This window comes from Lithobates pipiens, unplaced genomic scaffold (assembly GCF_037356315.1).
Source record: "Lithobates pipiens isolate NorthernLeopardFrog02 unplaced genomic scaffold, aLitPip1_a1.2 Scaffold_28, whole genome shotgun sequence".
NCBI lineage: Eukaryota > Metazoa > Chordata > Amphibia > Anura > Ranidae > Lithobates > Lithobates pipiens.
The window spans coordinates 171,202,651-171,274,739 of NW_027507789.1; the positions used below are offsets into that span (position 1 = coordinate 171,202,651).

The 72,089-nt window shown below is 44.1% G+C and overlaps 1 protein-coding gene across 1 annotated transcript; it reads right to left on the bottom strand.

The window, feature by feature from the left end:
- Nucleotides 1-4,385: 4,385 nt before the first annotated feature.
- Nucleotides 4,386-33,923, bottom strand: LOC143935805 (keratin, type I cytoskeletal 19-like). The gene is made up of 7 exons (XM_077459915.1): nt 33,391-33,923; nt 22,421-22,503; nt 19,752-19,908; nt 16,092-16,253; nt 13,257-13,382; nt 9,948-10,168; nt 4,386-8,580 (listed from the first exon to the last, which is right to left on the bottom strand). Exons 1-7 carry the CDS (start codon nt 33,877-33,879, stop codon nt 8,538-8,540), a joined length of 1,281 nt encoding a protein of 426 aa, XP_077316041.1. The 5' UTR covers nt 33,880-33,923; the 3' UTR covers nt 4,386-8,537.
- Between the last annotated feature and the right edge of the window lie 38,166 nt (nt 33,924-72,089).

Here is a 72,089-nt window from a genome sequence, read left to right on the forward strand (position 1 = left end):
AATCTTGTATATAGTCCCTTATCATCCCCTCCAAGAGTTTACATACTATTGATGTTAGGCTAACTGGTCTGCAATTCCCGGGGATGTAATTTGGGCCCTTTTTAAATATTGGTGCTACATTGGCTTTTCTCCAATCAGCTTGTTTCTTCTCTCTCCTACGTTTTTTTTTACAAGAAATCCGTACCTGAGATGTTGGTTATAGTGTCCCTTGTGCTGCTGACTGAGGTTTTAGTTGAAATCTTCAGTTTTATGAAGGGAGGGATTTCTCCCTTCCCACCCTCGAAGTCGTAATCTTCCGGTGCCATGGGGGTTATTAAGGGATGAGGGACCTGTCATATGCACTTGCCAAGAATTGCGACTATATTCGCACTTTCTGCCCTCTTGAATTCTTACAAACTGTACTAGAGCTTCAATGGATGAAACGTAATCTATAAATAGGTGGAAGCAGACCATTCATTCACCTGCCTGTCCTCACATAGTGCAAAATAGTATAAATATAACCATTACCAGAAACACTGACAGCTCCATTCTGTCCTGATCTGACTTGTATATTAACCTCTTACCTGCATATGGTCTCTATCTACTGCACCATTACCAAGCTCTGCATTTAAAGTGGAGTTCCACTCAAAAGTGGAAGCTCCACTTATCTTTCTCCTCTCACCCCCCTCCGGTGCCACATTTGGAACCCTTTGGGGGGGGAGGAGAGAGCTGGTACCTGTTTTTGACAGGTACCCATCTCCACTTCCATCGACTCTCACTGCGACAAGGTACTTCAGACGTTAGTAGCCCCCCTTCCCCGCCGCTGGGCCTTTCAGAAAATGCAGCGCGCGTCGCACATGATCAGTAGCTTTAAGGTTATGGAAGTAGCTTTAAGGCTTTAGGGTTATGGTGGCGGGGGTTTAGGCTTATTGAGCGGTCATGCTATACTGTAACCATGTGAAATTTTTTTCATAATTTTCTTCACACAAATAGAGCTTTCTTTTAGTGGTAATTAATCACTGCTGTTTTTTATTATTTACAAAATAAAAAAAAGACCGAAAATTTTGAAAAAGAAAAAAGCTTTTCTGTCAGCAAATTTTGTAAATAGATAATTTTTCTGCTTCACTGATGTGCGCTGATGAGGCTACACTGATGGGCACTGGTTAGGTGGAACTTATGGGCACTGATGAGGTGGCACTTATGGGCACTGATATGTGGCACTGATGAGCACTGATAGGTGGCACTGATGGGTGGCACTGGTGGGCAATGATAGGTGGCACTGGACTTTGGACCTCTGAGCAATAGACCAGGTCTGTTTTTCTTTAGCCCAGGTAAGACTCTTCTGATGTTGTTTGTTGTTCAGGAGTGGTTTGACAAGAGCAATACGACGTTTGAAGCCCATGTCCAGGATCCGTCTGTGTGTGGTGGCTCTTGATGCACTGACTCAAGCCTCAGTCCACTCATTGTGAAAGTCCCCAACACATTTGAATGGCATTTTCCTGATAATCCTCTCCAGGCTGCGGTCATACCTGCTGCTTGTGCACTTTTTTCTTCCACACTTTTCCCTTCCACATAACGTTCTATTAACGTGCTTTGATACAGCACTTTGGGAACATCCAACTTCTTTTGCAATTACCTTTTGAGGCTTTCCCTCATTATGCAGGGTGTCAATGATGGTTTTCTGCACAACTGTCAGGTCAGCAGTCTTTCCCATGATTGTGATTCCTACTGAACCAGACTGAGAGACCATTTAAAGTGGAAGTAAACTCCCCTATCGTTTTCAGCCAAGGAAGCTGCCATCTTTGCCTCTGTTTAATCTTCAACTGCTATGGTGCTGCACATGTGATTCGTTATGACACCAGCCATTGGATGGTTTGATAGTTTGGCTGAGAGCACAGCCAATGTGCAGATAGCAATCCCGGCATGCCTTTTTTTTTAACTGTTTAAATCCATGGGTTTACTTCCACTTTAAAGGCTCAGGAACCCTTTGCAGGTGTTCTGGCTTAATTAGCTGATTAGAGTAGGACACTTTGAGCCTAGAATATTGCACCTTTTCACAATATTTTAATTTTCTGAGATTGTGGATTTGGGGTTTTCAGGAGCTGAAAGCCATAATCATCACAATTATGGCAAATCGCGGCTTGAATTATCTTGCTTTGCATGTAATGAGTCTATCTCGTATATTAGTTTCACCTTTTAGGTTACATTAGTGAAATAAATGAACGTTTCCGAGTATCAACCCTATATGTTTTACTATTTGGATATGAGCATCTGTTTAACCCAGCCTTTCTCAACATTTTTAGCACAGAGGAACCCTTAAAATAACTTTGTGGTCTCGGGCAACCCCTGCTAAAAATGACTATAGCTACAATTCATGGTACATTAGTGTGACGGTGAGTGGGAAGAATGCTCCTTACATTTGTGGACATTGAGAAGAATTAGCTCCTTACAGATAGCTAAAATGATCAATCGTGTGCACAGGAACTTTTCTGAAAAGCAGATATTGCTCATTGCTCAAGGAACCCCTAGCAACCTCTGGAGGAACCCTGGGGCTCCATGGAACCCTGGTTGAGAAACCCTGCTTTAACCACTTGCCTACAGGGCACTTTCATCCCCTTCCTGCCCAGGACAATTTTCAGCTTTCAGCACTGTCTCACTTAGAATGACAATTGTGCAGTCATGATATTCTGTAACCATGTGACATTTTTCATAATTTTCTTCACACAAATATAGCTTTCTTTTGGTGGTAATTAATCACTGCTGTTTTTTTTATTATTTACAAAATAAAAAAAGACCAAAAACTTTGAAAAAGAAAAAAGCTTTTCTGTCAGTAAATTTTGTAAATAGGTAATTTTTCTCCTTCACTGATGTGTGCTGATGGGGTAGCACTGATGGGCACTGATAGGCTGCACTGATGGGCACAGATGAGGTGGCACTTATGGGCACTGATGAGGTGGAATTTATGGGCACTGATTACGTATCACAGATGAGGAGGCACTAATATGCCAAACTTTTTGCCACTGAAGTGTGTAAGTACTAATAGGTGGCGTGGATAGGTGGCACTGATAGGCAGCACAGATAGGCAGCATTGTTGGGTTGCACTGGTGGGCAATGATAGGTGGCACTGGTGGGCACTGATAGGCGGCACGGGTAGGCGGCACTGATGGGCACTGATAGCCGGCCCAGATAGGTGGCACTGATGGGCGGCACTGATGGGTATTAATGGGTGGCACTGATGAGCACTGATAGGCGGCACTGATAGCCAGCACTGACTAATGGGTACTGATTGGTGGCATTTGTGGACACTGATTGCTGGCATTGGTGGCACTGTATTGTGATAAGTGCCCTGATTACATGTCTGGATGTCCCCTGCAAGGAGATGCCGCTGATTGGCTCTCCTTGCCACACTCTCTGTCAGTGTGAGGTGATGAGAGCCAAAAACTGTCATGTTCGTGTTTACATGTGACCGGCTGTGTTTAGACACAGCCGATCACATGGTTAAAGAGCCGCGGCTGCTTCTCTTAACAGAGACCGAGGTTGCGCCTTGTCCTAGTAACACAGTGCGGCCACGGTCGCCATGCTGCATGCCCCCCGTGGAGGCAAGGGAGTGGCTGTTCGGGTGCGCCATCATATGAAGTCCACCCAGAGCAAGAGCCTCACCGCCACCTCCGTCATTTGACATTTGGCAGCAAACGGTTAATACTGCTAAAAGAAAGCTCTGTCTGTCTAAAATACATATGAAATTAATGTGGGTACAGTTGTGCATTACTGAATAATTCAGTCAAAGTATAACAATGCTGAAAACTGAAAAATGACCAGGATAGGAAGGGGGTTTAACATGCTGGACTTCAAGCCTGGGCTGGATGGTTAAGGAACACGTTCTCCCTTTCTCTTGGTTTGGATTTTTAGTTAGACAGATAAGCATTAGGTAGTGATTCCTTATTAGAAGCCTACCCTTCTCTTCAGAGAAGCCTACCCTACCCACACCTAACAACTGTATTTTCATTTTCTCCATCAGCTCATCCCCCACAGTTATTACCTTTTGTCTCCACTCCCTTCTAGATTGTAAACTCTAATGAGCAGGGCCCTCTAAGCCCTCCTGTATTGATTTGTATTGTAAGTGTACTGTTTGCCCTCATGTTGTAAAGCGCTGCGCAAACTGTTGGGGCTATATAAATCCTGTATAATAATAATAATAATTAAGAGCCTAACAAGCCCTTAAAGTGTCAAATATGTGACTTGTATTCATTTATACAATACAAAAATAAAAAAAATGTGAAAAATAAGTTTATATACAGTACTTGCGAATGTTAAAAAAAAAAAAGTTAAATACAACTGGCCAAAAAATGGTTTCATTTGCCCCAAAAGATCAATAAATATACAAAACACGAGTTTGCTATGTAAGAGTTTATTACATAATTAAGTCACACAGAACAGAAATGGAAAAAAGTATCAGCATACAAAACTTTCTTGTCAGTTGGTAGGATTAGTAACTCAGTGTCTCAATGGTCCTTTACATAGTGCAATGTCTGTGCTTGGCGTTAAAATAATAAGAATAAGAGAGATGAATAGCTACACAAAGTGCAGTGTGCAAACTTCTAAGTATGACCTTGTTCATTTCAATTCACTGTTTTCTTTAGACAAAAAAAGAAGATAAGATACAACGAAGATTATTTTCTTAGAGAATGTTTGCTCATGTTGGAAGCCTGGCTGTCCTGTTTGCACTGTAGCCTTGGCAACATCTATCATCAAAGAAAGACCCAAGAAAATGTTGAGTTCTTATCAATTTTTGGACCTGTGTTTCTTGAAACACAGGAACTTCGACCTATATTTCTATGTTTCTGCCTGGTCTAAAGGGGCCTAATCAGTGGAGTTGTGTTTTCTATAATGTAATTGTGCTGCAGAGTTTGGTTCCCTAGTTCCTGTTCCTGCATAGTATAGAGTTGGGGAGCTCTGCAGGTACCAAAATTAGCATTTGGACATTTTTTGTACACTGCTGATCTTTGTGTTTCTGTTGTATTGTTAAATAGCCATGATTGTTAGCGGTCAGTTAATGTGTATGTATAACCTAAACTTTTTGTTAAATTTTGAATAAAGTAGGGAAGAACCCCTGTCAAATTGTATTGCTCTCTATATCTCTTTGGGGTAGCTAAACATTTTGAATTTGTCTTCTTGATCATTGTCAGAAAGTGATGGGAAACAAATATTTAGAGGTCCCACCAGAATAAGTGGCAGTGACAAATCTTTCAACAGAGAAAGCAATTTTGGTGACAGCTGTCTGAGAGGGGATTTCCTCTTTCAACAGAGAAAGCTATTTTGGTGACAGCTGTCTGAGAGGGGATTTCCTCTTTCCTTGTACAAATTTCATTTCACTTCACAGGAAATTAAGTAAAATCTTCCTAATGAGACAGAGCAAAAAATAAATTGATACAGATATTAACTCTTCCAAGAAAAAAAAATGGTTATACATATACTTTAGAGATGAATTCCAGCTTGGACCAATTTTACTATGCATTAACTATACTTGTGGGATTCCCCTGGAAGTTGGAAATCACTATAGTAGGAACAGGTACTTTAGCGATCTCCACTTGCCTCTAGGTTCCTTGCTAAGATGCTGCCCTGCTGCATTATGAACCCAGGAGGTTGTCTGCTGGTCACAGGTACCATTCAGGGAACACTTTGCATTTTATCAAAATCTACACCTAGACTTGCTAGAATTTGCATTCCTTGAAATACATTGAGAGAGTTCTCTGGATGGTGCTTATTGTTCAGTAAACAGTTGGACAGCCAACTAACAGGGGACCCGGAAGCTGATGGAGATCACTGTACCGTCTTATACAGTGATGTCCAGCTTCTACAAGTATCCCACAGGTATGGTATATGTATAGTAACATTGGTCCAAGCAGGACTAATATAACTATGTAAAAATAGCCATTCATATTTAAATACCAAACATGTAAACACAAGACTTAAAGGGATACATAGAAAATGGTGATATGACTAATTCTTCCACTGCCATCTTCCCTCTCAGTCATTAAATCCACTACATTTACAAAACCTATTCAAATGGGTTCTGCATCTCACTTACCAATATCCATCTCTCTGTGTCATTGATGATTAAATCTCCATGGCAGCAGTTCCCTTTTAGGTATATTCTTGTTATATGTTCAGTTGTGTTGCTAGTGCATGTTACTTCTGTGTGAAGGTTGTAATAACTATAACGTGGATATGAGCTGTCCTATATGAGATTATGTCCACTGAGACCTCCTAGTTTTATTTGTATTAGAGTCATGGTTTACTTGGGATCTTATGATTTAAAAACACATGTAGTATGGTGATTGCCTGTGATCTGGTCTACTCTTTTGGCCATAAATAAGTTAAAGTATTTGGTTCAATTATGGTTGGGCCAGTGGTCTCCAAACTGTGGCTAGATGTGACCTTTTGCTTGGTATTATTTGCCCTTGGGGCACCACTCCTCCCACTGTTACCAACAATGGGGCATAATTCTTGTCACTGACACCAACAATGGGGAACTATTTCTCACATTGACACCAGCAATGGGGAACTATTCTTCCCATTGTCATCAGCGATAGGCAGGGTGGTGCTACCGCTAGGCATACTAGGCAGCCACCTAGGGTGCAGCCATGGCAGCTTGTTGGCCTGCTCTGTAAATGTGAAGATACAGTAAAGGGGAAAAAGAGAAGCGTAGTGTAGTGTTGTAATATATTTTAATAAGCTCATATTTGTAACAACTCACATAATGTAAAACACAGGAATGCTCATCAATGATAAAATACATCTCCTCCCCAGTGATGTCATCATGCTGATGGTGTGGTCCATGGAACATTCCAGTCCCTGATGACAGGCAGTATTGGCTGTCTCCACATCCCTGACAGCGATGTATATCCGCTCTCCTTTAGCATCCCCCATTGTTCAGTGACGACCAAGCCATTGGGTTTATCATTGATGAGCCTTCCTGTGTTTTACATTGTGAGTTGCTACAATTATGAGCCTATTAAACTATATTACAGTTTACACATAGAGGCACTTCTCTTTTTCCCCTTTTGTCTTCACATTAATAGAGTAGCTTCTGCTCTTGACTCAAATTTGAAGTTTCAAATTTTGAAGTTTTATTTTTCTAGGGGAAATTCAAGTAGCTGGTCTAGCACTGTCCATGGCGAGGAGACACTATTCTTCCCCCAATGCCAATGATGGAACACTGTATAATATCACTGATGCCAGGATAATTTCTACTCCCATTGGCCACAGTCCAGCCCACTTAAAGTCTAACACAGTAAACTGGCCCTTTGTTTAGAAAGTTTGAGACCCCTGGTCTCGGTATAATATAATTTCTACACTCCTTGTGAATAGATTCAACCATTCTGATCAAGGTTAAATAATAATGGAAGGCAAAAAGAAGGGGTGATAGGAACTGGCCAGCTTATGTAAGTCATCAGTAAGGAACAGGTCCAAGCTTGCTTAAAAATCCCCCCTCAATGTGGTAAACTAGAGTTTTTCCATTCTGGCTAATGAAAACATTGCCCACTGTCAGTAGACTTGAGAGCATTTCCGGTTTGGGTTCTTCTGGGCTACTGAACCTGAATCTAAGTAGTATAAATTATCACAGCCTACAAAAATCATATCTGGAATTGGAATTGAAGCCAGTATATGCAAATTAGTGTCATATGGTCTAACAAAAGTTTGAACATATAATATAAATAAACATAGAATGATTTGCTATAATTGACAGGGGTGATTTTTAGTCCCTTTCAGTATTGGAATAGGTCATTTGTTTTGGCAAATTCATAAAGTAAAAAAGAAAAAAATACTATAATAAGAATATAATTTTACCAACACTACTGGAATCACTTTCTGCAAACTAATATATACATTATAATCTGGAATTATATACAGTATACACAATCCGATAGTCATAAACTAATGTACACATGAAAATCTTATGTACACATTTAGATCCTGTAGCACACCACAGCTAGTGTACAAGGGGTGCTTTATCAACAAGAGAACTTGACCTGCCTTGGTCAGAGTTCCCAGGGGATATAGAGGTTTACAGTTAAATTGTTTCACACAGCAATTGTTAACTTCCTTCTGAGTGGCAGAAAATTCTTTATAGGTGTGGTAGCCAGTCAGACTTTTTTTCATCAAACTCTAACCAAAAGTCTTTCACATGTTCAGATTGACATCCATTCCCATCCCTTTCATTCCATTTCACTAGAAAGAATTTTCAGGGCCATCCACTGCCTAAGGTTGACATCAGTCAACAGAATTCCAGAGGTTATACTGTATAACAGAGGAAGTGTATATTCTCCAAGAGAAAATTTTGTAAAGTAGTCATGTACGTTCACCATAATCTAAGTGACCAGAGGCTGAGTTGTGGAACAACGCTTTCACTCACATACCCATGAATGAAACCTGTTTCTTCAACTATATATATCACCTTCTGAACCCTTGTATATATTTAGGAAAGACAAGTGAGGATTGGAAGAACAAGCCTTAGATGTGAGATGTGGAAGTCCAACAGGTGCACCTTCTCGACATCAGATCTGGTGAACAACTTCTCCAGTAGACCAGAAAGAATGCCTAGAATAAAGCAGATATTTGTGTCAACACCAGTGGTCAAATGCATGGTAGTTTTAGAAGAACAACACGAGAAATAATCCATTTACAAGCTTTAAAGCTAGACTCCAGGAATTGATTGTATTGCATACTTACATTGATCTAACTTGCCACAATGTAAGCATGCATTATTCATACCAGATAGCAGTGGTGGCTGGTGCTCCATTTTGGGGGGGGGGGGGCGGCAAACAAAAAAACATCCCCCTAAGTCGCCCGTCCGTCCGTCCGCCCACCATCCCGCACTTACCCAAGCTAGGTCATGGGCAGCTTTGGTGGCTTTCCCCTGCATCTCCTCCTCGGTGGCTTCCCCCCTGCCTTTCCTCCTCGGCAATCAATATGGTCACTTCTGCCTCTCAGCTTAAGACTTGCTACCCGATTGTTTGGGAGGATAAGCAGGAAGACAATAGCAAATGCTAATTTGGTGGGCTCAGGGCACAATGTTTTGTGCCTCGAGCCCACCCTTTTTTGAAGCCAATTAGAGCATCAGGCTCTAATCATGTGCTTAAAAAACAAAAACCCATTGAAATCCATGCGTCCAGTACCCTACATGTAGATTAGGGGCTGGGCACATGGATTAGGGGGGTGGCGCCCCTGCACCCTTATGGAGTTTCCCCCATTGCTGGATAGACCACTAGAGAAACTGGAAATCACTGTAGTCGTGGGTGCTGCTAGAGTGATAGCCATGATTTTACAGGTCCTGCTCAGGTCCTATGTGAACCACTGCCCAATTGACTACAGTGGCTAACTCACTCAAAACAAACGCCATTCACCGAAGGCCTTGTATTTTTTGCAATCAATACAAGGTGTTCTCTAACTGGATGAGGTGGAGATTGTGACATTACCACCTCTGTTCTCCACCTTGTCCAATCAGTGAACATACTAAAAAAAAATACATGGTGTTCGATGAATTGTGGTGGTGCCCAGCAAGGGACCTCTATTTGGGTACACTATTGCACAATCTAGTAATTGTCATGCAAACTATCACATTACTGAATATATATATATATATATATATATATATATATATATATATATATATATATATATATATATATATATATATATATATATATATATATATATAAAACTATGCATGTGTGCACTGTAGAAAATGATGTTTTAAACATCCAGTTAGAACAGGGAGTCCTCCAACTGGCTGTTTAAGTACTGTACAACTAATAGTCATTAAGCACTTGATTTGTGGGACAATCTTTTCAAAAGTGAGAAGTAAAGGGACCCATAAATATCCTGGAAACCCTATTGATACCACACATAGCTGTACAAATTGTAATACTGTACATTACAGAGGATCACTTGGCTGTTATACGTACTCTATGGTCTGTAAATCAAGAAGCTCATTGTATTTGGCTATTTCATTCTCAAGGTAGTTCTTCATATTTTCATGGATTCCATACTCATCAGATAATTGATTAAATTTTGATTGGATTTCTTCAACCTGATGTTCAACAATCTCTAGAATATTTTGCAGTTGTCTGAGTTGGGAATTATAATCTCCATTAATCTCCATCAAATTGGAATTGTAAACTGATGCCTAAAGCACACCAAAAGTGTATAAAAATATGTAAAACATGTCAAAAGAGAATCCTCAATCAAAATAAAAACATCACATTTTAAGAAGAGCAGCCTTATCCCTAAGAAGTAAATTTTGTGACTTTGATACTCCTCTACTTTACCACTCCAACCCTCTCCCTTTCGTCTGCAATTTGGTGATCCTAGATCATACCTACTGATGATGCTAGAACTCCCTCCTTGCTGTGTCTAATGCCGCGTACACACGATCGAATTGTCCGGCAGACTTGGTCCGGCAAACAATCAACGATGATGTACAGCACGTACAACGGGACTAGAAAAAGGAAGTTCAATAGCCAGTAGCCAATAGCTTCCTTCTCGTACTTGCGTCAAATCATGCGTCATTCTTAGTCTGCCGGACTAGCACACTGACGAACGGATTGTCCGCTGAAAGCCAAGCCAAGCAAATTTGAGTCAAAACTACTTTCTATGTCCGCCGGACTTTAAGATGAAAAAGTCAGCTGGAGCCCACACACAATCGAATTGTCCGGCGTACTGTGGTCTGGCGGACTAAGTTCACCGGACAATTCGATCGTGTGTATGCGGCATTACACACACAGAACCACTGTTGAAAAAATAAAATGACGGTGTTTAGCAATTTCTCTCAGCCACCAATCAGAGTCAAACCTGCCTTGGAAGTTTGAATGGTACAAAGCACAAGCTTCAGGAAGTAAACTCTTACTATCCTCGTACCCATCCTTTATAGAGGTGTGTACTGCATGCAGGAGATTGCACAGAACTCATATTGCATATTATTATTATATTATTATTATACAGGATGTATATAGCGACAACAGATTGCGTACCCCTTTGCAATGTAGGGAGACACTGCACCAACAGTACAATTCAAAAAAAGGGGTTAGAGGAGCCCTGCTCCTCCAAGCTTACAATCTGAGAGGGAGGGGCTGGTGAAACAAAAGGTAGGGACTGTGAGGGATGAACTGATGCGGGGAGTAAAAGATTTGGTTGTTAGCTGGAGGCAGGATAGGCCACCCTGAAGAGATGAGTTTTCAGGGATCGCCTAAAAGTGGACAGAGTAGGAGATAGCTAGACAGAATGGGGTAGTGAGTTATAGAGGATGGGAGAGGCTCTAGAGAAGTCCTGGAGACGAGCGTGGGAGGATGAGACTAAAGAGCTAGAGAGCAGAAGGTTCTAGAAGGAGTGGAGAGGACGGTTTGGGTGATATTTAGAATTAAGATTGGTGATGTAGCTCGAGGCAGAATTGTGAATGACTTTGTATCTTATTGTTAGTGTTTTAAATTTTATTAGTTGGGCAATGGGAAGCAAGTGGAGAGATTGGCAGAGATCATTATAGACTGAAGAGGGGATAGCTTGCGGAGAGGTAGACCCCTGAGGAGGAAGTTACAGTAGATAAGGTGAGAAATAACAAGGGAGTGAATAGGTTGCTTAGTGGTCTCAACCGCTAGAAAGTGGTGTGTTTTTGAGATGTTTCGGAGGTGAAGTTTGGATGGTTTGGACACTGATTGTATTTGGGGCTGAAAGGACAAGTCAGAGTCTAGGATTACACTTAGTACCTTGGCATGAGGGGAAGGACTTATGGTTGTATTATTGATCTTGATGGAGAAGTCAGGGGGAGGGGCACGGGCTGGAGGAAAAATTATGAGCTCAGTTTTAGAAAGATTGAGTTTGAGGAAATGGTGTGACATCCATGATTATAAAGTCATAGGAACCTAGGAATGTTTAAAGCTGAACTCCAGACGAACAGCTACATACATAAATGTAAGGATTTGCATTTGCGTGTACATGCTTTCCAGAATCCGGCTAGCTTTGGAACAGTGGGGGCAGCACATGTGCAGTTGACATGTCGGCCTGGGCCCGCAGCCATATTTTTTACGGGTGCTGCTGCCCTCAAAGCGGCCCCAGGTTGGGCGGCCTTGCTGGCCTACTGGCAAATTTCCCACTATCCCGGTAGGTCAGTCCGGCCCTGTTGTTAGGGAGTTAGGGATTCAAAGCTGAATGTAAAACATAGGGATGGGGTGGTGCCTGACATCACTGACCAAATATAATCATGACTATATGTGGTCAATGACAGCAGGCACCATATCTGCCTCTGGGGTTGATTTACTACAGCTGAAGAGTGCAAAATCTGGTGCAGCTCTGCATGGCAACCAATCAGCTTCCAGGTTTTTTGTCAAAGCTTAATTGAACAAGCTGAAGGTAGAAGGTGATTGGCTACCATGCACAACTACACCAGATTTTGCAAACTCCAATTTTAGCAAGTCAACCGTTCTGTTTCCAACTCACCTGATGTTATTGAGCTTGCGCAGTTGTCACAATCGATCATGATCCCAGTGTGGTCTTTATTTTGGCCAGTCGGCTGGCATCATTCATTGTGATTGACAAGGATCATCATCACTGGACAAAGTGATTGCCCATAAATTTATATTGGAGGAAGGGCATGTCATTTTTTTTATGTATTTTTGTCTGCCATACCAATAACAGACTCAAAGGCTCTGACATAGTTTTTTGAGGAGATCCAAAACTCTTTTTTGAATGGACTTCTCCATAAAATCCTCAAATCTATAAAATACCCTTATCAAGGATATGTGTTCTGGTGTAGATTTTTTGGGGGGACCCCATTTTCTTTTCCTTTGTTTTGTAGGATATACTACAGTAAAAGAAACATTTGGCAAGAAAAAAAAAGCTATTATCAGCTGTGTCCGATATATGACATTTCCCTGACAGTCTCTTTCTTTTTTTTAAGGTCTGGTATGTCTTTTGGGGGGTTCCCCTTACAGTTTTTGAAAAAAAAAACAAAAACAAATAAACAAGCAGTTAGGAAAATGTCATTTACCAGCAGGTTGTAAATTACACTTTTTCTTTAGTACATTGTATACATTGTACTTATGCACACCTCCACAAGCAGGTACTGTAGGTCATCCCTTAATGTTTCACTAAGCATTACTAAACGGGATGTTCCCTGCAAACCTACATTTTTTAACTTTTTTTATTTTAATTAGTACATGACTCCTAGGTGAGTAACCAGTCCCACACACCATTAATTTGACAATTCCTTGCCTAAGACTTACCATGGCCATTTGTGCGCTGAGTTCAGCCTCCAAAGTTTCCTTCAGCAATTTTAGATCAATGGTCTCATTACTAAACTGCTGCAGTTGTTCAATACCACTGGACATCTGATTATTCAATTCAGAGGTCTGCAAAGTATAGAATTTTAAGTAAGAAAATTACAAGTACATGGTGATATTGAGTAAGAGAAATACATTAGGAAAGATCTGTTTAGGCAATCAATAGACTTAATTAATTGGTAAGGATAAATGACCCTGGTGCCCAACACTCAGCATCTGGGCTAGATGTGGTCCATGGTCTGTTTTGGCACCCAGAGTGGCAGTGCCAAGCACTGGAACTGCATCTATGTTTCAGCTCCCAGTACTGAAAAAGAGACTGTACTGTGGATGGTGTTATCGCTGCATGTGTTGGGTAATTGATCAACAATGGGGTGGGGGTCAAGCCTTTCAGTGCCATGATCCCGAGGGGCAAGGGTTAACTATTATTGCCATGACCTCCAATACAGGGAAGGTAGGAGCTTAACACTTTCACTGCCATATAGGTGGTTAACTTTCACTCCCATGGCCAACAATTCAAAGAGGGAGGGGAATATGAGCATGACCACCAATGTGGGGGCAAGGGGTTTAACTTTCACTGCCACTGACTGTCAATGCAGGTAGGGTGAAGTTAAGTTTCACTGCCTCTGATCAACCACCAATGCAGAGGGGTGGGGTAAAATCTCACTCCCACTGACCACACCAATGCAGGGGAGGATGAGTGGTTAACTTTCACTAGCAGAGACCACCAACATTAGTTAATGTAAGCATTAATAATACCAATTCTTTGAGTTATTATTGTGGCTAAAGACACCAATTCTGGGGGTCATTAATCTGGCCAATGACACCAATGCTGGAGGTTATTAATGTGGCCAATGACACAAATTCTGGATGTTATTGTACTCTTACAACTTCTTCCATGTGCAGCAGGGCCAAGATCTTTTAGCTTTGATGTGTGAAAATGTCCTGCAATTGTGTGCACTCCTGTAAAAGTTGGGGGCTTGAGACACTCTATAATTTTCTAGTTGACCACCACTGATCTAGAACATCTTAGTCCTAGATTGTTTCCCCTCTGAGCACCTTCCCATGAATATTGCTGCTGGGATCTGCTATAAGTTTGACAGCTAAGGTCCTGATCTGTGCAGAACTGCTAGTATTAGTGGCTATTTCAGCACCAACAGTTGTTGCACTGATACACTGTACTTAGCTGAGGCACTCGAGAACGAGTAATTATAATGTGTCTATTTGTACACACTGCAAAGGGACCCTATCATTAGACAAAAGTTGCAGAAGAACCTGTACCTGCAAAATTTGCAAGCCAATACTTACCTTTCCCACTGCTCATGGTGTCAGATTGCCATTTCATACAGTAGAAAGATTTATCTGAAGTCTGCAAGTAAATCAACATTTCTGGGTGTGCTGATCTCCTGTGTCCCCTGCAGGAGAGGACTGCTGGCCTTTACTCAATACAGGTTACAGAATATACTCAATCTCTCTTAATAATCTTTGCAGAAAAATACTGTTGTCCAGTTCCTGGCATATATATTTCCCTATGCACTTCCTCCCTTGCCCCTGACCTCTCGTAAATAGCCATTGTATAGAAGCACAAATCTCCGCTTAGTCTTTGCACTTTTCTGCAGTAGGACTAGGTGGAAGGCTTAGAGCAGCCATTCTCAACTAGTTTTTAATGGAACCCTAGCATTTCTCCAGAGGTGGCTAGGGTTTCCTTGAGCTGTGGCTTACTCACCACCCATCTGATGGTGCCTAAATACTTCCAAGTGCAACACCACATGGCATGACTGCAAAGGTGACATTCTGCCCACCACTGTAATAGGGGCATTTTTTTCAATGATCCCCAATGAACTAATCTTAGTAGGGGTTCCCTGGGACCTGGAAATTCCTTCAAGGATTGCTCTGGGGTAAAAAAGGAGAGAAAGGCTGGCTAATTCCCTGTACACACGGTCGGACTTTCCGACGGAAAATGTGCGATCGGATCATGTGTGGGCTCCATCTGACTTTTTCCGTCGGAATTTCCGACACACAAAGTTTGAGAGCTGGATCTAAAATTTTCCGACAACAAAATCCGATCGTTTCAATTCCGATCGTGTGTAGACAATTTAGACAGACAAAAAGCTATTGGCTACTGGCTCATTTATAGTCCCGTTGTACGTGCTCTACGTAACCGCGTTCAGAACAATCATATTTTCCGACAACTTTGAGCGACTGTGTGTATGCAAGACAAGTTTGGACCAAAATCCGTTGGAAAAAAATCCAACTGGTTTTGTCATCGGAATGTCTGACCGTGTGTACAGGGCAGTAGACTGATCGGTCCTCAATGTACTTAATTCTACAACACAGTTATCAGTTATTTCTGTAGTCACCGGAACAGGAATAAAGGTGAAATCCTCTTGTTCGAGGACAAAAAGTGAATGAAAGTCCAAAGTTTTAAGTTTTCACTAGAATGGGTATAGAGGGGGAATTCTTTTATTGAGGACATTTGTTAACTGTTAGGACTTTCCTCATTTTGAAGACATATTCCCTCCCTTCCTCTTGTATCCATGGGACAGGAAGTCGAGAGAAATCCCCCTAATGGCACACAGATGGACTAACAAGGATTTTAACCTAGCCCCAATAAGCACCAAGTGCTGTATTTTGAGAGGATGGGGAGAGGAAGATTAAAGTAGCAGAATGGTGAAATGATATGTACATGGCAATTACTCCACTTGCTATAAAGTGAATGTCTTACTTTGCTTATTTGTTGATGTGCAACAATATAGCACGTCATTAAACTTATATGTTTACCATCTCAATGAACCTGCTTTCAATATCACTGAGATTTCTCTCCATGAGTGCTTCGTATTCCATCCGAATATCAGATAAGGCTTTATTCAGATCTATAGAAGGAGCCATCTCAACTTCAACATTGACTTTGGTTCCCAACTGGGCTTGAAGGCTTACTATTTCCTAGAAAAAAATAATAAATATAATATATATCTTATTAATTTAATCTGAGGGAAGAAACAGTTGTTATAGAAATACAAATTGTACACAAATAAAAGTAAAAATGTTGTAGGCATTATATTGCTCTATGGAAAGCTTCAAAGGCATCTAACACTTTACAACCTGCCCATATGAAGAATGGTTTCCCCACTGTACAAGCCACTGCACTTATCAAGTGCTACAATGTAACAGCAAAAGCCTCCAACAATTGCGTCTTCTATAGTAACAGCTTAGGCCGCGTACACACGGGCGGATTGTCTGCCCAACTAAGTTCGTCAGACAATCCGACAGACAGTCCGTCCAACTTTTGAATGAACGGACTTGACCACACACGACGAACAGACAGTCCGCTGAAAGCTTGCACGATGACGTGTACAGCACGTACGACGGGACTAGAAATACGACGTCCAATACACTGCAATGCAACCTTTCGCCGTGTAAATCCTTTCTGAGCATGCGCCATACTTAGTCCGTCCAACTTGCCTACTCACGAGCGGACTGTCCGCTGAAACCAAGTTTGGACGGACAAAATTACGGAAATTCCGAAAGACTTAGTCCGCCAGACTGTCCGCTGAAAAAGTCAGCTGAAGCCCACACACGAGCGGATTGACTAAGTTGGACGGACAATCCTCTCGTGTGTACGCGGCCTAAAAGTCGAACTTGACTCTCTCAGTCAACATTGACTATTTTGAATCCTTATACTGCAAGCCTTAGTATGTACATAGGAAAGTATATTATATTTGCTTGTTTTGAACCTTTTTTTTTACATTTCTTCAGTTACTTCCTGCTTCCCATGCCTAGGCAAATTATGTCATACATCCTAGGAGTCTTCAGGAGGGGAAGAGGGGTTTTCTCCGCTAAGCACACCCTCCTGCCTGCATGCATATGCTAAGAGCAAAGGGATTCCAGGAAGTAAATGTTACATGAATCATTTGCCCTTACTCAAGATGGCCACAGCCAGAAAGCCTAGGGGGGTTGTTTTGCATATTAAAAATGAATTAAATAGCATCTTTGGTTTGTGGTGCTCAGATGCAGTGCAGTTCTGCTTTAAAGTGGAGGGTCACCCTAAAATACATTAAGATTATTAAAAAATAAATAAAAAAAAACATTTGAAAATAATTTTTTTTTACTCACCAGAAAACCCTGTTGCTAGGCAGTCTTCCTAATCTGCCTCTTCCTATTCCGCTGTGCTGTTTATTCAATTCCTCCTCCTTGGCGAGCGGTCCGGTTGTCTTCTTCTGTGTGTCCCAGGAAACAACGGGGCCATTCACAAAGCATCGTGCGGCTCGCGAATGAACAGTAGGAAACGGGCAGTGAAGCCGCAAGGCTCCACTGCCTGTTTCCCTTAATTAGGATGGCGGCTCCGGCAGCCGATCCGATGGACGGATCGGCCTTGGGGGGCCGACATTGTGGGCTCACAGGACAGGTAAGTGTCCTTATTAAAAGTCAGCAGCTACAGTGTTTGTAGCTGCTGACTTAAAAAAAAAAATGTCCGGAACACCACTTTAAATGTTAGCTCAACTCTAGATTTAAAGATCCACTGCCCAATCTTTTTGTTTTCTTTAAATAACCTCTGTATACCAGGGGAAGGCCTCTCATGGGGAGGCTGAGATCTACCTGAAAAACAAGGAAAAGGGTGCAGCTCTTTTTCTAGGTAATAACCCAGCAAGGCATTAATAAGTAAGGAAGCTTTGAATACGTTTTGGGTCAATAGTAAGTAAAGCAGAGTTAGGAGGCCTGAAATAGGTAATTCAGAGTTTAGAAATCAGTAGTAGGTAACACAGACTGAAGGGGTCAGCATTAAGTAATACAGAATTCAGAGGTTGGTATTAAGTAATGCTGTGTTTAGAGGTCTGAAGTATGTAATGCAACATTCAATAGAACGTAATACAGAGTGCAGAGGTCAGGAGTATGTAACCCACAGCGCAAGGAGGAGGAGTAAGTAACATATAGTTCAGAGGTCAGTAATATGTAATGCACTGTGCAGGGGTCAATAATAAGTAACACAGAGTGCAGGGGTCCAGGGTAAGTTATGCAGAGTTTAGAGGTCAGAAGTCTGTAACACATAGTTCAAGGTCAGAATTAAGTAATTAAGTAATACAAAGTGCAGTATGTAATATATAGCATGAAAGTCCAGACTATGTAATAAAAAGAAAAATAGAAATCAGCCCACAGTGGTCTGCGGTATGTGATGTATTTAAGCACAATTTGTGTTATGTATAGTAAGGTTTACAGACTGCAGTGGTCAATATCATCTAATGAACAGTACAGAGTGCAGTGAGATAACATACAACAGTGTACAACACTGTTCTTGTTCTTTTAATCTCATAACTGATTTACCCCTTTACCGTTGTTTATTAGCCTGATCTGTCATGTCTAGTGCTACCCATAGATGGCATGTCCTCAACTGCTATGCTCCTTTGAGTGTGCAATGTAAGGTCGTCAGTTGTGTGTCTTTGTCAATATTACAGTAATTGTGATAGGGCAGATATGGTGTGATGTCATTAGACATGTGCAGGACGAAAAAATGTGTTTAGTTTGGTTTTGTTTTGGGTCGTTAATCTAGTTATTTTGTTTTGTTAAATTCTGTTGATTCGTTAAATTTGTTTTCAGAATTCGTATTCGAAATTCGTATTCGTAATTTTCACATTTTCTTCAAATTTACAGATTTTTTGCATTCGAAACAATGAAATCGATACATTTTTAAATCGGTCGAAACGAAAACGGTATATTGTTTTCGATTCGAATGCAGCAAAGAGAACAAACAGATGAAAAATCTTCATCAAATGATTATAATGGTTCTTTAACACACCTTTGGCTTAACAAAAACAGCATTATTTCTAAATGGTACTCTAATAACACACAGTCTTTGATTTCAGCAATATGTGTAGTGAGAATTTGACTGGAGTTAAATGTAAAATTCTATTCTAATTTCAGTCTGAATTTCTGACAATTTGGACGAATTTCGTTACGTTTTTCGGAGCGTTCAGTAAAATTTGTTTACTTTGTAATTCGGGTATTCGGATATAGCCGAATCTCCAAATAACAAAAAATGTGTCCAAATATTGAATATACGAACCGCTCATGCCTAGGCATCAATAATTCGCAGAAGAAAAAACAAATGTGACTGGTTGGACAGATACACTGTTCTTGTCCTTTCAGACATTCAATTCATTGATTGTGACACCTATCCTCAGAAGCATCAGTATTATTATCATTGTTTGACATCATTATCACTACTCCAACTATGACTTTGATGGGACTTGCCCTTGTCACCATCATTTACATACCGTATTTATCGGCGTATAACACGCACAGGTTTATAACACACACATTCATTTTAAGAGGGAAGTTTCAGGAAAAAACTTAAATTTTTGTATTGGCGTATAACACGCACACGCTATTTCGTGGTGAAAAAGTGAGTGTTATAAGTCATCATTTTCCCCAAATTTGCCTTCTAACCTCTTCACTGGTTTTCTTTAGATGTTGCATCTCTTCCTCAAGGTGTTGTATATGTGAGCTGAGATTCTGTCTTTCCATGTTAATGGTTTCAAGTATGGAAATGTGTTCACTCAGATCCTTCTCAACAACTGTCCTCATATGAAAATCCATTGCTTGCCTTCAACACAAAAAGAAACATAAGATTATCATTTTTAGTAACCGAAGTGTAAAAGTTCATACCTCTGACAGTGAATATTTTGCTAAATAAAGGAGTGAAATTATTGAATTACCTATCTAGATACAAGGTAAGTATATAGAGCAAAGGAATGGTGATTTTTAATAGGCTGATTAAGGGCCGGTTCACACAGCGATGCGCGGCGAGGCGTCTCCGACTTGCCTCGCCGCGACCTGCACGGACCTCAGCGGCGACTTGCAGAGGACTTCTGCATAGAAGTCAATGCAAGTCGCCCCCGAAGTCGCCCCGAAGTAGTACAGGAACCTTTTTTCTGAGTCGGAGCGACTCGAGTCGCTCCTCTCAGAACGGTTCCATAGCACTGAATGGGGGCGACTTGCGGGAGCGAGGCGAGGCGAGCCGTGTCGCCTCGCCTCGCGTCGCAGTGTGAACCGGCCCTAATACACAAATATTTTTTTTAAATGTAACACACATAGTTTACATATTCCATGTTACAATAGATACGTCAGTCTCGACATGTTTCATCAAACGTTTTCAGGCTTCTTCAGGAGTTTATGCATCACATTGAATTGTATGGGAAGCTATCTATTTATTTTTAAAAATGAGAGTGATGAAAAAGATATTATCAGTATTTATTTAAGGCAGCTGAATAGAGAGGACACAAAGTCCAGAAAAGGGGCCACAATCTATTAGTGAGTCATCACACCTACAAAGTGAGCCTGTAAGCAGGTTCAGTTTACCCTCCCCTCTGTAGGTGGAGCTCTGATGCTGACCACTGTACACAAGCAATGTAGGATGAGAGGAAATTTGTTCCTCTGCAGCCTCTGTAGGCATCATCAGGAGAACAGTGGTCTGACAATTGGAACCCCTGGATGACCCCCCAACTGCCATCTTCAGTGGCAGCCAATCAGAACCTTTGTCTCATGTAGATATGGTTAATTGCCATGGCATACAGATGGAAAATTAAATTAGGCAGCAGCCCTTGAAACTTATTAGGACCCCATTGTAGGACAGAGGCGTGTATATAGGGGACTCAGGAACATTATTTTTTATGGCAGTCCAAACACAGATTAAGAAACCAATTGTAAATTTTGACTTTAAGCCCTGGTTCACACCAGTGCGTCTTTGAAATTGCGCTACTTCAGCATGATTTTAAATCCGCAAATCAGTGCGATTTACACCTCCCATTTCAGTGTGGCTTGCGACTTCATTTAACAGAAGTCTATGAAGTCACACTAAAACTTTTTCAAAGTTGCTGCGACGTGAGTCGCAGTGATTTGAACAGTTCCATTGCCGGCAATTGGGTGTGACTTGTCATGAGATTTGGAACTGTCAAATCGTATGACAAATAACACTGGTGTGCTATTTTTATTTTATTTTTTGATGCAGCAATTTTACTGCTGCTCTGTACAGGTTCTTGGATAAAGGACCTTTGTTTAAAATTGCATGGAGTCTAACGGTTTTGGACAATGTGTTGTGACTGTGTCGTGTTTCTTTGTTAAAGGAAGCTGAACGATAATAATTATTTGTGATGATAGCATTTTATTTAGGTGAAATTTTGACAGTTTCACAGAACAGCAAACATCTCTTTCGGCTCATAAAAGGAATTGATTATTTACTATTCTTCCTGTATGATCCATTATTTTGGTATATACTCCATACTGCCCACAGGAAACAGTCCTTAAAGTGGTTGTAAACCCTTACCTATACCCAGTGAAATGACTGGCCTCGGGTAATATACAGAGATTAAACAAATCCTTCTATATAAGTTATACCTGTTTATCTACAGCTGCCTTTGCCCTACGTCCATCCAAAGTGCTAAATTTACACAGGACCTCTCAGCTCTGAAAAGTAGGGGGCTGAGAGCTGAAGTTACATCAGGGAGGAGAGCTCTAAGAGGGGAAGGGAAGGGAAGGGAAGGGAAGGGAAGGGAAGGGAAGGGAAGGGAAGGGAAGGGAAGGGAAGGGAAGGGAAGGGAAGGGAAGGGAAGGGAAGGGAAGGGAAGGGAAGGGAAGGGAAGGGAAGGGAAGGGAAGGGAAGGGAAGGGAAGGGAAGGGAAGGGAAGGGACGGGACCCCCTACAGTACACAGGAACAGAGCTGAGGTCCAACTGCTGTCACCATTTCTTTCTTAGTGTCAGGAAAACTTGTCAGAAAAGACTCATACTGATAGCAGAGGACACACTATAGAGGGATATGTTTTGTTCATATTTCATGTCTGAGGTTTACAACCACTTTAAAAAAAAGGGGGCCAGTGGGTAATGCTTGCCCTCCAGGGCTAAAACTTCCCAGTCCTCCTAGCCATTAGCTTTTGAAAGTAAGGTTGAAATTTGCATATCAGGCCGTCCATGTTTTAAGGGTCCCAAGTTGCTCGAAAACACGTTAGAAAGTACTTTATATGCAGGAATCAGAGTCTCCTATGACTGCTAGAGAAAGTTTTGCTATAGCTCTTCAGATATGAAATGAAAGGTGTAAGGGTGTAAGGGATAAACAACTTACTTCTTTCTAAATTCATCAGCCACAATGTGGTTATTGCTGATCTCTTTTTCATGGCTGGCTATATTTTCTGTAACCAGCAGTATCTGGAAGAGAAAAATAATCTAAGATTAACACAAGGGCCCTTCCAGACTCTAAAAACAAATGTACTTATGAATGTTTATGTTCATGGAGTTTACATGGTGGCAACTGGGCAGGGGGTAAAAAGATGTACAGTATGTATTAACTGGAGTAGTCTGGAAAGGAGAACTCCACACTATATATACATTCATAAGTACAGGATTGGAATAAATAGCTTCACTGTGCTTTTGTATGCATCAAATACAGGCATAGAGATAGTATGTTTGAAGGACTACATAATATTTTATGCTGTGTTCTATCAGTGCAAAAACTACAAATATACTGTATATGTAAAGTGATATTGGGGAAATTAACTCAGTAACTCACAAGCGTGACCCAGCATGACGTCATACGACGAAACACACGTAGGGTGGGGCAAGGGCACTGTTTGACATTACATGTGTCGGCTCACGCTTGTGATCTATTACAGGTCCAGAGGTGAGCTGCTATTGTTAGCTGAGCGCGACACTCCCTAGTGCCGGGCAGCCACTCTTCAAATGTGAGTCGATTACAGAGAAAATTTTTAACTTACCCGTGAGATGGTTTTATGCTATGGGAGCCTCCTTCCTTCTGTTTTGTTTTCCCTATGATTCGCTGTGACCTGTGTAAGGGGAATTTGACCGTAAAACGGTAACTGGTGATCGTTTGAAGATGATGTATATATATGTATATATGTATATATATATATATACACGTTTTTGATTTTTCACTAATATATATTGTAGTTTTCTAAGTTTAAGTGAAGATTAGCGTTACTCTTATCACCATATATTTTTTTCTTTTATTGTTTTCCGCAATAATTTGAGTAGCAGCTGTCCATTGAAGCACATTTTTGTGGCGCTGTTATTTTTGACACACTATTATTATAAAGACTGTGTGCACCTGTACACACACCCTGCTAGTCTCTGTCAAAACCCAGACACTGGGCTAGAGGCTAGCTCCATCCCACAATGCTTTGAAGCCTCTGGACTCCGGAACCAATTCGGGAATATCAACACCTGGAGAAAGCTGAAAACCCACCTTTCTCCACTCAGCATGAACATTCTGGAACCCCACATTCTGCATTGGTGAAAACCCTGTGTACTTTCTACCTGCATTTACACAGTGGTAGGACCTCACACTGTCACAATATTTATAGACAAACCTCTGGATTTATATGTATTGCATACTTACATGCCAAAATCTATTGAAGGTATGCATTATTCATACTTGATGAACAGCCGGGGGGAAATTTATCTCACTGTAGCTTAGCAATAGACATGGGCACACTGAAATATTTTGTTTTGGAATTTAGTTTTCGTCCGGAAAATACATTCATTTAGTTACTCCCGAAATTCGTGTTTATTTATTTTGTTTTTCGTTAACAAATCGTCCAAAAATCCAAATGAATTAAGGTCGAATCTGTCATTGAAGGCTTATGGTGTCTGTCGAATGTTCAAAGAAGATTCAACAGAGCAGCTAAACTGTATGACTCTGTATAGTTTAGCTGCTCCGTCGAATCTTCTTAGAACTTTTAACAGACACCATAAGCCAAAGATTCGACGTTTGTATGTTTTTCGCTGCTTTGTCAAATCTTTGTCATTCATGTTGAATGTATATAGTTTAACCACTTGCCGACCGCCGCACGGCGATGTACGTCGACAGAATGGCACGGGCAGGCATAAGGGCTTACATGTACAGTGGTGTGAAAAAGTGTTTGCCCCCTTCCTCATTTCCTGTTCCTTTGCATGTTTGTCACACTTAAGTGTTTCGGAACATCAAACCAATTTAAACAATAGTCAAGGACAACACAAGTAAACACAAAATGCAATTTGTAAATGAAGGTTTTTATTATTAAAGGTGAAAAATAATCCAAACCATCATGGCCCTGTGTGAAAAAGTGATTGCCCCCCTTGTTAAAACATACTATAACTGTGGTTGTCCACACCTGAGTTCAATTTCTCTAGCCACACCCAGGCCTGATTATTGCCACACCTGTTCACAATCAAGGCATCACTTAAATAGGAGCTGCTTGACACAGTAAGGTCCACCAGAAGATCCTTAAAAGCTACACATCATGCGGAGACCCAAAGAAATTCAGGAACAATTGAGAAAGAAAGTAATTGAGATCTATCAGTCTGGAAAGGGTTATAAAGCCATTTCCAAAGCTTTGGGAATCCAGTGAACCACAGTGAGAGCCATTATCCACAAATGGCGAAGACATGGAACAGTGGTGAACCTTCCCAGGAGTGGCCGGCCGCCCAAAATTACCCCAAGAGCGCAGCGACGACTCATCCAAGAGGTCACAAAAGACCCCACAACAACGTCCAAGGAACTGCAGGCCTCACTTGCCTCAGTTAAGGTCAGCGTTCATGCCTCCACCATCAGGAAAAGACTGGGCAAAAATGGCCTGCATGGCAGAGTTCAAAGGAGAAAACCACTGCTGAGCAAAAAGAACATCAAAGCTCGTCTCAATTTCTCCACAACACATCTTGATGATCCCCAAGACTTTTGGGACAACATTCTGTGGACCGATGAGACAAAAGTGGAACTCTTTGGAAGGTGTGTGTCCAAGTATATCTGTCGTAGAAGGAACACTGCATTTCATAAAAAGAACATTATATCAACAGTAAAATATGGTGGTGGTAGTGTGATGGTCTGGGGCTGTTTTGCTGCTTCAGGACCTGGAAGACTTGCCGTGATAAAAGGAACTATGAATTCTGCTGTCTACCAAGAGATCCTGAAGGAGAATGTCCGACCATCTGTTCTTGTACTCAAGCTGAAACGAACTTGGGTTCTGCAGCAGGACAATGATCCTAAACATACCAGCAAGTCCACCACCGAATGGCTGAAGAAAAACAAAATGAAGACTTTGGAGTGGCCTAGCCAAAGTCCTGACCTGAATCCTATTGAGATGTAAAAAGGCCGTTCATGCTCGAAAAACCTCTAATGTAACTGAATTAGGACAATTCTGCAAAGATGAGTGGGCCAAAATTCCTCCAGGACGCTGTAAAAGCCTCATTGCACGTTATCACAAACGCTTGGTTGCAGTTGTTGCTGCTAAGGGTGGCCCAACCAGTTATTAGGTTTAGGGGGCAATCACTTTTTCACACAGGGCCATGATGGTTTGGATTTTTTTTCACCTTTAATAATAAACACCTTCATTTACAAATTGCATTTTGTGTTTACTTGTGTTGTCCTTGACTATTGTTTAAATTGGTTTGATGTTCCGAAACACTTAAGTGTGACAAACATGCAAAGGAACAGGAAATGAGGAAGGGGGCAAACACTTTTTCACACCACTGTACGTCCTTGCCTGCCCGCGGGTCGGGGGCCCGATCGGGCCCCTGCCCGGTGCCTGCGGCGGTCGGTATTCGTTCGGGAGCGATCCCGGACGAGGGGACGGCCATTCATTCATGGCCACCCCCTCGCGATCACTCCCGACGAATGAAAATGCTCCGTGACATCACTTCCTCTCCTGTAATGTAAACACAGGAGAGGAAGTGATGTAATCTCTCCTCCGTGTCGGTATTTTTCTTTCCGACACCGAGGAGAGAGGATTGGTGAGTTGCACCAACACGACAGTACACAGTAGAACATGCCAGGCACACTCACACCCCCCCCAATTACCCCTGCCCCCCAGTCACAGTGACACCAATGTCATTTTTTTTTTTTTTTTTTGCATTGGTGTCATTTGTGACTGTAATAACTGTTAGGGCAGTTAGGGTTAGCCCCCTTTAGTTCTAATGTACCCCCCTAACCCCCCCAATAAAGGTTTAACCCCGTGATCACCCCCCGTCGCCAGTGTCACTAAGGCTGGGTTCACATTGCAGCGGTTTATGAGAACGAATGTGATTCGCACCGCACTGCAGTGCAAATCACATCCGATCTCTGTGCGATTCGAGTTCAGCCATACAGATAGTATGGCTGAATTCGCGTCGCACCCGCCGCACCCGCCGCAAATTCGCACAGGACCCTTTTTTTGGCCCGCAGCAGAATCGGATCGCATGGGTGTTCACTGATCTGGGGGTGTCATTAACATTTCACTGACACTCCCAGCAGTTCGCATAGGGCAGTGTGAACTGCTGCCGGGAGGCATGCGATGCGGGAACCCGCCGCGGATTCGTGGCGTTCCCGCATCGCTCCAGTGTGAACCCAGCCTAATAAGCGATCGTTTTTCTGATCGCTGTATTAGTGTCACAGGTGACGCTAGTTAGGCAGGTAGGTATTCTAGGTTCGCCGCAGCTTTTTATAGCGCCAGGGACCCCCATATACTACCGCATAAAGCCCCCTGATTGCCCCCTAGTTAACCCTTTCACCAGTGATCACCATATAACTGTTACAGGTGACGCTGGTTGGTTAGTTATTTTTTTATAGTTTCAGGGCACCCGCCATTTATTACCTAGTCTCACTAGTGTACCCCTAAATTTAGGGGTGTCTACTTTCCAAAATGGGGTCATTTGGGGGGGTTTGTGCCATCTTGGCATTTTATGGCCTTCAAAACTGTAACGCCCTTAGAAAGCCTGAAGGCGGTGCTTGGATTTCGGGGCCCCGTACGCGGCTAGGCTCCCAAAAAGTCCCACATATGTGGTATCCCCGTACTCAGGAGAAGCAGCAGAATTTATTTTGGGGTGTCATTTCACATATGCCCATGGCATGTGTGAGCAATATATCATTTAGTGACAACTTTGTGAAAAAAAAAAAAAAAAAGTTTGTAATTTTCCCGCAACTTGTGGCAAAATATAAAATATTCCATGGACTCAACATGCCTCTCAGCAAATAGCTTGGGGTGTCTACTTTCTAAAATGGGGTCATTTGTGGGGGTTTTGTGCCATCTTGTCATTTTATGGCCTTCAAAACTGTAATAGGTAGTGAGGAGTGAAGTCAAATATTTACGCCCTTAGAAAACCTGAAGGCGGTTCTTGGATTTTTGGGCCCCGTACGCGGCTAGGCTCCCAAAAAGTCCCACATATGTGGTATCCCCGTACTCAGGAGAAGCAGCAGAATTTATTTTGGGGTGTCATTTCACATATGCCCATAGCATGTGTGAGCAATATATCATTTAGTGACAACTTTGTGTAAAAAAAAATAATAATTTTTTTTTTGTCATTATTCAATCGCTTGAGGCAAAAAAATAAAATATTCAATGGGCTCAACATGCCACTTATCAATTTCCTTAGGGTGTCTACTTTCCAAAATGGGGTCATTTGGGGGGGTTTTGTACTGCCCTGCCATTTTAGCACCTCAAGAAATGAGATAGGCAGTCATAAACTAAAAGCGGCGTAAATTCCAGAAAACGTACCTTAGTTTGTAGATGTGACAACTTTTGCGCAAACCAATAAATATACAATTATTGACTTTTTTTTTACAAAAGACATGTGGCTGAATACATTTTGGCCTAAATGTATGACTAAAATTGAGTTTATTGGATTTTTCTAATAACAAAAAGTAGAAAATATAATTTTTTTTCAAAATTTTCGGTCTTTTTACGTTTATATCGCAAAAAATAAAAATCGCAGAGGCAATCAAATACCATCAAAAGAAAGCTCTATTTGTGGGAAGAAAAGGACGCAAATTTTGTTTGGGTACAACATTGCATGACCGCGCAATTACCAGTTAAAGCAGCGCAGTGCCAAATTGTAAAAAGACCTCTGGTCATTTACCAGCAAAATGGTCCGGTCTGAAAGTGGTTAAACAGAAAATGGACTGGTGATAGTGATCACTGATCAGACAGGTAACAAGATAGGATATATAGAATCTATATAGAATCTCAATCTATAATATAGAATCTATAATTATAAACCAGCACCCCCCCCCCCCCCACAGGGCAGGATTGGGACAGAAATTTGGCCCTGGACTTCACCCAGACTTGCGCACTTACATTTTGAGTGTCCCATCAACACTCCCTTACATCAGAGTGTCCCATCACCAGCCCCCTTACATCAGAGTGTCCCATCAGCACCCCTTACATCAGAGTGTCCCATCAGCACCCCTTACATCAGAGTGTCCCATTACCAGCCCACTTACATCACCGTATCCCATCTGCACCCCCTTACATCAGAGTGTCCCATCAGCACCCCCTTACGTCAGAGTGTCCCATGAGCAGCCCCCTTACGTCAGAGTGTCCCATGAGCAGCCCCCTTACATCAGAGTGTCCCATCAGCACCCCCTTACATCAGAGTGTCCCATCAGCAGCCCCCTTACATCAGAGTGTCCCATCACCAGCCCCCTTACATCACAGTGGCCCACTGAGCCATCGGCCCACCGGGAAACTCCCGGTAGTCCCAATGGCCAGTACATGCCTGCCCCCACAACACAGGCGGCCTCTGAGGCTATCACAACCCTAGCAACACTAGTGTCACTATCAGGTTCACAACACTAAGCCCTTGTACACACGGTCGGAGATTCCGACAACCAAATCCGTCGGATTTTGTCCGTCGGATTTTGTCAGACGGATTTTGTCCGAAAAACTGTTGCATTAACACGGTCGGACAAAGTTGTCGGAAAATCCGATGTGATGGCGTTATTTCGTTACGATGGGACTACGTTCACGCTAGTAGCCAATAGCTTTGGTGTAGGAATTTGATCTGAGCATGCGTGGCACTTTTTCCGATCGGAATTCTCTACACATGATCGGAGTATGTCCGATCGGAGCATTTTGTCGGAAAATTTTACCAACAAGTTGGAAAACTTGGTTCGTCGGACACTCCAACGGAAACAGTCCGATGTAGACCACACACAGTCGGAATATCCAACAAAACGGTCCGATCGGACACATTCCATCGGAATCTCCGACCGTGTGTACAAGGACTTACACAATAGCAGCAGATTATTATGAAAAAGTTAAGTTGAACTGTAGCTTGCTTCACTATTGTTCTGCTGCTGTGCTTATGCTTAACTGCTAAATAATTTAGGTTCTCTGACAAACGGACCAGATAAGATTGTTTTCTGAAATGATTCAGTGTGTGTGTCTCTCTTTGCTAGCAATCGTAAGTGAAAGTAAGTTGGCTGTACGTGTGTACTTAGTTCTAGCTATTTTACTGCTCCTCCTCTTTGGTTACAATCAGCCAATAACATTCATCATCATTATTATTTTTATTTTACTTCCCCCACCCAATTTCAGCAGTAATCTTTTCTCTCTATGTTGAATCTTTTCTCTCTATGTCAAATCTTTTCTCTCTGTCGAATCTTTTCTCTCTATGTAGAATAATCCTGGACTAATAGAGTTAAAGCGGAGGTCCACCCTAAAATGGACCTTCTGCTCATCGGAATCCTCCCCCCCTCCGGCGCCACAATTGATAATCCAGGTAACTGCACCCACTTCCGGGATAGCTCTCTGCGGAAAGGGGCATAGATTACGCCCCTTTCCGCAAGTGCCCGCCCCATTCCGCAAGTGCCCCGCTGCCTGCTGGGAAACACACAGATCCCAGAGGCAGCGGGGACCGTCCTTATTGCGCAGCGCGGCTCGCGCATGCGCAGTAGGGAACCGGGAAATGAAGCCGAAAGGCTCCATTTCCTGATTCCCATACCCAAGATGGCGGCGGCAGCACCCGAGTGACGATCTAAAGATCGGCTTCGGGTGCCGACATCGCGGGCGCGCTGGACAGGTAAGTGTCACTATTTTAAAAGTCAGCAGCTGCAGTATTTGTAGCTGCTGGCTTTAAAAAAAAAAAAATGCGGAGTCCCGGCGGACTCCCGCTTTAAGGTTAGGCACATTCGGCCACAGGTTAGATAGACACAGATTGTTGTTGCCAGAGTCATGTTCAAATCTCCTATCTATATTGAACTGTTGTCACAACAAAAACGAAAATAAAGCATTTGTTTATGTCAGATCTTTAGTTTTTCAGAATCTGCACTTTCGTTATCGTTTGTTAAAACAATAATGAAAATACCTGAAATTCGGACGAAAATGCATTCGGACGAAAACGAATGCACATGTCTACTTAGCAATAGCTACGATCTTTGGGGTCTTGCTCAGGTTTTATCCAAGTGGTCATCCCACTGCACATTGACCACAGAAGCCACTTGCTTGGCACAACAATCAGAAAACACCTTGTAATTGTTGAAAAAAATACAAGGCATCCTTTTAATGCACCATTTTTATTAATATATTTTCTTCATGTGAATGCACAGTGAAGCTGTTTATTCCAAGCGTGTACTCAGTATGGAGTTCCTGGAGTCTATCTTTAAATAAATGAAGGAATAACAAAGCTCATGATGCATTACATACTAATGACCCTTATTTTTTCTATACTTGTATGTATCTTTGCGATGCTGCCTCTGAAGGCATAAATGTCATTCCCCAGTTATAGATCTGTGGGACTCCACATACACTATATTACCAAGAGTATTAGGACACCTGCCTTTACTCGCACATAAACTTTATTGGCATCCCAGTCTTAGTCTGTAGAGTTCAATATTGAGTTGGCCCACCCTTTGCAGCTATAAACGCTTCAACTCTTCAGCTGCCCCCAAGGTTTAGGAGTGTGTCTATGGGAATGTTTGACCATTCTTCCAGAAGCACATTTGTGAGGTCAGGCACTGATGTTGGACAAGAAGGCCTAGCTCACAGTTTCCGCTCTAATTCATCCCAAATTTTTTCTATTGGAGGTCAGACAGTCACCTCCACCCCAAACATGCTCATCCATATCTTTATGGATCTTGCTTTGTGCACTGGTCCAAATTATTTGGTGGAGGGAGGATTATGACGTGGTGTGGTTATTCAGGGGTTGGGCTTGGCCCCTTAGTTCCAGTGAAGGGAACTCTTAAGGCGTGAGCATACTAAGACATTTTGGACACTTTCATGCTCCCAACTTTGTGGGAACAGTGAGAGGATGGCTCCTTCCTGTTCCAACATGTCTGCGCAACAGTGCACAAAGCAAGGTCCATAAATACATAGATGAATGAGTTTGGGGTGGAGGAACTTGACTGGCCTACACAGAGTCTTGACCTCAACCAGATAGAACACCTTTGGGATTAATTAAAGTGGACACTGTGATCCAGGCCTTCTCATCCACATCAGTGCCTGACCTAACAAATGTGCTTCTGGAAGAATGGTCAAAAATTCCCATAGACACGCTGCTAAACCTTGTGGACAGCCTTCCCAGAAGAATTGAATCTGTTATAGCTGTAAAAGGTGGGCCAACTCAATATTGAACCTCATGCACTAAGCCTGGGATGCCATTAAAGTTTATGTGTGTGTAAAGGCATGTGTCCCAATACTTTTGGTAATATAGTGTACCTGTAACTGAAAAAATAAATTTGTGAATATGTAGTGTATATGCCATTCCTACACTAAGATTTATACTCACACTGTGTTGAAAAAATTAGGTTCCTTTAACCTCCCTGGCAGTCTGATTATGTCTGATTTTTGAACGTCAAAGCAGTACATTGCTTTGCATGGAAATTTGTTGTTTTATATTGTAGGCCTGTAATTCTTTGGAATAACTAAGTAGACATCCCGTGTATGATAAAGTTTGAAACACGAAATCATAAATTATAATAAATAACTATAAATCATTATAACAAATAATAATATAATAATAATAATACATTTTATTCAATAATGTAATCATATCAAAAACACAGAAATTTGACGTAGAGGGACGCTTTTTAATGCCATGGACTTTTTCAAGTTTCCAGGCAGAAAGAATGACAGAAAGAATGACAAAAGTGCAGGCAGGGTACTGGACAAAACTGAGTTAAAATGATTTGCTATAGTAATGTAATCCTACAGATTACAATGTACTGTGTGTGTTATGTTTTGTACTTTTTTTAATTTGCCGCTGGTTCTGCCCCCATGCGTCACGACGCTGGCAGGGAACAGAACCCCGAACACTGATGCATAGAGCGGAGGATATATCGGCAGGACATTGCGGGATCTTATGGACAAAGGTAAGTAACTGTACAAGGATATTGTGGTGTAATCCCGAGTGTGGCTCAGGGTTAGCGCTTTTGGTACTGAAAACTAACCCTGAGCCACACTCAGGTTGGCGGTTTACATGGTGTCTGAAACTGTTATGCCGCGTACACGCGACCGGACTTTTCGACGGACTTGGTCCGCCGGACTTGGTCCGCCGGACTTTCAAACAAGTGGACTTAGCAACACACGATCACTCCAGAAGTCCAACGGATTCAAACGTGATGACGTAGAATAAGGAAGTTCATAGCCAGTAGCCAATAGCTGCCCTAGCATTGGTTTTAGTCCATCGGACTAGCACACAGATGAATGGATTGTCCGCTAAAAGCCGAGTCCGGCAGGCAAATTGGAAGCCAGTCTTATTTTTAGGTCCACCTGACTTTTGGAAAGAAAAAGTCCGCTGGACCCCATGCATGATCGAATTGTCAGACGGACTCTGGTCCCCTGGAAAGTCCGATCATGTGTACGCGGCATTAGTTGTCTGGCTGGCTTTGTAACTTTTTTGCACTCTCTGGTTTTAGTAAATCAACCCCACTGACTCACAGCCAGTACTTAAATAATTCAGACTCTCCCCTAATTTCCCTGTATTATTTTAGGTCTGAGGCTGAAAAAAAGATGCAATGCCACTGCCTCACCTCTCCACCTTGTCAAACCTGAGAATGCCTTGCATTCAATTAGAAAAATACAAGGTGTTCTGTAAATGGCACCTGTGCCAAGTAAGCAACCCCTATGATCACTATGCTGTAGTACAGCGGCTCGAAACAGAACCCAAAAGATAGCAAGGATCGCTGTAATAGTGGTGACTACTACAGTGATTCTCCACTTCCACTGGCATATATGGCCTATGCATACATACGTATATTTGCCCAAGTGGGACCAATGTAACTATGCTGAACAATCCATGCCATTGAATCCATGGAATCCAGCTTTAAATTACACCAAAGCATTGTCTTACCTGGTTCTGAAGATCAGTAATCAATTGGAGAAATGGACTGAAGTCAGGATGGACCTTGCTATTATTTTTGTCATACCATTCACAGATCTTATTCTCTAGCATCACATTTTCCTCTTCCAGTTGTTTCACATTCTCCAAGTACGATGCCAGGCGGCCATTCAGTGACTGCATGGTTTTCTTTTCATCAAAGTTGAACAGATTGCCATTGGTCCAGATGGCGTGGCTTGCAGACCTTCTTATCTTGTGATTTCTATTAAATCCATATGCATTTCCAACGCCATTTTTCTGACCAGAAGATGAGTGTCTGATATCCAATTCTCCAGAACCTCCATTAAATCGGTGTATTCTGTAGTATGGTACATTGTGAGTGACAGATGGGTTTGCTTTTGCTTCTGATAAAGTTTTGTGACTTCTGTACACGGGATAACCCAAATATTCCCCACAAGTTCTGTAAACCCCATGAGGCGACTGGACAGTTTTGTAACTCATGATGCTCCCACAGCTCACTGGAGAAGCAAGAACAATACACAGGTCAAGCAGTCCTTCAAATGATTTAGCTACGGCCCAAGGGTTGCATTTTATATGACGTTTGAGCTAATATGAAGTCATATTTTATGTGGCTTGAGCAAGAACATTTTTTCAGCTTGTCTGGTATAACCAGATGAATGTTTATGGATGGAATGAGCAAGCTTAAAAGAAGGCGGAATGTCTGGACATCACCTTGATTTCTCACATTACATAACACTTAAAAAAATTGTTTATATGATAATAATTGTACAATGACCTCTAAAAATATTTAATACCTTATTAGCCATCCATAAAACACACCATGCATTAAGATGCTACTCATACTTGTTTGTGTTATGAATTATCTTTAAAAAACGTATAAGATGAATGTAGCCTTATTAGTACATTTGTAACAGTACGGTGTTTTTAAAATATGCAAATCTTAAAATCATTGGTTTCTCCTGGATCTTTAAAGGAAACCCTACCTAAGGCCTCATGGTCATTAGGTTTAAAAAATATTGCTTTTTTGTTGGGTTTTTTTTTTCTGCATGTAAATGCACCTCTATGTTAGTCTATGTGTCCATGCACATATAGGTGTTTATAGGCATATTAGAAGAGGAGTGTTTACAGGCAGAAAAAATAAAAAACATCACCATCACACTCAGGAGAGGAGCGTTTGAGCAGAAAAAATGTGTAATGCACCCTAATGTGTATAATCACTAGATGCATGTGGACACGTTGCCATGTTTATGCATTCTAATGGGCAGAATAAAGGAATATTTGGCAAATAGAAAGCATTAAGGCATGTAAACATGTGCAATATGTTGCATTCACTGTGGTTATTTTTTTTATCTCACTGCCTGCAGAAAAGATGTTCAGAGGAGCTGAACAAATGCTCAGTGTGCATGAGGCCTAAGGAAATATGCAACTGTCATTGCTGACTGCTTCTGAAAATGATAGTTGCATACAGGGGTGGACTGACAACACCCCCAGACCAAATAAAGCAAGGGCCCTCTGTCAGGCTCCGCCCATTCCCCACCCCTGGACACACCCATGCCCCACCCCTGGCCACACCCTACATTTTGCACAAATGAAAAAAGCAAATACAATACAGTGTTATAAGTCAAATATATATATATATATATATATATATATATATATATATATATATATATATATATATATATATATATATATATATATATATCTTCCTCTCAACAGATAAATTCTCAATATTAGACTGTATTAAAATATTCATCCAAAGCAGCGCTCTTGTCAGTAATTAAAATTGACTAGCTACCAAATGTCCAACAACATGAGTGTACATAGAGAAAACAACAGCGGTAGCAAATGGTGATGAGAACAGAAAGTCCAAAGCACACACAGCTGCAAATCTTAGCCCTTGTACACACGGTTGGAGATTCCGACTACCAAATCCGTCAAAGTAATTCCGACGGATTCATTCCGGAAGAGGTCCGGAAGTGATGTTGCATACACACGGTTGGACTGTACATAACGTGATGACGTTATTTCGTTAAGACGGGACTACGTTCAGGCTAGTAGTCAATAGCTTTGGTCTAGGAATTTGATCTGAGCATGCGTGGCACTTTGTCCGTCGGAGTAGGCTACACATGATCGGAGTATGTCTGATAGGAGCATTTTGTCAGAAAATTTTACTGGCAAGTTGGAAAACTTGGTCCGTCGGATATTCCGACGGAAACAGTCCGATGCAGACCACACACAGTCGGAATATCCGACAAAACGGTTCGATAGGACACATTCTGTCAGAATCTCCGACCGTGTGTACAAGGGTTTTGTGTTACAGAAAACAAAAAGCAGTGCACGATGGAAATCGCATGAAAACTTATTAATCTTTAGATAAGTAACATGATGAATTTATTCAGTCAAATATAAAAAGCTGCAGCAACAGTCAATAGTAGTATAAATACTTTTAGATGGTTTGCAGAACAGTCATAAAAGCATATAGCTTTCTTATAGCTATATCTTCATTGACAGTTTGTCCACTGGCTGGTACACATTCTGTGCATTCTACACTCCACACTGCTGATTTCTACTCTCACGTCAGCAGTATTACCGTATATACTCGAGTATAAGCCGAGATTTTCAGCCTCTTTTTTGAGGCTGAAAGTGCCCCCCTCGGCTTATACTCGAGTCATCGCTGTCTGCCCGCTCGATCAGCGTGTCGAGCAGACAGACAGCGGCCATTCTATTCAAAAGCCGCGCCTCCGGCTCCGCCTTCGCCTGTGATAGGCGGAACACTGAATTTCCCAGCAGCCTGTGTTCCGCCTATCACGGACATCGTATCATCCTCGTACTACGGACGAGGATGATACGACGTCTGTGATAGGCGGAACACAGGCTGCTGGGAAATTCAGTGTTCCGCCTATCACAGGCGAAGGCGGCGGCGCAGCTTTTGAATTTTACAATGGCCGCCGACGAAGAGGGCACGGGACGGAGGCAAGGCAAGGCACGGCACGGGACGGGACGGGACGGGGGCAAGGCAAGGCACGACACGGGACGGATGCAAGGAGGCAAGGCACGGCACGGGACGGAGGCAAGGAGGCAAGGCACGGGACGGAGGCTCGGGACAAAGGTAGGCTGGACACACACACACACACACACACACACACACACACACACACACACACACACACACACACACACACACACACATGGATGGAGACACACACAGGGATGGATGGATGGATGGATGGAGACACACACACACAGGGATGGATGGATGGATGGATGGAGACACACACACACAGGGATGGATGGATGGATGGATGGAGACACACACACACAGGGATGGATGGATGGATGGACACACACACACACAGGGATGGATGGACGGACACACAGGGATGGACGGACACACAGGGATGGACGGACACACAGGGATGGACGGACACACAGGGATGGACGGACACACACACAGGGATGGACAGGCATGTCTCACCCTCGGCTTATACACGAGTCAATAAGTTTGGCAGTTTTTTTGGGGGTAAATTGGGGGCCTCGGCTTATATTCGGGTCGGCCTATACTCGAGTATATACGGTAGGTAATCATTACTATTATTACCACATCTATGTTATACTGTATCTCACAAACGTGAGTACACCCCTCACATTTCTGAAAATATTTTATTATATTTTTTCATGTGACAACACTGAAGAAATGACACTTTGCTACAATGTAAAGTAGTGAGTGTACAGCTTGTATAACAGTGTAAATTTGCTGTCCCCTCAAAATAACTCAACACACAGCCATTAATGTCTAAACTGCTGGCAACAAAAGTGAGTACACCCCTAAGTGAAAATGTAAAAATTGGGCCCAATTAGCCATTTTCACTCCCTGGTGTCATGTGACTCGTTAGTGTTACAAGGTCTCAGGTGTGAATGGGGAGCATGTGTGTTAAATTTGGTGTCATCGCTCTCACTCTCTCATACTGGTCACTGGAAGTTCAACATGGCACCTCATGGCAAAGAACTCTCTGAGGATCTGAAAAAAAAGAATTGTTGCTCTACATAAAGATGGCCTAGGCTATTAGAACATTGCTCAGACTCTGAAACTGGGCTGCAGCACTGTGGCCAAAACCATACAGCTGTTTAATAGGACAGGTTCCACTCAGAACACTCAGAACAGGCCTCACTATGGACAACCACAGAAGTTGAGTGCACGTGCTCAGCATCATTTCCAGAGGTTGTCTTTGTGAAAAGACGTATGAGTGCTGCCAGCATTGCGGCAGAGGTTGAAGAGGCGGGCGGTCAGCCTGTCAGCGTTCAGACCATACGCAGCACACTGCATCACATTGATCTGCATGGCTTTCATCCCAGAAGGAAGCATCTTCTAAAGATGATGCATAAGAAAGCCTGCAGTTTGCTAAAGACAAGCAGACTAAGGACATGGATTACTGGAACCATGTCCTATGGTCTGATGAGACCAAGATAAACTTATTTGGTTCAGATAGTGTCAAGTGTGTGTGGCGGTAACCAGGTGAGGAGTACAAAGACAAGTGTGTGTTGCCTACAGTCAAGCATGGTGGTGGGAATGTCATGGTCTGGGGCTGCATGAGTGCCGCCGACACTGGGGAGCTACAGTTCCTTGAGGGAACCATGAATGCCAACATGTAATGTGACATACTGAACGAAAGCATGATCCCCTCCCTTCGGAGACTGGGCTACAGGGCAGTATTCCAACATGATAAGGACCCAAAACACACCTCCAAGATAACCACTGACTTTCTAAAGAAGCTGAGGGTTAAGGTGATGGACTGGCCAAGCATGTCTCCACACCTAAACCCTATTGGGCACCTGTGTGGCATCCTCAAACGCAAGGTGGATGAGCGCAAGGTCTTTAACATCCACCAGCTCCGTGATGTCATCATGGAGGAGTGGAAGAGGACTTCAGTGGTAACCTGTAAAGCTATGGTGAACTCCATGCCCAAGAGGGTTAAAGCAGTGCTGGAAAATAATGGTAGTCAGTCACTTCTGTAGAGCTAGTGACTGACTGAGAAGTCGGCCCAGTTCTCCAGGAACCCAAACCCCTCCTTACTACACCAGCTCCTCAGCCACTTGTTTACTTCTCTAATCTCCCTCTGCCTTTCTGGTGTGTCTTGAGGTACCGGTAGTATTTCTGAGAATTCTACCTTGGCTGACCTTTTCCTCAATTTAGCTCCTAAGTCCCTAAAATAATTTTTTAGGACACTTTAAAACAACCCGAGCACCCGGTAGACAACATACAGTTCGGCACTTCAGGTCTTTGTGACAGACTTCCATCTCCTGTCCTTATAAGAATTGAGTCCCCTACCACCAGGATCTGTCTTTCCTTTCCCTTGGCTTTACTCCCACCATCACTGAGGGAGTTATTCCCCTGGCAGCTAGGGGAGTCACTCAGCTCCAGTAGTGCTGGTCCCTGACCGGTTTCATCAATGTCACTCAACGGGGCATACTTATTGGGATGTTCCAGCCCAGAACCGGCCTCCCTGACTCTTTCCCCTCTAACCTTCCTGACTGTCACCCATCTACTCTGCTTTAGTGCCTGCCTCTCTTTATCTCCACCGCCTCTGTGCTGGCCCCTGCCAGCAGGGCCGCTGATAAGGCAGTACAGCCAGCCCTCCAGTAGGGGGCCCGAGCCTCATCAGTCCAAAAGGGGGCCCGGACAACTGCAGGAGAGGAGAGCTGGCTGTTCTGCCTTGTGACTCCTGTGCTTTATCCCTATGTTCTACTTACTTGCCTACAGTGCCTTTGTTTAGCAAGCTGTCCCATGCTGGCTTTATTCTCGGGCTGCATCCTGATTTTAGTGCAGCAGGGACAGCTGCACACTGTCTCTCTGCTTCTGCCTTGAAATCATTACACTGCCCGTGTTCTGTGGGTCCTTAAACTCCCCCTCCCCTCCCCCTGTGATTAGCAGCGTCATCTTGCAAAGAAGAAAGATTGAAGGTAAGAAGTTCTCTGCCTGATGAGTCCTGAGCTCTGCTCTCCTGACCTCTACTCCGTGCTCTGTGAATTGTGGCTGTAGGGTTTTAATGTTGTAGTGCTTCTAATGGAAAGGGGTGACTGAGGAAGGGGGGGGGGGGGGGTGAAGCTGCAGAAAGTTCAGAATTCCAGCTGACAAATATCTCCACCAGCCACAATGCACCAGCTATTTCTATATGCCACTCCTGAGGCCCCATTCACACTTAGCATAGCGAGAACACATGTTCCTGCATTTATTTTGACTTTTTTTTGTTTTGTTTTTTAGATTGTTTATACATAGGGCAGCCCATTCACTTGAATGGGCACCCTATATTTGACAAACGCACCATAAAAGTTCTAGAACATTTTCAGGCATGCAGCTTTGCAAGTTTGTCACATGACAAAATGCAAGCTGTTTTTGGGGTGCCATTAACAATTAACGGCACCACAAGCACTATGCGAGATTGCAGTGCATTTCTAAAATGCATGCAAAGCATGCGTTTCCCTTACCCTTTGTCACACGGTCAGGAAATACAAAGTGGAAATGCAGCCTAAGAACTCTTTCACATGGTTGGCTGAGCCGTGGATTTATCACCACCCCTAGCTGCACATCCAAATCCTAACAATACCGTCAGACAGGGCTGTACACATTATGTAGTTGCAATGTTTTACTACACCGCTGCGGCATTTTAACACAGGCTGCAGAGTTTGACAGGCAGCACCACCTATCAAACTTCCCATTGAATTCAATGGGGCCACTTTGCAACTGCAAGCCAAACACTTGGCTCACAGTTGCAGCCAAGAGTTGCTCACAGTTGCAGCCAGTCTCACAAAGAAAAATTACCATTCAGCAATTTAAAAAAATTATAAAAAAATACAGATGTCAGGAGGCAGTAGTAGCAAGGGTATAATTTCTGCCATGGCTGCAAAACGGCATTGCTACCATCGCATTTTAGCAAAAATTTTATTTGATAATTTTTTTTTTTTGGCGGGGGGGGGGGCCCTGTCAGGTAGGCTGTATGGGGCCCTGTAATTTCTAACAGCAGCCCTGCCTGCCAGCACCTGCTGGTACGATTCCCAACTCTCCTTTAGTGTGGAGGGTCTTCTCAGTGTTGACAGTTGCTTCCCTAGATTCCGAACCTGGGCTTCCAGGGAAACATTGTGGTTACATTTTGCACCACAGTATTCACCCTCGATCGATGCTCAAGGAACGCATACATGCCACAAGATGTACATCATGTTACATCTCCACATCCACATCGTACCTACTAATTTGATGGGGAGATTGAGAATTATATCCTGTCCAACTTAACTAACAACTAGCTTCCTGACACTAATACTCAACAATAAACAAGTACTCAACAATACAATACACAGATACTTAACAATACAATACACAGGTATTCAACAATACAATACATAATTACTCACAGCCCAGGTGCACTCAGTCCATGGGCACTCACAGCACTCATGCACTCACAGTCCATGGGCACTCACAAAACACACAATACTCCACTACTAATAATACACACACACTACACAGGCACTCACGATACACAGGTGCTCACAATACACACACAATACATAGGTACTCACAATACACACACAATACTCAGGTACTCCCAATACTCAGGTACTCCCAATACTCAGGTACCCCCAATACTCAGGTACTCCCAATACTCAGGTACACCCATTACTTGTCCCACACCACGATGTCCTCTCTGCTGCCGCTGTAGGTCCCTGGGTTACCCATTGCCACACTCGGTTGTGGGGGGTCCGGTCTGGTCCTCTGCTTGCTGCTCACATACTCCCTCTCACACCACGCTGTCCCAGCACTGACTTCACCATAAGCTCTGCAACAACGCCACCAAGATGCAAAAGGCTGTTTTTATAATGCCCAGTGTGCATGAGGCCTACGGTTGCAGTACTTTTTGTCTTGTATTCCTGACTAAACTTGTAGGAGAACTCTGTGCTACACTTACTCTTTTGATAAACAGCAGCAGTGTTCACCCTGTTTGTCAGAACACCACAAGCATACTTTACAGCAGCCTGTTTGTAAGGATACTTCAAATACACCACCAAAGAGCAAGCTGAAAGCTGAAAATACAAAGACCTTCCTTTCTTCTGAGAGACTACAATTCACCCCCCCCCCCCCACAAGGTATGAAAAAACATTGGTGCCATAAGGGCCCATACCTCCACCCATCACTCTGATTACCAAAAGATCAGATCTAAAAACTTAAGGGCCATATTATTTGAAATAAACCAAATACAGGATTTAGATGGTCCTTTGGGACTATGGTGTCAGGGGACTGAAGGGAGTGGTCTGACATGAATATGGTCATTCCTCTGCCCCTTTTTCTGCCTTTATTCATAGAGCTCAATCCAATCATAATTTGTTGGTACTGTGTAAGTGTTTATACTATAATGTAATCAGCTATTAATGGTTTGACTGTTTCTGGTTTCAGGGTTATTTGTCATAACAAATTCCCTGCAGGTGATGAGTTTTTGTTGTTGAGTGTCATTGCTATTAGTCTTTCAGTAAATAAAAGTGCTTAAAAACACACAGTCAAATAAAGCAGTTGAATCTGGTAACCACAAGAATGTCGGAGACCAGAGTGTCAGAGGTGTTGGAGTACTTGCAAGGTCAGGGCAACCAGTGAAGCACAGATCCTTTAAGCGGCCCTCACAATGGTAGAGCTACCTTTGGGGGCTCATCCAGGATACCTCTCATGGGATGCTCATGCAAGTCATGTGACGAGTTCAGGACTGAAGAGAGAATGGACTCAGCTACCACCATCAAATGGGGCAGAGAGGATGGGGGTCCACTGGAGTTGACTACAGCGGTGAGAATGCCCAGAGTTGAATCTCTGCTGGTGAGGAAGGCTGTACCGGAGCAACAGGCCTACCTTGGCTATGACAACCGATCCTAATGCAGATTATACTTACGCCCTGTTGGCGAATATACCATCCAAGTTTCAGAAAAGTGTCATGAGTTTGGCTGAGGGGCTAGAGGCACAAGTTGTATTACTACTGCCAGCAGGAGACCCAGATGAGAAATTTTCGCAGTTCAGGTCGGTAAGCCCAGCCTCAGAAGAAGTTGATGTCCCAGCTGCGGGAATGTCATCCTCTTCATTCTACGTTGACATGAGTAAATTTGTCGAAAGCCTTATAAAGAACAGTGTCAGGAAAGGTTCCATATAATGCACAATGTTATAACATATAACTGAAATTAGTGCAAACAATATCTCTATCTGATACCAATAGTGATCAAGTAACTATAAAACAATTAATTCAAAATTAATCATAATCTTCTATTCAAAAAAGTCCCATCAATATAGTACAACAACTTATTGTTTTTATGGGTGATTCCAAATCCACCAGCATGAAAATTCTTGCAAGATGTGACAGAAATTATTCAAATAGATTGCATACACCTCCACCAGAGATCTCAACACAGCGACACCCAATCGTGATTGAAAATGCAATCTTGTTGACTTGAACTCACAAAGTGAAATAAGCAGTACCTCAACAGTCTACAAATGTGCCTTGAGCCCCATAGTTGTATGTCTGCAGTGTGAGATCATCAAAGATACTGTGCTTGTGACTGCCAGGATCTTGAGATTTATCTACTGAATAATAACAACTATAGGTGCAACAACTCCGGGAATCTTAAATCTCCCAATATAAGTTAAAAAGATAACATGTCATGTCAATTATACGTGGGCACCACTATGAAAACTTTTCTAGACCTGAAACAGGAATTTAAGCTACCAAATAGTTCATTTTATAAATACCTCCAAATCAGGCACTCTTTTCAGAAGCAGTTTAGGTCACAAACAGATGAATGGATCCAGATTCCCATATTGGCACAAATAACGACTCTGGAATCATCTAAAGGTTTAATTTCCAGGCTGTATGCCTGACTGGAGGCTAGAACAATAGATTGAGCGGGTCCTGCTAGGAGTAGAGAGAGATGGGAGAGAGACGTCGGGCCAATGACTACAGAGGAATGGGATTGGATCCTCAGAAGAGGAATAGGGTATATTATACCCCCACAAAAATATTTAAACTCGGGTGGCGCCAGGATGACCTAGTGCCCTATATATAGGGCTTCTGGTGATTTTGTCCACATGCTGTGGAAATGCCCGAAGTTATTCAGATACTGAATAGAGATTGTAGACAGGATAAATAAAACATTCAAGATTTCAATTAGGCCGACGGTCAAAACCTGCCTACTGGGAATGTTGAGAGGGGTAATGTCCCGAAGGACATCATTGAAGCAGTGCTAAGATGCTTATTTCAAGCAAGGAAATGAATTGCTCAGCATTGGCAAGCAAATAGCCCCCCGCTTGTAGAGAACTGGGCTGCGACTGTCAACTCAGTAGTAGGGAAAGAGAGAGTGATTCTTATTAGGCAAGGTAACTATAGAAAGTTTAAGAGAATGTGGAGCCTTTGGCTGGATAAGATGGGCTTTCCTCTACAGGACGAGTGAAGCTTATTGCATCCTCCCTTGCCTTCTTCCTGATTATTCTTCACGCTTTTGTGCCTCCCCCTCCCCTTCTCTTCTTTTGTTTTCCTTTTTTATATATAGTAAATAAAGCGGTTACTAAAGCTAGGTGTTGAAGGGTTGAAAATTGAGTGGTGTAGGGGTGGGGGGGGAGGGGTCCTGTGCACCTCTTCACTCTCCTCCCTGCCGGAGGAGTACCATGATTTTAGCGATGACTTTGACAAAGGTCAAGCCAGTAGATTCCCTCCACACCGGTCGTATGATGTATGATTGCACAATTGACCTTCAACCTGGTGCCATACCCCCTCGTGGCCGGGTTTACCCTGTGTTGGTCTCGGAGGATAGGGCCATGGAGCAGTATGTTGCAGATGCACTTTCTTGAGGTTTCATCTGCAAATCCTTGTCTCCTGCCGGTGCTGGTTTCTTCTTTGTGAAGAAGAAAAGCGGTGAACTGAGACCTTGTATTGATTATATGGGTCTCAATCGTCTCACGATTAAGAATGCTTATTCAATTTCATTGATTACAGAATTATTTGACTGCCTCAAAGAAGCAACGGTTTTCATGTAGCTTGATTTGAGAAGGGCATACAATCTCGAGGAGGGAGAAAAATGGAAAACTGCGTTTAATACCAGATCAAGCATTTATGAGTACTGCGTAATGCCATTTGGCCTTTGCAACGCTCCGGCAGTTTTCCAGGAATTTATTAACGATGTCCTCCAAGATTTGTTGCAGTTATGTGTGGTAGTTTATCTCAACATTCTCATATTTTCCAAGTCCCTAGAGAGCCACCACACAGATATCTTTTGTGTGCTTCTGAAGAGAAAACAATCCCTATTGTAAGATGGAGAAGTGCAAGTTCGATCGTGAACAGGTTAAATTCCTGGGTTATGTAGTTTCCACTGCTGGTTTTTCGAGGGACCCAGAGAAACTTTCAGCAGTCCCACAGTGGCACTGACCTGTAGGTATACGTTCTCTGCAAAGTTTTCTTGGCTTTGCCAATTATTATCGGAAGTTTATTCGTAACTTCTTGTCCCTGGTCAAACCCTTGACTGATATGACCAGAAAGGACGGTAACCCACAGAGTTGATCTCCAGACTCTGTTAAGGCCTTTGAGAGTCTCAAGGTTGCCTTTGTTTCTGCTCCTGTGTTGGCACATCCTGATCCTACATTACCCTTTATCCTTGAGGTTGATGCTTCAGGGACTGGAGTTGGGGCCCTTCTGTCTCAATGTCCTACCTGTGAGAGCATTATGCATCCATGTGGCTACTTTTCCAAGAAATTGTCACTTGCGGAGTGCAATTACAAGATTGGGGACAGAGAGTTGTTAGCAATCATTTTAGCGCTTAAGGAATGGAGGCATCTCCTTGAAGGTACCACTATGCCGGTTCTCATTCTTACTGAAAATAAGAATCTCACATTTTTGTCTGAGGCTACACGCCTCTCTCCCAGAAGGGCGGGATGGGCTCTTTTCTTGTCAAATTTTAAATACATTGTCTCATTCTTACACGGTACTAAGAATGTAAGAGATGACGCTTTGTCGCAACAATTTTCCTCCACTTTCAAGATGGATGATTCCTCCTGATCATATTTTGGCTACGGTTCGCACGATTCTCCCTTCCCCTTTGGGTGACAAAATTCTTGCTGCTCAGATCCATGCTCGTCCTGAGAAACTTTGAGACCGTTGCTTTGTCCCTGAGAGTCTCTGCACTACCGTGCTCCAGACTTACCATTCCCCAAAGGCTGCTGGCCACCCTGGGAAGAATCAACTCTTTTGGGCCATTTCTCAACAATTCTGTTGGCCTAGTCTACGTGCTGACGTAGACACCTTCATAGCTGCTTGTTCTGTGTGTGCTCAGAGTAAGACTCCACAACACCTTCCAGTGGGTCTTCTACAACCCATACCCAATGGAGAGAGGCCTTCGAACCATCTGTGTATGGATTTCATTGTGGAGTTATCCAACTCCCAGGGCAACACAGTTATTCTTATGGTGGTTGACCAGTTCTAGAAAATGTCTCTTTCTATTGCACTTAAGAAGTTGCCCACTTCTAAGGAACTGGGTTCTATTTGTGCTCGGGAAATCTTTTGCTTACATGGGCTACCCAATGTGATTGTCTCAGACAGGAGTAGTCAGTTTGTGTCCCAGTTCTGGCGAGCCTTTTGTGCACAGTTGGGAGTTCAGCTTGCTTTCTCCTCTGCGTATCACTCACAGTCTAATGGGGTCCCAGAACAAGCCAACCGGTCCCTGGTACAGTTCCTACGCTGCTATATTTCTGACTATCATAACAACTGGTCAGACCTCTTACCTTGGGCGGAGTTTGCTCACAATAGTGCCTTGAATTCTGCTTCTCAATTGTCCCCGTTTATGGCGAACTATGGTTTCCAACCTTCCATGTTGCCTAACTAATTTGTCCTGCAGAGCATTCTGGCATTAGAGGAACATCTCTGTGGCCTTCGCTTCACTTGGGCACAAGTCCAGGAGGCTTTGCGACATGCCAGGGATAGGTACAGACTCCATGTTGACCGCAGAATGCCTGCCTGTGCCTTCCTATCAGGTTGGGGACAGGGTCTGGCTGTTATCAGTACCTGGTGCTTTGGAAAGGGTACGGTCCGGAGGAACACTCTTGGGTCTCATCCTCAGACGTACATACCCCTGTCCCTCTCCTATGATTTCCATAGACATTTTCCCCTCGAGCTTGGTGGTCCTCCCAGTGGGAGGGGTCATTGAAGTGGGGGTACTGTCAGGGGTGGGCTTAGATGTCGGTTAATTGCCAGCTCCTATCTCTCCACAGTGACTCACCTGTTGATGATATCCTGCTCATCAGTCTTGCTTACCGTCCAGCCCAGATGATCTCTACCTTCGCCTGGTCAACATCACAGATATTCTCTCCTGTGTGTCTGTTAAAGACTTGCTTGGCTAAAGTTCCTTCTGGCTCCAGATCCTGCTTGCTGTGCCATTACACTAATTCCTGGCTTCCAGACTTTCTGGCCTGTCTGACTATCCGTTCCGTTTATGCCAAACTTTGACTATGTTTTGACTATGCTTGTTCTATTTACTTGTATTATTAAACAAGTGTGATTAAACTGTACTTCTGGCTCGGTCTGATTCATGTTTTTTGACAATTATGTTTGTGAGTATATTTATTGTGTTCTTATCTTCGAATAAATCTTATTGAGGCAGCGCGCTATTAGTCTGAGGATACCCATTGTCATGAGAGAGCAGCAAGACCATTGGTGCTAAGAAGGGGCTTTTGCACTGTGTACCCCTGGGTCAACCACTGCGAACGCAGGAGAATGTTTGCTTATTAGGATCTTGATTTGAGCCTGCCCTGGTCTATGTGTAGCCCCAGTCCAAAGCACTAACATAAGAAGAGCGGTTGCACGGACCTAGCTGTCACTTGTCACTCTCTCTGCTACCATTTTTGCTCAAGTTGACAGAGGGAGAGGCACAACTATGAAGAGGAGACTGTTATTACAGAATTGTGGGTAGCCTATTTAAGCCTACACACCACATAGAGCAAAGAATGTGGACTGCTTGGACTGCTGTGAATGCTGGGAAAGGAGAAGGGTTGTTCCCGGGCTTAGGGAGATGGGAGGAGGAGGAATTTGAAAGTGACAGTATATGCATCTGGTTGCTGGTAAAATACTCACCACCTGGTCTGGAGTAGAAATGGGTACAGCAGAGGACATTCCAGGGTACCTGGGATTGTCATTGTCACTAACTGAGCTGATTTTGTTGAGCTGCAGATAAGGAACAGAGAGAGATCAGCAGTCATTCCAGGATTCAATTAGAGGCGACTGGCTAATCCCACTACATCCTGTTTAAGAGGAGCAGCATTGCATGTGTGGGTCATAGTGCCTTGATTTGGAATAACTTTATTCAGAATGCAGCAACACCAGCTTTGGGCCAGTGGAGAAAGGGGTTTAAGACAGCCTTAATGTCCCTTGATGTGATATTACCCCCTACCTTTAGTAAGGGTTAGCCCTAGTATATGGTTTAGGAGTAGTGATGGACGAACTTCCGACGGGACGTTTCGCGAACGCGAACCGCGAACGCGGCCGATAGTTCGCAAACCGGAACGTTTGCGGCAGGCCCCATTGACTTCAATGGGAGGCAAACTTCGCAAACCTACAGGTTAAATTTGCAGCCACAAAATAATTAATAGCTGTGCAAACAATGACACCTGCACCGTGATAGAGTCATCTGACAGCAGCACCGTGATAGAGAGCACTGACATCAGCAGCGTGACATACAGCAATGACACCTGCACCGTGATAGAGTCATCTGACAACAGCACCGTGATAGAGAGCACTGACATCAGCAGCGTGACATAAAGCACTAACACCAGCACTGTGATATACAGCACTGACAGCAGCACCGTGATAGAGAGCACTGACATCAGCAGTGTGACATAAAGCACTAACACCAGCACCGTGATATACAGCACTGACAGCAGCACCGTGATAGAGAGCACTGACATCAGCAGCGTGACATAAAGCACTAACACCAGCACCATGAAATGCAGCACTGACAGCAGCACCGTGATAGAGAGCACTGACATCAGCAGCGTGACATACAGCAATGACACCTGCACCGTGATAGAGTAAACTGACAACAGCACCGTGATAGAGAGCACTGACATCAGCAGCGTGACATAAAGCACTAACACCAGCACGTGATATACAGCACTGACAGCAGCACCGTGATAGAGAGTACTGACATCAGCACCGTGTTATACAGCACTGACACCTGCACAGTAAGCAGCCCCAGGAGGAAGTCAGCATAGCACAGGGATGGTGGGAGCCCCTCATAATGAGCATAGCACAGGGATGGTGGGAGCCCCTCATAATGAGCATAGCACAGGGATGGTGGGAGCCCCTCATAATGAGCATAGCACAGGGATGGTGGGAGCCCCTCATAATAAGCAGCCCCAGGAGGATGTCAGCATAGCACAGGGATGGTGGGAGCCCCTCATAATAAGCAGCCCCAGGAGGATGTCAGCATAGCACAGGGATGGTGGGAGCCCCTCATAATAAGCAGCCCCAGGAGGATGTCAGCATAGCACAGGGATGGTGGGAGCCCCTCATAATAAGCAGCCCCAGAAGGAAGTCAGCACAGCACAGGGATGGTGGGAGCCCCTCATAATGAGCAGCCCCAGGAGGAAGTCAGCACAGCACAGGGATGGTGGGAGCCCCTCATAATGAGCATAGCACAGGGATGGTGGGAGCCCCTCATAATATTCACAGCAGAGGTACAGCCCCAGGAGGATGTCAGTACAGCACTGGGATGGTGGGAGCCCCTCATAATAAGCAGCCCCAGTAGAAATATGACACCGCTCAACCTCTTCAAAGAGGAGGGTAGTGAGGACAAGGAAGTAAGCCAAATGAAGAAAGAAGGTCTCTGTGCTCCATTAAAAAAATAGTTTATAGACATATACATGGTCTACTGGTCACGTGTGTTGAATTCCTCCGAGATCAATGCCTCATTCATTTTTAGAAATGTGAGGTAGTTAACACTGTCGTGAGCTAGGCGAGTACGCTTATCGGTCAGGATCCCCCCTGCTGCGCTGAACGTCCTTTCGGACAGGACACTGGATGAGGGGCAAGCCAACAGTTCGATTGCAAATTGGGCAAGCTCTGGCCAGAGGTCAAGCCTGCCCACCCAGTAGTCCAGGGGTTCATCACTCCTCAGAGCGCCCACATTGGCCGTTAACCCGATGTAGTCGAACACCTGACAGTCTAGGCGTTCCCTGATGCTGGATCCGGATGACACCTGTCGATGGGTCAGCTGAAAGAATGACCTCATATCCGAAGTCACCAACACATCTTCAAACTGGCCTCTTCTTGCAGGCGCTGTTGGATTGGTACCCGCAACTCCTTCTCTGGGAGTGGGAATTGCTCCTCTGCCAGCGCACGCAAAAGCAGAATGCAGCATTTCTCGAAGCAAGGCTTGGAAGTGCTCCATTCTGCCAGCCCTCTGTGACGGCGGTAACATTTCCGCCATTTTGTGTTTGTACCGGGGGTCTAAGTACGTTTCCACCCAGTACTGGTCCTTGACCCTTATGCTTTTTATACGGGGGTCCCTATTAAAACACTGGAGCATGAAGGCCCCCATTTGCACTAAACTGGAAGCGGTGTGGTAGCCTGGCTCCTGCTCATCATCCAGGATAATGTCGTCCTCTTCATTCTCCTCTCCCCATCCACGCACAACAACAGGGATCCCAGAAAGGTTTAAAGCATGCTCTTCTTGCTCCTCCTCATCCGCCCCGGCACCATCCTCCTCTGACTCCTCTTCAGACTCCTGTTGTTGACTTGTCTCAGATAGAGTAGCCCCCCTGGGAATTCATCCAGCATTGCAACTTCCTCATCTTCCTGCTCCTGCTCCTCCACAGCTTGATCAATGACATGACGCAATGCACGCTCCATAAAGAAGGCATAAGGTACCATGTCACTGATGGCACTCCATAAAGAAGGCACTGATGGCGCCATGGCTGCGACTGACCAGTTTGGTGATATCCTCAAATTGGCGCAGAAGTCTGCATGCATTGCGCATGAGCAGCCACTGGCGCGGTGAAAAAACCCCCCAGCTCCCCAGAACCTGTTCTGCCACAGAGTTCATACAGGTAGACGTTAACTGCACGTTTCTGCTTGAGCAGCCTATCAAGCATATAGAAGATTGAGTTCCATCGTGTCGGGCAATCGCAAATAAGATGTCTGACCGGCAGATTGTGTCAGCAAGGCGAGCCATGGCCGTGTAAGATCTTCTGAAATGGGCCGAGATTTTCCTTGCCTGCCGCAAGATGTCCTGGACCCCAGGGTATTTGACAAGGAATCGCTGCACGACCAAGTTTAGGACGTGTGCCATGCATGGCACGTGCGTGATTTTGCCCTGTTTCAATGCGCTAAGCAGATTGGCACCGTTGTCACACACGACTTTACCAACTGTCAAATTGAGCGGTGTTAGCCACTGATCTGCCTGTGAACGCAAAGCTGAAAGGAGTGCCGGGCCAGTGTGGCTCTTGGCTTCCAGGCACAACAGACGCAACACGGCATGGCAACGTCTCACCTGGCATGTCGAATAGGTTCTGGGGAGCTTGGGCGGTGCAGCGGAAGAGACGCTAGCAGCGGAAACGGAGGAGTCAGCCGAGGAGGAGAGGGAGGAGGATGGAGTAGGAGGAGGAAGAGGAGAAGAAGAGTCAGGCCTGCATGCAATCCGTGGTGGTAAAACCAAATCTACACGGGTGCCACAGGTTACATGCTTGACGGCCATCAGAAGGTTCACCCAGTGGGCAGTAAAAGTGATACACCTTCCCTGCCCGTGTTTGCTAGACCACGTGTCTGTGGTCAGATGTATCTTGGCACCGACACTGTGTGCCAGAGATACATTCACTTGCCGCTGAACATGGCCATATAGCTCTGGGATGCCCTTCTGTGAGAAATACCTCCTTCCTGGGACCTTCCATTGTAGTGTTCCAATGGCCACAAATTTGCGAACGGCCTCCGAGTCCACCAGTTTATATGGCAGTAGTTGGCGGGCTATGAGTTCTGACAAGCCAGCCGTCAACCGTTGGGCAAGAGGGTTATCCGGCGTCATCATTTTTTTAAGCTCGAACATTAGGCCCACGGAAGCCTGCCTTTTTGCAGAAAAACGTGAGCTTGGCGTGATGGAAGGTGGAGTGGAGGACAATTGTGAGGAGAGAGGAGAAGGAGAAGTAGAAGATGAGGCTGGACGGTGAGAGCCTGGAGTGTGGCTTTGTGTGTTCCGTTGCTCCCACTGGGCTCGGTGATGGCTGCTCATGTGCCTTCTTAAGGCGGTCGTCCCTAGGTGAGTGTTGGGCTTACCGCGACTAATGCGTTGATTGCAAAGATTGCAGATGGCAACGCTATTGTCAGCAGCGGACACGTTAAAAAAAGTCCACACTGCGGAGCCATGTGCCGGTGTCCTGGGAGCGCCAGATGTGACCGTACATGGTCGATGACTCGCTCCTGATACATTTGCAGTCTGCTTTGTCCCTCCTGTGCAATGTAAGTTATTCCTGCTTCTCCTCCCTATCTGCTGGTCCATATCTCCCTCTGAACTCCCCTCCTCTTCCTCTCTTGAGGGCACCCACGTGACATCACTAGACACATCATCATCGACGTCACCTTCCCCACCGCTATAAGTAGAGATCTCGGAGTAGGCAGCAACACTGGGGACCAACCTCCTCCTTGGGCTGATCTGGGTACTGTCGTCAGACTGCTGAGTAGCGGTTGTTGCTACCTCCTCTTCCTGATCCAATACCATCAGAAATGTCTTGATATGGATCGGAAAATAATTCCTGTGACTGCAGAAGAGTAAGGCTGCGTGACCCACTCAACCAAGTCTGGTGCGTCGTTTAAATGAATTGAACGCACCTTCTGCAACTTCCCACTTTGGCTCAAGCCTGTTGCTCCTGCCCTACCCCTACCACCCCTGCGGAAGGGCCTGCCTCTTCCTCTGCCTGTCATTTTTTAAATGACCCTGTGACAAAACTCTCAGTCCCTATACCGATGAAGGACTGCTGCAGTATAGGGCAGCGGTCAGCAGTAGTGCACCTCAACCCTATGTATTGTGGACCTATACCAGTCCTTATAGAATAGCAGACTGTACCTCACTCAACCCTATGTACTGTAGTACCCTTTACCTTACCAGTCCTTATAAGGACCTTTGTGGAACAAGTAGGTTGTGTGTGACTGATTAGCAGACTGTACGTCAGTCCCTATACCGATGAAGGACTGCTGCAGTATAGGGCAGCGGTCAGCAGTAGTGCACCTCAACCCTATGTATTGTGGACCTATACCAGTCCTTATAGAATGGCAGACTGTACCTCACTCAACCCTATGTACTGCAGTACCCTATACCTTACCAGTCCTTATAAGGACCTTTGTGGAACAAGTAGGTTGTGTGTGACTGATTAGCAGACTGTACGTCAGTCCCTATACCGATGAAGGACTGCTGCAGTATAGGGCAGCGGTCAGCAGTAGTGCACCTCAACCCTAGGGATGAGCCGAACACCCCCCGGTTCGGTTCGCACCAGAACTTGCGAACGACCCCCGCGTTCGGTACGAACGTTAGAACCCCATTGAAGTCTATGGGACTCGAACGTTCGAATTGGAAAGTGCTAATTTTAACGGCTAATATGCAAGATAGTGTCCTAAAAAGGGTTTGGCGACCTGCCTCCTGCCTCAGGGGACATGGGTCACTGCAAAAAAAAGTTTTAAAAACTACCGTTTTGGTGGGAGTACTGATTTTAATGACGATTAAAGTGAAAAAAAAAAGTGAAATATTCCTTTAAATATGGTGCCTGGTGGGTGTCTGTAGTATGCCTGTGAAGTGCCACGTGTTTCCCGTGTTTAGAACAGTCCCTGCACAAAATGACATTAAGCGGAAATAACACCATTTAAAACTGCTTGCGGTTTTAATGTTATATCTGGTTCCTGCAATATGGTTGAAAATCATTCAGAAAAATGGCATGGGTAGCCCTCCCTGCCCATTACCAGCCTATTTGGGTCTTGTACGCATATTAAGGGGAACCCTGTACCCATATTAAAAAAAGGAAATGCGTGTGGCCCCCAGGCCCTATATACTCAGAACAGCAGTATACAGGCGGTGCAAACAAGACTGGGACTGTGTAGGTTTGTTGTGTTAAGTTGAATCTGTTTGTAATTTTCAACTGGTACATTTTTAAAGTGTAGCTCCAGTCAAAAAAAATATTTTTAAGCTTTTTGGAAAACATAGGGAAGGGTTATCACCCCTGTATAATTTGTTTTGTCGTCCATCTTTTTTCATCTCACTTGCTGTTGTCTCCTTCCGTTTGCAAGTAGGAGATGTTTGTAAGTTGGATGTTTGAAAGTAGGGGCCTGCCCTATATGCTCTGCAGAAATGGCGGAACAAGGTGTTGGTTTTGCAACAACATTGTAAGCCCTCAAAGTGACTCTTGGTGGGCGCTGGAGCGCCCTGCTGTGAACGATTATATCAAGAATTGTAATTACATGCCATTGTTGAACAGTGGTAGAAAAATTGACCTTTGGTGGTTGTGGTGCTGGTGCCACAACACTATAAGTCCTCACAGTTACTCTGGGTGGGCACAGGAAGGGGCCCTCTTGTGAAATATTATATCAAGAATTGTAATTACATGTCCCTGTTAAACAGGGGCAGAAAAATTGGGCCTTAGGCACTGGTGCCATCACACTGCAACCTCTGCCATACACTATAGTTTTATTGCAGGAATTAGCCCTGCTGCAAAGCATTGCATCAAAAATTGTACTTAAACGCCCCTGTTAAACAGGGGCAGAAAAATTGGGCCTTAGGCACTGGTGCCATCACACTGCAACCTCTGCCATACACTCTAGTTTTATTGCAGGAATTAGCCCTGCTGCAAAGCATTGCATCAAAAATTGTACTTAAACGCCCCTGTTAAACAGGGGCAGAAAAATTGGGCCTTAGGCACTGGTGCCATCACACTGCAACCTCTGCCATACACTCTAGTTTTTTTGCAGGAATTAGCCCTGCTGCAAAGCATTGCATCAAAAATTGTACTTAAACGCCCCTGTTAAACAGGGGCAGAAAAATTGGGCCTTAGGCACTGGTGCCATCACACTGCAACCTCTGCCATACACTCTAGTTTTATTGCAGGAATTAGCCCTGCTGCAAAGCATTGCATCAAAAATTGTACTTAAACGCCCCTGTTAAACAGGGGCAGAAAAATTGGGCCTTAGGCACTGGTGCCATCACACTGCAACCTCTGCCATACACTCTAGTTTTATTGCAGGAATTAGCCCTGCTGCAAAGCATTGCATCAAAAATTTTACTTAAACGCCCCTGTTAAACAGGGGCAGAAAAATTGGGCCTTAGGCACTGGTGCCATCACACTGCAACCTCTGCCATACACTCTAGTTTTTTTGCATGAATTAGCCCTGCTGCAAAGCATTGCATCAAAAATTGTACTTAAACACCCCTGTTAAACAGGGGCAGAAAAATTGGGCCTTAGGCACTGGTGCCATCACACTGCAACCTCTGCCATACACTCTAGTTTTTTTGCAGGAATTAGCCCTACTGCAAAGCATTGCATCAAAAATGTTACTTAAACGCCCCTGTTAAACAGGGGCAGAAAAATTGGGCTGCTGGCATCACCCAGAACCAAAAATGTTCTTCCAACATATCAGCGGAGGAGGAAGAGGATAGACAATCAACATAACAGGACAGTCACTCAGCATCAGCATAGGCAGTCTTGAAGGGATGTGGTATTTCAAAAAAAATTATTCGGTTACATCAGCTTCAGGTGCTTGGTAGCTGTGGGTGATCCAAGACTGATTCATCTTGATGAAGGTCAGTCGATCAACTGATTCGGTGGACAGGCGCACCCTGTGATTGGTAACGAAGCCACCAGCAGCACTGAAGGTGCGTTCCGAAAGAACGCTGGATGCAGGACAGGCCAGTAGCTCAATTGCATACTGTGCAAGCTCTGGCCAGTGATCCATCCTCAAGACCCAGTAAGCCAGAGGATTTTCAGTGGGAAAGGTGTCCAAGTCTGACCTTGCCCCTAGGTATTCCTGCACCATGTAAATTAGACGCTGGCGATGGGTGCTGGAACCAATCATACCTTGGGGCTGCGGACTAAAAAATTGTCTGAAAGCATCAGTCAGACGGCCACCTTCTCCACCGCTCCTTCTGACTGATGCCTCAGCAACACGTTGTCCAGGACCAGGAGTTTGTGACCTCCCAGTCTCTGGGAACGCGTTGCACAGAGCTTTCTGCAAGGCCTCCCGGAGATGTCTCATCCTCTGCTCCCTCTGCGATGGCAAGATAAGGTCGGCAACCTTACCCTTGTACCGTGGATCAAGGAGAGTGGCCAGCCAGTAATGGTCCCTCTCCTTGATCCGAAGAATACGAGGATCCTTCCGCAGGCTTTGCAGGATCAGGGAGGCCATGCAGCGTAGGTTAGCTGAGGCATTCGGTCCGGAGTCCTCTGGGTCACTAAGGACAACATGATCCGCAGCTACCTCCTCCCAGCCACGTACAAGTCCACGTGTTTCTTGGGACTGTAAATCATCCCTATAAGACTGCTGCTGCTGATGCTGAGTGCCAGCCTCCACCTCCATGCTGACACAATCCTCCTCCTCCTCCTCTTCCTCCTCCTCACCCTCTTCCTGTGTGATGGGTGGCACAGCAGGAACACTGTCTGGATAAAGGGGGCCTTGAGAGGCAAGGAAGTCCTCCTCTTCCTGCCTCTGTTCTGCCTCAAGTGCCCTGTCCATTATTCCACGCAGCGTATGCTCCAAGAGGTGGACAAGAGGTATAGTGTCACTGATGCATGCACTGTCACTGCTCACCATCCTTGTGGCCTCCTCAAACGGTGACAGGACAGTGCATGCATCCCTGATCATGCCCCACTGGCGTGGTGAGAAAAAGCCAAGCTCTCCTGACCCTGTCCTGGTGCCGTAGTCGCACAGGTACTCATTGATGGCCCTCTGCTGCGTGTGCAGCCGCTGCAGCATGGCCAATGTTGAGTTCCATCTGGTGGGCATGTCACATATAAGGCGGTTCTTGGGCAGGTTCAACTCCTTTTGGAGCTCAGCCAGCCGAGCACAGGCATTAAATGATCGGCGGAAATGCACACAGACTCTCCTGGCCTGTTTCAGGACATCCTGTAAGCTGGGGTACCTGCCCAAGAACCGCTGCACCACCAGGTTAAGGACGTGAGCTACACAGGGCACATGGGTCAGTTGTCCCTGTCGGAGGGCGGAGAGGAGGTTGGTGCCATTGTCGCAAACCACCATTCCTGGCTTAAGCTGGCGTGGCGTCAACCACCTCTCGGCCTGCCCCTGCAGAGCTGACAAAACATCCGCCCCAGTGTGGCTCCTGTCCCCCAAACAAACCAGCGCAAGCACGGCATGGCATCGTTTTGCCTGCGTACTTGCGTAGCCCCTGCAACGCCTACGGAGCACCGCTGGTTCTGAGGACAGAGCACTGGAAGAGGCCATGGAGGAAGAAGAAGAGGTGGGGGTGGAGGAGAGAGGTGTGTCACAACCAATAGTAGCATTTTGGAGGCGTGGTGGCAGAACAACCTCCAATACTACTGCACCTTGTCCTGCATCCTTCCCAGCAGCCAGAAGAGTGACCCAATGGGCCGTGAAAGACAGGTAACGTCCCTGTCCATGCCTGCTGGACCATGAGTCAGCGGTAATATGCACCTTACCGCTGACCGCCCTGTCCAGCGAGGCAAGGACATTGCCTTCCACATGCCGGTAGAGAGCCGGAATTGCCTTCCGTGAGAAAAAGTGGCGTTTGGGGACCTGCCACTGAGGAACCGCACATTGTACAAACTCACGGAAGGGGGCCGAGTCTACCAACTGAAAAGGCAGCAGTTGAAGTGCTAGCAATTTAGCCAAGCTAGCATTCAACCGCTGGGCATGTGGATGGCTGGGAGTAAATTTCTTCCGCCGGTCCAGCAGCTGGGGCAGGGACATTTGTCTGCTATAATCGGACGTGGATGTACCACTAGCAGAGTTCCCGGAAGCACTTGGCTGTGACACACCTAATTCTACACCTTCATTCCTCTCAGAGCAGGTTTCAGAGAGGACTGAAGGTCTAGTGGGGTTGGAGATGCCAGCTGATGAGGAGCAAGGAGAGGTCCGCTTTGTTCTTTGGTGTGGGTCTTTGAGGTATGCTTGCCAACGAGCTGCATGGCAGGTCAACATATGTCTGGTCAAGCATGTGGTGCCCAAGCGGCTGATGTTTTGGCCACGTGAGATACGCTTGAGACATATGTTGCAAATAGCAGCGGTGCGATCTGATGCACTCGTCTCAAAAAAGGCCCACACCAAAGAACTTTTAGAATAACGCGCAGAGGAAGCGCTCTGCGCAGAGGAAGCGCTCTGCGCAGGCGGAGCTCTGCGGTGTGATTCAGTCGGTGTGCTGCCCCTAAGCTGGCCCCCGGAGGGCATCCTGCCTCGTTGGACATGTGCCTCCTCCTCCTCCTCCTCCTCCTCCCTCCTTCCAGGCACCCACGTGGAGTCAGTGCCCTCATCATCCCCTCCCTCTTCATCGCTGTAGCAAACCTGGCAGTATGCTGCAGCTTGTGGAACATGACTGCCAGATTGCTGTCCTTCTTGAGCATCCCCTCTCTCTGTGCTCACGCTACTGCCTTCCTCTAGCTGAGTGTCATCATCAGAGCCCACCAAACACTGGGCATCCTCCTGGAGCATGTACCCAACACTGTGCTCAAAGAGTTCAGGAGACTCCTCAGGAGGACGTGGTGGGTCTAGGGAAGGAGTCACTGATGATGACATTGAGAGGAGGGACGACGATGTGTTGGCAGCTGCTTTTCTACTACCCTGAGACTGGGTGAGAGAGGATGAGGAGGATGAAGAGGGCTTGGTCATCCACTCTACCAAGTCGTTGGCATGTTGCGGTTCAACATGTCCAGCTGCAGAAAAGAAGGACAAGCATGTCCCATGGCCACGTGCTGATGACAATGCACCGCGTCCACGACCAGCACTGTTGTCTCTAGACACAGAGCCTGCTTGCCCTCTTTTATCGGCTCGCGCCTGTCTGCCTCTCCTTGCTGGCCTTCCAGACATGGTAATGGCCTGAAGGGAGTTGGGTAAAACAGTAGTTGGGTAGTTTATATTGTGCTGGAGGCACACAACACCCACTAACTCCTGCAGATGCCTTTTTTATAGAACAGCAGAGTTAAAGGGGTATATACAGATGTATACTGTGCTGTGCTGGAAGCACACACAACTTCCAATAACTCCAGCAGATGCCAATCGGGCCCAAATAGAGAACAGCTATGTAGGTGGATAATAGCGGTATGTACTGGGTACAGAGCAGGCACACAGCACGCACTATCACCTGAGTGACACTACTGACTGCAAGCTCTATTGTTAAAGATGGACCACTAGCTATATAGGTGAGGTGAATATCACGGTGTATACTGCGGTCAGGGCACGCAGACAATAACCAGAAAACAGCAGAGTTAAAGGGGTATATACAGATGTATACTGTGCTGTGCTGGAAGCACACACAACTTCCAATAACTCCAGCAGATGTCAATCGGGCCCAAATAGAGAACAGCTATGTAGGTGGATAATAGCGGTATGTACTGGGTACAGAGCAGGCACACAGCACGCACTATCTCCTGAGTGACACTGCTGACTGCAAGCTCTATTGTTAAAGATGGACCACTAGCTATATAGGTGAGGTGAATATCACGGTGTATACTGCGGTCAGGGCACGCAGACAATAACAAGAAAACAGCAGAGTTAAAGGGGTATATACAGATGTATACTGTGCTGTGCTGGAAGCACACACAACTTCCAATAACTCCAGCAGATGTCAATCGGGCCCAAATAGAGAACAGCTATGTAGGTGGATAATAGCGGTATGTACTGGGTACAGAGCAGGCACACAGCACGCACTATCTCCTGAGTGACACTGCTGACTGCAAGCTCTATTGTTAAAGATGGACCACTAGCTATATAGGTGAGGTGAATATCACGGTGTATACTGTGGTCAGGGCACGCAGACAATAACAAGAAAACAGCAGAGTTAAAGGGGTATATACAGATGTATACTGTGCTGTGCTGGAAGCACACACAACTTCCAATAACTCCAGCAAATGACAATCGGGCTCAAATAGAGAACAGCTTTGTAGGTGTATATAGTGGTATGTACTGGGTACAGAGCACGCAGACAGCATGCACTAACACTACTGACTGCAAGCTCTATTATTAAAGCTAGATCACTAGCTATATAGGTGAGGTGACTATAGTGGTGTATACTGCGGTCAGGGCACAGACAGTAACCACTACACAAGAGCAAAATAGTAAATCAGCCAAAAACGATTGGTGTGTAACTGTGTTGAAGGTACACAGAACACCCACTGCTTCAGATGCTAACAAACACTACACGAGGCCGCCTGAAAGGCAGCTTTATATAGTGTGGGGCGTGCACTACACAGTCTGAGCTATGATTGGCCACAGGCAGGATGCCTGTGGCCAACCATTGCTCTCCTCGCTACTGGCGCTGCGATTGGCCAAGCATGCGGGGTCACAGTGCATGCTTGGCCAATCGTGAGACAGCAATGCATTGCGCCATCGCAGTGCATTGTGGGCCACACGAATTTTGCCGCGAACGGCCCAAACGTTCGGAATTCGGCGAACGCACGAACGACCGATGTTCGAGTCGAACATGCGTTCGACTCGAACGCGAAGCTCATCCCTACTCAACCCTATGTATTGTGGACCTATACCAGTCCTTATAGAATAGCAGACTGTACCTCACTCAACCCTATGTACTGTAGTACCCTATACCTTACCAGTCCTTATAAGGACCTTTGTGGAACAAGTAGGTTGTGTGTGACTGATTAGCAGACTGTACGTCAGTCCCTATACCGATGAAGGACTGCTGCAGTATAGGGCAGCGGTCAGCAGTAGTGCACCTCAACCCTATGTATTGTGGACCTATACCAGTCCTTATAGAATGGCAGACTGTACCTCACTCAACCCTATGTACTGCAGTACCCTATACCTTACCAGTCCTTATAAGGACCTTTGTGGAACAAGTAGGTTGTGTGTGACTGATTAGCAGACTGTACGTCAGTCCCTATACCGATGAAGGACTGCTGCAGTATAGGGCAGCGGTCAGCAGTAGTGCACCTCAACCCTATGTATTGTGGACCTATACCAGTCCTTATAAAATGGCAGACTGTACCTCACTAAACCCTATGTACTGCAGTACCCTATACCTTACCAGTCCTTATAAGGACCTTTGTGGAACAAGTAGGTTGTGTGTGACTGATTAGCAGACTGTACGTCAGTCCCTATACCGATGAAGGACTGCTGCAGTATAGGGCAGCGGTCAGCAGTAGTGCACCTCAACCCTATGTATTGTGGACCTATACCAGTCCTTATAGAATGGCAGACTGTACCTCACTCAACCCTATGTACTGTAGTACCCTATACCTTACCAGTCCTTATAAGGACCTTTGTGGAACAAGTAGGTTGTGTGTGACTGATTAGCAGACTGTACGTCAGTCCCTATACCGATGAAGGACTGCTGCAGTATAGGGCAGCGGTCAGCAGTAGTGCACCTCAACCCTATGTATTGTGGACCTATACCAGTCCTTATAGAATAGCAGACTGTACCTCACTCAACCCTATGTACTGTAGTACCCTATACCTTACCAGTCCTTATAAGGACCTTTGTGGAACAAGTAGGTTGTGTGTGACTGATTAGCAGACTGTACGTCAGTCCCTATACCGATGAAGGACTGCTGCAGTATAGGGCAGCGGTCAGCAGTAGTGCACCTCAACCCTATGTATTGTGGACCTATACCAGTCCTTATAGAATGGCAGACTGTACCTCACTCAACCCTATGTACTGCAGTACCCAATACCTTACCAGTCCTTATAAGGACCTTTGTGGAACAAGTAGGTTGTGTGTGACTGATTAGCAGACTGTACGTCAGTCCCTATACCGATGAAGGACTGCTGCAGTATAGGGCAGCGGTCAGCAGTAGTGCACCTCAACCCTATGTATTGTGGACCTATACCAGTCCTTATAGAATGGCAGACTGTACCTCACTCAACCCTATGTACTGTAGTACCCTATACCTTACCAGTCCTTATAAGGACCTTTGTGGAACAAGTAGGTTGTGTGTGACTGATTAGCAGACTGTACGTCAGTCCCTATACCGATGAAGGACTGCTGCAGTATAGGGCAGCGGTCAGCAGTAGTGCACCTCAACTCTATGTATTGTGGACCTATACCAGTCCTTATAGAATGGCAGACTGTACCTCACTCAACCCTATGTACTGCAGTACCCTATACCTTACCAGTCCTTATAAGGACCTTTGTGGAACAAGTAGGTTGTGTGTGACTGATTAGCAGACTGTACGTCAGTCCCTATACCGATGAAGGACTGCTGCAGTATAGGGCAGCGGTCAGCAGTAGTGCACCTCAACCCTATGTATTGTGGACCTATACCAGTCCTTATAGAATGGCAGACTGTACCTCACTCAACCCTATGTACTGTAGTACCCTATACCTTACCAGTCCTTATAAGGACCTTTGTGGAACAAGTAGGTTGGGTATGACTGATTAGCAGACTGTACGTCAGTCCCTATAACGATGAAGGACTGCTGCAGTATAGGGCAGCGGTCAGCAGTAGTGCACCTCAACCCTATGTATTGTGGACCTATACCAGTCCTTATAAAATGGCAGACTGTACCTCACTCAACCCTATGTACTGCAGTACCCTATACCTTACCAGTCCTTATAAGGACCTTTGTGGAACAAGTAGGTTGTGTGTGACTGATTAGCAGACTGTACGTCAGTCCCTATACCGATGAAGGACTGCTGCAGTATAGGGCAGCGGTCAGCAGTAGTGCACCTCAACCCTATGTATTGTGGACCTATACCAGTCCTTATAGAATGGCAGACTGTACCTCACTCAACCCTATGTACTGTAGTACCCTATACCTTACCAGTCCTTATAAGGACCTTTGTGGAACAAGTAGGTTGTGTGTGACTGATTAGCAGACTGTACGTCAGTCCCTATACCGATGAAGGACTGCTGCAGTATAGGGCAGCGGTCAGCAGTAGTGCACCTCAACCCTATGTATTGTGGACCTATACCAGTCCTTATAGAATGGCAGACTGTACCTCACTCAACCCTATGTACTGCAGTACCCTATACCTTACCAGTCCTTATAAGGACCTTTGTGGAACAAGTAGGTTGTGTGTGACTGATTAGCAGACTGTACGTCAGTCCCTATACCGATGAAGGACTGCTGCAGTATAGGGCAGCGGTCAGCAGTAATGCACCTCAACCCTATGTATTGTGGACCTATACCAGTCCTTATAGAATAGCAGACTGTACCTCACTCAACCCTATGTACTGTAGTACCCTATACCTTACCAGTCCTTATAAGGACCTTTGTGGAACAAGTAGGTTGTGTGTGACTGATTAGCAGACTGTACGTCAGTCCCTATACCGATGAAGGACTGCTGCAGTATAGGGCAGCGGTCAGCAGTAGTGCACCTCAACCCTATGTATTGTGGACCTATACCAGTCCTTATAGAATGGCAGACTGTACCTCACTCAACCCTATGTACTGCAGTACCCTATACCTTACCAGTCCTTATAAGGACCTTTGTGGAACAAGTAGGTTGTGTATGACTGATTAGCAGACTGTACGTCAGTCCCTATACCGATGAAGGACTGCTGCAGTATAGGGCAGCGGTCAGCAGTAGTGCACCTCAACCCTATGTATTGTGGACCTATACCAGTCCTTATAGAATGGCAGACTGTACCTCACTCAACCCTATGTACTGTAGTACCCTATACCTTACCAGTCATTATAAGGACCTTTGTGGAACAAGTAGGTTGTGTGTGACTGATTAGCAGACTGTACGTCAGTCCTTATACCGATGAAGGACTGCTGCAGTATAGGGCAGCGGTCAGCAGTAGTGCACCTCAACCCTATGTATTGTGGACCTATACCAGTCCTTATAGAATAGCAGCCTGTACCTCACTCAACCCTATGTACTGTAGTACCCTATACCTTACCAGTCCTTATAAGGACCTTTGTGGAACAAGTAGGTTGTGTGTGACTGATTAGCAGACTGTACGTCAGTCCTTATACCGATGAAGGACTGCTGCAGTATAGGGCAGCGGTCAGCAGTAGTGCACCTCAACCCTATGTATTGTGGACCTATACCAGTCCATATAGAATAGCAGACTGTACCTCACTCAACCCTATGTACTGTAGTACCCTATACCTTACCAGTCCTTATAAGGACCTTTGTGGAACAAGTAGGTTGTGTGTGACTGATTAGCAGACTGTATGTCAGTCCCTATACCGATGAAGGACTGCTGCAGTATAGGGCAGCGGTCAGCAGTAGTGCACCTCAACCCTATGTATTGTGGACCTATACCAGTCCTTATAGAATGGCAGACTGTACCTCACTCAACCCTATGTACTGTAGTATCCTATACCTTACCAGTCCTTATAAGGACCTTTGTGGAACAAGTATGAAGGACCTGATAGTAACAGCTAATGACTAAACTGACTGTCCCTACAGCAGACACACCGTCCTGTCCCTTTCTCTAAACTGACAAAAGACACTCAGGCTGCTGCAACAATTAGCACAGCAAACCTATATACACCTAACGCCTATACCAGTCCTGAAAATAACTTTTGTGTACCAAATAGCTAGCGATTTGGGTCACTGCAATCTCTCCCTGCTCCACACAGCAACCTCTCCCTATATTGACAGAAGAAAGAATGTAAAATGGCTGCCGGATCGGGTCTATTTATAAGTTAGGGGGAATGTCCAAGTGTCCATGTGCTGTAATGTCTCAATTGGCTGTCCTGTACCCCATGATGGATGTGTCATCGTAGGTCAAAGTTCTTTTACACAGTAAACACGGAAGTCCGCCGGGCGAACTGCGCCAATAGTCCGCCGAATGGGTGGACTGCGAACAGCCAAAATTCGCCGCGAAACGACCGCCGGGCGAACCGTTCGGCCATCACTATTTAGGAGTTGCTCTTTGTTTTATTTACTTGTCGCCAAATGTATATTTTGATTGCTATTGTTTTACATACTGTAATTGTTGTGCAATTACTGCTCTCTCTATTTCTTTAGGCTTTTGGAATACTGTATTTATTTATTCCCCCTTCAGCAATGAGTTGCAAGGCATAAACTTGAACAAAGTAAATTTTTGTAACACTTCAATAAAGCATAAAATAAAAAGTAAACTATGTGATGCTTTGTAACAACTCACCGCTCTTTATTGCCCCTACACAATTCCCACTGCCGAGCATGCATTTAACCACTTTCAGTCTGGACCATTTTGCTGACCAAAGACAGACCACTTTTTGCGATTCGTCACTGCGTCGCTTTAACTGACAATTGCGCGGTCATGCAACGTGGCTCCCAAACAAAATTGTCATCCTTTTTTCCCCACAAATAGAGTTTTCTTTTGGTGACATTTGATCACCCCTGCGGTTTTTATTTTTTGCGCTATAAACAAAAAAAGAGCGGCAATTTTGAAAAAAAACGTTATTTTTTACTTTTTGCTATAATAAATATCCCCGAAAAATGTATAGAAAAACATTTTTTCCTCAGTTTAGGCCGATACGTATTCTTCTACATATTTTTGGTAAAAAAATAAGCGATTCATTGGTTTGTGCAAAAGTTATAGCGTTTACAAAATAGGGGATAGTTTTAATGCATTTTTATTAATATTTTTTTTTTACTAGTATTGGCGGCGATCAGCGATTTTTATTGTGACTGTGACATTATAGCTGAAACGTTGGACATTTTTTACACATTTTTGGACCATTGTCATTTATACAGCAATCAGTGCTGTACAAATGCACTGATTCCTGTGTAAATGACACTGGCAGTGAAGGGGTCAATCACTGGGTGGCAGTGTAGGGGTTAGTGTGTCCTAGGGGCGTGTTGCTAACTGTGGGGAGCGTGGCTGTGTTTTACACATCACTGATCTCTGCTCCAATCACAGGGAGCAGAGATCAGTGACACTGTTGCTAGGCGGAACGGGGAGATGCTTGTTTAGCATCTTCCCATTCTTCCTCCCCGTGAGTCGATCGCAGGTATCCCTGCAGTGATCAAGTCCGCGGGACCCGCAATCGGACTCATGGAGGTCCCGACCGACGTGCACGTGATGACACATGCCATTCTGCCGATGTACATTGGCATGCGCCGGTTGGGAAGTGGTTAAGGCTGTATTCACACCTAAGTGTAATTTGTAAGTTTCTCTGGATTTTTTATTTTTTTTTTGGTGCGTGTTTATGTGTGATTTGCATTGCTTTTGAGCTTTGGCTATTTTTGGCGAATAGAGAAAACTATTCATCTGTTGCATCATTTACTGCTAAGATTTTCTGCTGTTTTAGCTTTTCCATCAGCTTTTATTTCTTTTTCTATTATTATAATTATTCCTTCATTTTTTTTTTTTTTACGGTAAAGGGTTACAGTTAATGTTAGGTTAGGGTTAGGATTAGGGGTTAGGGTTATTTATTCTTTTTTATTAGAGTTAGGCTGTTAATACTACTACTACTACTAATAATAATAATAATAACTATAATATAATAATAGTAATAATAAATGAATAAATACATGTAAAATAAATACACAAATTAAAATAATCCTAAATAAATAACAAAAAAAATACAATAAATACATATCATGTAATAATAATTAAAAAATTAAACCCTAACCCTTAAAAAAAGACATACATATATAAATAACTAAGCACCCTAACCATAACATAAAATAAATAAATTAATTATTATTATTATAATTATTATTATTATAATTATTATTATTAATAATAATAATATTAATAACAGCAATCATTTTTGTTCAGGATTGGGTGTTTATTTAATATTATTATTTTTTTATTATTATTATTATTATTATTATTATTATTAATAATAATAATAATAATAATAATAATAATAATAATAATGATGATTGATTTAATATATTTTTTAAAGTTGGGGTTAATTATTATTCATTTATGTATTATTTGTTTATGTATTTATGATGATTTTTATATATTTGTGTATTTTTTTATATTTATATATTATTACTTTTTTTTTATTCTTTTTTTTAATTGTGCAGAAAATAGCACAAAAATGTCCAAATGCGGTCAAGAACAAATAGCGTGTTTTCATTCATTTCTATGAAAATAAAAAAGCTCCAGAACTTTTTTGAGGTTCAAGCATTTGGCTTCAGGTGACTTGGTGTTGAGATGTGAACCAACTCCATTGAGAATAATAGTTTTTTTTTCTCCTCTAAGCTTCGAGCTTCAAGCTACAAAATGCTGAAAGCATGCAGGCTGGTGTGTTGTCCTCATTCTTCTTTCTGGCCTTTTTATACATTGACAGGTCCCACCAATGTGATACTAAACATTAGTAAACATTTCTTTATCTTCAATCTGTAAGCATTATCTTTCTCCAGAAAATGGTGGCACAAGTTGCTGTCTGCAACAAAGAGTGGATGATTGTTTTAATTGTTACCTAAAGTGAAAATAAAAAGCCAATATCTCTGCTTAGAACAGTGATAGCCAGTGCCAGATGAGGCTCTTAATTTCTCAGTTACTTAGACATGGCTTGCACTAGACAACTCTGAATAATTTCTTCATTATGCACATTTTACAAGGGTGAAGCCAAGCTAAAGTCTATTGAATTCGCATTTCCCATAAAAAAAATAATTAAATTAAATAGCATCTCCAGGAAAAACAAGAAAATGAATCAGCGAACTGTTTATTTTATTAAGGAAGCAATACAATTGCTCTCATTTTAGAAAGCATACCAAACCCACCTTCAAGTGGGTTTGGTAACTGTGGCTAAAATAAAGTGGCAAACTGGACTTTACCTTATAGATTAGGCATTCCTAGGTGCCTTCATGCCCATATATCCTGTACAGTATATCACAGCCTAAAGGACCGGCTATGTAAGCTGCAAACATCATCTCCTTCATGGCTGCCACCTTTGGAAAGTGGAAACTCTCAGTTTGTTTTATACTTATTTAAAGGCTATCATTTTTTGGACAGAGGTGTATTTAGAGTAGTTTTTTATTGTTCTTTTAGTGTTCATAATTTTTTTTTGTGTTTGGTTATTCGTGTACTTTCTCTTTACAATTTTTTTTTTGTTTTTTTTTTTTCTTTCTTGGAAAAAAAACCCCTTCAAAATAATGAGGTAACAAGGGGCTGTTTTTTCACCCAAGAACAGGCCCAGGATAGTTAAAAGGAGCTTCTACGGTATTTTATTTAATAATTCCACCCATAAAAACCCCATGGAAAAAATATTGTGATTTTTGGCTATTTAAGCTGCAAATATCATCTCCTCCATAGCTGCCACCTTTAGAATGCCCCTTTATTTTTACCTTACTTCGAGTACTGGCTTGGGAGAGTGGGATATTTTTAGCCAAATTAATTTAGCACTAAATTACCAATTTTTTTTGCCATCAACAAAATTTTGCCTAAGCGGAAACTCTCAGTTTCACTCATTGAGCTGTTTATGAAAAAAATCCTTAATTTTCTCTAGCCATCTTCCAGGGTGGCACACCTGAGAGATGACTGGTCCACCTGACAGGAAACACAATCAACACATGAGGTTCAAAGACCCCTCCCTTCCCCCTGCACCTCAGCAGCGAAACATTTGTTATTTTGTCAGACCTGAAGTTGGTAGTGGACGGTCTCCCCCCCCCCCCCCCCCAGGAGCTGGATGCCAAAGCCTGGGAGGGCTGCGAGCCCAGCCAGGGTTCAGTCCCTTCTCAGGGGGGACCCCCAATGACCAGTGGTACTCACCAATAAAGAGCTTCCCGGGCACAGTGGCGCATCCCGGAACTCTTGTGGGTACATGCCTCCTCCCTTACCTTCCACCCAATCCGGGTACTTGGAAGATGAAGGAACCGGAGGGTCAGCAGGGGTCCAGGCTGCTGGAAGAGGAAGGGTGTCATTTTTTGGCAGCGCAGCTCCATAGGGAATGCTGAAGGGATTGTCATCTACCATATGCCTTCCCTCCACTAGCTTTGATACCTCAGATTCTACAAAGACTGGCCAACTCGGGGTGCAAACTGATTCTGATAGCCCCATGGTGGCCCAAGAGGATGTGGTTTGCTACTCTGAGAAAATGGTGAACAACTAGCCCCTTCTACAGGGGCTAGTTATTCACCATGACCTAACGTTCTTCAAGTTGACGGCATGGCTCTTGAGAAGTAGATTCTCAGAGGCAAAGGATGCTCCAATAGGGTGATTGAGACCCTCCTGAGTAGTCGCAAACCAGTCACTAGGAGGATTTATTCAAAGATTTGGAATACTTTTTCTCACTGGTGTTAGGATAGAGAGGTATCTAGACCTTCAGTACCAGTGATACTCGAATTTCTACAAGCAGGGGTGGACAAGGGAATTGCCACGAACACCCTGAAGGTACAGATAACTGCCCCATCTGTATTCTTGGATCAGAGGCTGATGCTAGAGCCCCTGATTAGAAGATTTATAGTAGCTAGGGAAAGGTTAACCCCCATAAAGGTTAAGAGATTCCCTCCATGGAATCTAACGCTGGTCTTCGAGGTGTTGACCAAAGCGCCTTTCAAACCAGCTCAAGAGATCTCCATAAAATTTTTGACGTTTAAGTTAGCCTTTTTACTGGCCATCACAACAGCCAGAAGGGTAAGTGACCTGCAGGCCTTGTCAAATAAAGAGCCTTTTCTGTTGATACTGGAAGATAGAGTGGTGCTGAGGCAAGACCCCCTTTTTCTTCCCAAGTCGCATCACAGTTTCATAGGTCTCAGGAGATCATTTTGCCCTCCTTTTGTGAAAACCCAAAGAACAAGGGAGAGGAAAAAATTAAGTTTTTAGATGTCAGGAGGTGTTTGCGGACATACTTGGATAGAGCAAAGGACTTCAGGAAGTCGACACACCTTTTAGTTCTATTTTGCGGCCCTAGAAATGGAGGGCAGGATTCTAGGTCTACAGTGGCTGGGTGGATTAGGCAGACCATACGTATGGCTTATGAGCAGTCAGGTTCCCCAGTCCAGTAAACCTTGAAGCCCATTCAACTAGATCTTTGGCAGCCTATTGGGTGGAGAAAGCAGGGGCCTCAATAGTACAGATCTGCTGAGCAGCCACATGGGCGAAGCAGGACACCTTCTTAAAGCACTATAAAGTGGAACTGCTATCACCTCAGGATCTGACATTTGGAAGGAAGGTCTTACAAGCGGTGGTCCCACCCTAAGGTAGGCCTTGAACTTCTTGTCCATCCTCTCAGGTGTGCCATCCTGGAAGATGACTAGAGAAAATTGACAGTTACTTACTTACCGGTAACTGCTTTTTCTAGGATATCTTCCAGTACGGCAGGCGGACTACCCACCCCTTGTTTAATGTATGTGCTATGGGAAGAGTTTCTCTCTGGCACAGATAGTCTATTACTTTGGTAGAACTGAGGTGCAGGGGGAAAGGAGGGGGCTTTTAACCTCATGTGTTCCTGTCAGGTGGACCAGTCTCTCAGGTGTGCCTTCCTGGAAGATATCCTAGAAAAGCAGATACCGGTCAATTTTTTTATATTTATTTAAAAGCTGTCGTTTTTTTGGGGGAGGGGGTATAATTAGGGTATTTTCCCATCCTTCTTCCCTTTGCTTTATTCTCCTTTTTTTTCTCTTTCCTTTGTTTTTTAGCAGTAGGAATTCCTGGTAAAGCTAGTACCCTGACAGTGGTACTTTTTTGTTAATATTATAAACTGATATATACCTGGTTTGGCGGCTGGTGTGCAGTGTGTGTTTTGACTGCTGTTCTTGATACCCACCCCCTTCAGAATTGGAGCTCATGGGATGAATGGTTGATGTGCTCTTTATGTGTATGAGGTTGTTGGGTGACATATGGCTGTATATATGTTTTTCCACTTTTCTCCATCTTTGCTAATATTCGATGTGGGTGAGATTTAACTTGTATACAATTAAATACGTTTTTTCTAAATATCATTAAGGTTCTTTTGTAAAACTCATAAGAATTTATGACACTCATTTGATACCAGAAAAGTCCAGTGGAAGAGGATTATTCCATGAAACATGTAGATTTTTGGCTCTCATTTTATGTAGTCTATATATTCATATCTGAGACATTGTCTTGTCAACTTTCCATGTGAGACTTTATCTAATGTATAGTCAGGATGACATGCTCTTATTGCCCTATTGGTCCATTTTTATTGAAATTGTGTAATAAAATATATAATTTTTTTTTTTTTTTACAATAAAGTTTTATTTATCAAATTCAGAAAACACTAATATAACATCAGAGTGCACATCAATAAGCAGCCAATACAGGGCACAGAATGACCAGTAACAGTATGCAGAAACTAGACAAATTAAGTATAACATAACACAAAGTACCACCAATCTTGTATAGGCTGTCTGATCATATTCGTTTCACTGTTATTTCGTTGTAGATCATTTTATGTTGTTTTAGTGTCTTCCAATCAAAAAGAAATGATTGAGAAACAATTGAGGGGTTAGATGGGGGAAGGGAAATTTGGGGTAAGGGAGGCAAAGTGAGAGACAAAGGGAGAAAAAGAAGAGAAACATCAAGGGTAAGAGAGCGGAAAGAGGTATAGTAAAGCAAACAGGGTTTACAGACTGGGCCACCCCACGGCCCTGCGAGTCATCTCTCAGTCATACCAACCAAGGGTGAAAATCCATGCCTTGGGGCACGTCTCAATCTCGATCACCGAGCACTCACCCTGTACTCAAATCCCGGAAGGCATCAGAATACTTAAACTGGACCCATGGGACCAAGTCTTGTGAAATTTATCCGCCGTGTCTTTAGCTGTAGCGAGCATCTCCTCCAGAGAGAAAATATGGTTAACTGAGTGTACCCACTCCCTGACTGAGGGTACCGTAGTTAATTTCCAGTATTTAGGAATCAGGGATTTAGCCGCTATCAACAGGTACTTAGATAAAGATCTGTTGTATCTGCCCAGCGACATGTCCGATATATGCAAGAGACAACACTCCGGTGAAAGAGTTAGTGTGGTGTTAGTAATATTGAGAATTAAATTGCAGATCACGCTCCAGAAACTAGCTATCCGGGGGCAACTCCACCAAATATGCAGCATGTCTCCCGTTGCCTCCCCACAGCGCCAGCAGAGGTCAGAGGATGCTGGATACCAACTCTTAACTTTAGTCGGGGTGGCGTACCATTGTGAGAGTAATTTGTATGCATTTTCCTGTAGCCTGGTGCTTATAGTGCCTTTGTGGGCAAGGATACATGCATTGCGCCACTGTGTGTCCGTGAAATGAGTCATGAGGGCCCTCTCCCACGCACATTTAAATCTGTCCGGCTCCGTGTGGACCAGCTGCTGGAGACATGCGTACATAAAGGAGGTCGACTTCTCCAAGGGGGTGCCCTGGAGGCAGATCTTCTCAAAAGGTGTAGGGTCCCTAAGCATAGCTGCCTTCCTTGTAGGCGCTAGGAGATAATGGCACACCTGTCTGTATTTCCAAAATGACAATGTTGTAAGAGGGAGGCTACCTGTAAGGTCTTCAAAGGGAAGAATCTTTCCCCTCTGTACCATGTGTGAAGCTAGCAACGGGGAGTCAGCAGTGTGAGAGAAGTCATTCGTGGACAAGCCCGGGGGAAAATCCGGATTACCCCG

Excerpts from the sequence above, each read along its gene's own strand:
- LOC143935805 (XM_077459915.1), bottom strand. The coding sequence starts at position 33,879 with ATGAGTTACAAAACTGTCCAGTCGCCTCATGGGGTTTACAGAACTTGT. Across the intron at positions 13,383-16,091 it reads AAAGCAGGTTCATTGAGATG|ACCTCTGAATTGAATAATCA; the intron begins GTAAACATATAA and ends TATACTTTGCAG. Across the intron at positions 10,169-13,256 it reads TCAGCGCACAAATGGCCATG|GCATCAGTTTACAATTCCAA; the intron begins GTAAGTCTTAGG and ends GGTGTGCTTTAG.